General features: G+C 50.7%; 1 protein-coding gene across 4 annotated transcripts; it reads left to right on the forward strand.

Annotated features, from left to right (window-relative positions):
• The first annotated feature begins 2,799 nt into the window (after positions 1 to 2,799).
• Positions 2,800 to 46,873, forward strand: Cd82 (CD82 molecule). 4 transcript variants are annotated; one of them, XM_055600068.1, is made up of 10 exons: positions 2,800 to 2,898; positions 23,829 to 23,907; positions 29,644 to 29,726; positions 33,237 to 33,309; positions 36,181 to 36,305; positions 36,419 to 36,493; positions 44,092 to 44,205; positions 45,276 to 45,479; positions 45,716 to 45,799; positions 46,048 to 46,873. In XM_055600068.1, the coding sequence occupies exons 3-10, from the start codon at positions 29,664 to 29,666 to the stop codon at positions 46,123 to 46,125; spliced, it is 816 nt and encodes a 271-aa protein (XP_055456043.1). In that variant the 5' UTR covers positions 2,800 to 2,898; positions 23,829 to 23,907; positions 29,644 to 29,663; the 3' UTR covers positions 46,126 to 46,873. The 4 variants fall into 4 exon arrangements, with proteins under 4 accessions (XP_055456043.1, XP_055456070.1, XP_055456059.1 ...); XM_055600095.1 differs by lacking the exon at positions 2,800 to 2,898 and adding an exon at positions 14,159 to 14,180; XM_055600084.1 differs by lacking the exon at positions 2,800 to 2,898 and adding an exon at positions 15,966 to 16,070.
• Positions 46,874 to 70,653: the final 23,780 nt, after the last annotated feature.

Below are 70,653 nucleotides of genomic sequence, written 5' to 3' on the forward strand. Positions count from 1 at the left end.
CAATAAAGCTGCAAAGAAGACTGTCAGACAAGCCAAACTACAAAGAGGATTCAGACCAAGAAGCCAGCCAAGACACTTGGAAGAGGTTTAGACCAACGAAATCACTTGGAAAAGACAATCTCCATCTCGCCGAGCTGTCTACGCTGTGTGGAGTGCTCCAGTTTCCCAGCCTCTATGAGATGGGTCTGGGATGTGCTTTGATGATATAGCCGACTTTGAATGGTTTCTGCTCCTGTAAGTAACCCCAATAACACTCATTGGTTCACTGAGTTTGGCTTTGGTGTAGCCATACTTTGGCCTGCTGTGAGTTCCCTATCTGGGGTGAGTTTATGTATGTGTTAAGTCGCACAACAGCCATCAGCGAATCACCATCACAAACATCCTAGCTTGGGGGTCAAGGAGGATTCGGAGCAGGGTGGGAAAGGAAGGCATTTTATGGCCACTTGGCAAAAGTTAGACAGGGTCAGGATTTAGCACCCAGCAGCACTCCTGTTCTCTCACTATGGCCCTGTGTCAGTAGCACTCACAGTGTCTGGGGACCCGGTGGGACACCTTATGGAATAAATGGCTCTCATGACAATTCATGTTCCATTAACTTGTTTTTACTTATCTATGTGGTGTGTGTGTGCGCACGTGTGTGTGTTCATGCCACATGTTCAGAGATGGCCTCAGAAGCCAGAGAGGGTTTTGGATTTCTAGGAACTGGACCTACATGTTCTCATGAGCCTCCTGACTTAGGTTCTGGGACAAAACCCTGGTACTCTGGAAGAGCAGCAAGTATTCTTAAGCCACGAGCCATCCCTCTAGCCTGTTTCCTAAACTTAATATATAAATCATTTAATTAATTCATTACCTGGTTTTGGAGATGGCCTGGGACCATCTTGCTAAGGATGAACTTGAACTCCTGATCTTTCTGCCTTTACCTCCCAAGTGCAGGGATTTCAGTTTGTATTACCATACCTGTCTTGGTGAATGCCATCTTGTCTCATCTCCAAGCTCAGGAAGTTGGAGCAGAAGCAGGAATTTGAGGGCAACATGGGCTACATGAGACTCTGTCTCAAAAACAAAACAAAACAAAACAAAAAAAACAAAAAAAGAAGCAAATAAAATGTTGTTTCCAATAGCCACCCTCAATATATTTTTGTTATTAATCTTTTTTTTTTTTTGAGACAGCGTCTCAGGCAGCCCAGGTTAGCCTCAAACTCCTGATCCTCCAGACTCTACCTCCTGAGTGCTGGGATTCCAGGAGTGAGCCACCATATCCAGCTGTTAGTCCCTTCTTAAAGGCTTCTTCCGACTACCTTATTTTGCCCCAGGTTACAGAGATGCCAGGTGGACCTAGGTCCCATGAGTCTCAGGCCACCCTAATGTCCTCATCTATGCCCAACAGTGCCTCTCAGCCTCAAGGCTGACTCAGAAACACCTGGAACCCCTGTGAAAACAAACCATTTCAGCTTCTCACTCAGTTGTTCTTGGATGCCTCAAACCCCAAACATTCTCCTACCAGGTTCCCAGGCAGTGGTGGCGCTTCCTGGGTGAGGACAGAGCTTTGCGATCCACTGCGCCTGCCGCTGTGGCATTCAACCCCCAACCCGCTGGGTTCCTGCAAGGCAAGCTCATTCGTATCCTCCCCATCGTGGCTTGCTGTGAGACAGACGCCAGTGAGATAATTTGTGTTGCTGAAAGAGCTTTGTCAGCTCACAGGTTAATGGCCCTGGTTATTAACCTGGTAAGCTGCCTGAGGCTGGTCCACAGTCTGGACATCGCTGGCAGCCCACCTTCTCAAGAGAGAGGGTCCAGGCGCGCAACCCTCTCCGGCCACACCCTCATCAGCCTGCCTTACCACAGCTGGCTGTCCTAGGCCACTTCTTCAAGGGCCAAAATCCAGGCAAGCCAGGACAGGTCTGTGATCTGAGGCCTTGGCATGGCTCACAAACGACTTCTCTGGTAGACTCTAGCCCACGATTTCCCCTTTCTAAAGCTTGGATTGTGCATCTATAAAATGGGCCCAAGGAAAGTGGCCCAAGAGTGGTAGGAACTCAAGGGTCAAGACTTTCACGGCTCTTGTCCATTATCAATAAGCCTGACTCCGAGCAAAAGTTCACCCACTGGACGCTGTCAGGTACTTTCGGAAAGTGTTTGGGTCCGGGCCGCCTCCACATGGAGATCTAGTCTTGGAACGCGAATGCTCCCACGCCATTCCCAGGCTGTACCAGTACACGCCTGTCCTAGAATGCCAGCGTGGGGCCTCTAGGGCTACTGCCCTGAGCAGTTTCCAGGGGCAACAGAATCAGGGAGGAGCAGAGAACCCCCGGGGGAGGGGCGGAGCTTGGGCGTGCTCTCCCAGTTGGAGGCCTAAGGGTGAGCCCCTGGAGAAAGGGATGGAGGCCGGGAGAACCTGAGAGCTTTGGAGGACCGCCAGCGGCTTGGGAGGGAACTAGGAAGGATGAGGGAGACCGCAGAAGGAGGGACCGTTAGGCAGGGCTGGGAAAGGCTGGAGGGGCCCAGAACTCAAGGCAGAGACTCGTGGCCTCGCTTCCACGCAGTAGTGGGCCGAGATGGGTCCTGCTTGGATCCTGGCTGCAGGGCCAGAGGCGGAGCTGGAGTGTTGGCAAAGGGGCAGCCCGGGGGTGTGCTAAGGGGTGTGGCCGTTTGATTGGACCAGGAGGCCGTGATGGGCGGAGCCTGGTCCTCAGGACCCGGAGAAAAGCCGTATGGGGGCGTGGTCTCGGGGGGCGTGGCATGGCCTGACAAGGCAGTTGAGCTCCTGGACTGACTCCCAGAGTGGGTGGCGGGGGAGAGGGGGAGGGGCTGAGCCAAGCTGCGCAGTCAGACGCGGATTGGGGCGCCAGGCGAGGACGCCGGACTTAGAGCTGGTAGCCAGAACTGAGGTGGCAGGTAAGAGGGGCCTGGGGGAGGGGGCGGGACAATCAGAGGCAAACTTAGCTTCGCCTGAACTTCTGCAGCCCGTGGGGGCCGCTTGGCAACAGGTTCCAGACCAGAGCAGTGAGTAGCTTAGAATGATCATTCGCCTCCGAGTCCCGAACTCGCTAGTTCTGGCTGCGCCACACACACAGCCGAGTGGCTCCAGGTCGATTTCTGCCCCCCAGCCCTGAACGCCTCCGGTTCCAGAAGGAGGAAGTTGTTTGAGATGAGCTCCATGCTCCCCCGGAGTGCTCTTTCTCACCAAAACCCCAGAAGGTTGAGTTCTAGCAGGTGACGGACACTGAGGTGCGCGGGAGGCCACCCGCACTCAGATGGCGTAGCTAGCCCTCAGCGTCCCCTGCAAAATGCCAACGAGAAAGAACTTGTTTAAAGTCGCCCTGGATTATTGAGTGCCAGGAAGAGACCCCACAGATGAGCAGTTTCCACTCTTTGCCTCCTTCCAACCTCTGATCGCTCCACTGGGCTGGACTTGCTGCGGATTACCTAGCCAGACTTTTCCGGGTGAGCTGGAGGAAGAGGCCCCTAGAGGGAGAGCAGAAGGAGCAGCTGTCTTGGGGTGAACGGGGAGAAGAAGGGGAAACCCTTCCAAAGCTGCTCAGAATCCAGCCGAGCCCTAGAGCTCGGAATCTGTGTTGAAGGGGTTCCACGTGGTGGGTGTTCTGCGTCCTGGTTGCGTCATGGATTTAGGCTTTGGGGCTCCGTCTAATTGTGTTCCACTACGCCTTCAAACTTTCGTTTTCTCTTCTGTAACTTGGGGAGCGGTGGCCTACCAGTAGTAGCAAGAGTTAAATGAAACTGTGTATCGTATCGTGCCTGACAGGACACTCGGTGTCCAGAAGCCTCAGAAGCTCCTGTGACACCAGTGGCCAGATGGTCTGCTGCCTTCCTTCTGGGAAATAAGCCTATCCTTGGGGTTTGGCTGCGCGTGGTGGGCTGGTGGGGAGCTGCAGCTGTCCCATCCCTGACCTCGTAAGCGTCTGAAACTGGCACCAGCCACCAAACGTCATCTTGTTCTTTTGCAGGTCAGAAAGTATGTTACCTGGGCGAAAGAGTGACTGAGTTCATAATATTGCTTGGGTCTAATGTGTATTGAGTTAGACGCAACAGCTGCTTAATGAGTCCAGACTGAATACAAAACAAAGCTGAGAATGCATCCTCACGTGGGCCCGGCCGGCATTGCTCTCATCCTGAGGTGCTGTGAGGCTCCCCATCCCCGTTTCTCTCTCACAGCCTGGGTCAGTCCAGGGGAAGTCCCAGGAGTCTGTGAGGCTCTAGTGGCTGGAAAGGACTGTTTCACTACAGGCTCAATTTGGGGCAGGATGGGCACAGAAGGCATGAGGGCTGCTACATGTGAAAGGAAGGTCCTTGCATTTTGCGGGGAGATGAGCTCATGCCGTGGAGTCAGAAAGTGCCCTGGAAAGCCTGGCTGAAGGCTGGGCCATGTGGCAGAGACTGTTTGTGTGTGTTGTCTATGAGGAGACTCTGGAGAACAGGGTGGGTAGCAAAAAAGGGGGTGACACTTCGGCAGGACTTTCTGCCTGGACCCCCAGTCCTGGTTAAGCTTGGACCCACACTCCCTGCTCCATGGGTGTCAGCATTTCAGCAGCATTAGATAAGAATTTGCTACAGCCTTGGTAGAAGGAGTCAACCACGCCAGGAGTCACCACTCCATCCTGGGACATGAATGCCAAGCAGCAACCCAGCACAGGGCCCCTACCTGTGGGCATCTGGGAAGGGGCTTGGATAGGGGAATGTGACACAAGATATTTGTAGGAAGGGTGAGCAGGGCCTTTGGGTCCTGAAGGACTGGAAAGTTGACTCAGAAGATGTCTCACACAGAAGAAGCTGCTCAAGGCAGGGTCAGCCCTTTGAGTGAGCTCTCAGGAAATTGAGCCCTTGGCCGGGTAGCTGGTCTAGCTCGGTGATTCTCAACCTTCCTCATGCCATGATCCTTTACTACAGCTCTTTGTGTTGCGGTTAGCCCCCAACCATAATATTGTTTTCATTGCTATTGTATAACTGTACTTTTGCTACTGTTTATCATAATGTAAACATCTTTGTTTTCCGATGGTCTTCGGCTACCCGGTGAAAGTGTTGTTTGACCTGGGGCCAAAGAGGTCACAACCCACAGGTTGAGAACCACTGGTCTAGTTGAAGCTAGGCTCTGGGGGTAGGTAAAGTGGAAAGGTAGGTAGGATGGACCCCAGGAAGGCTTTTGATGCCAGTGACAAAAGCTTGAGTCTGTGTCTTAGAAAATGGGAACCATTACAGGTTTGGGGGCAGGGCAGTGATACAGAGTTTGACAATCTACAAGGGGCATAGGACCTAACAAGTCTAGGGGATTTTTTTTTTTTTTTTTTTTTTTGGTGGAAGGAGACCACAAGGCTACAAAAGACAGACAGCCAAGGGTGGTGGGGCAGAATCCATCTTTGCCCTACCCTTGGGGCACAGTCATGAAGGGTACTACGTTAAGTGGGTAGTGGTCATAGGGAGGATGAATGCTGTTGAGAGATGGGGTGGTATCCCCCAGGAAAGCCCTGCATTCAGGGGGAACTCAGGAGCCTGTGCCAACCAGCAGTGGGCATCTGATCAGATGGCTGAGAAAAGTACCCAGGCTTCCTGTTCAGCCCAGAGGAGGCAGCCATCTGGGCACAAGATTCCCACAAGGGCTGGATTTTAGTTCCCTGGGGCTACTCTTAAGTTTGACAAGTAGGGATGGCCCCTTGTTAGAAGAGGAAGTTCCCACTGGCTGACAACTCCCTCCACCTTGGGAACCCAACTCTTTCCCTTGAGGACCAAACAGGGTCTGATCCTCATACATGGAAATGTAGGGGGTGTCCTAAGACACTGCTCCATGGCCCAGCAGCCTAAGCCCTAAGCATTGCTTTGGATTTCAAGTGTGGGGCTGGCGGGCTCTCCTGCGTTGGAAGCTTAGCCTAGACCATGCCTCTAAACCATTATGCCCACTTCCTCTGCTCTGTGGGAAGCTGGGCTGTAGCCATGATATAATCGGTAGCATGAAGCAGCCAGGACTTGGCTCCGCAGAGGTGGCTGGTGGGAAGGTTGGGTAGAACCCAGGCTGCTTGGCCTGGACCCCTCTGTGGGACAGGATGGGGTTGGGGGAGGTGACCTGTTTAATCTCAGCAGGAAAGGGCCCCCGCCTGGGTCTGAGAAGCCTGAAGGGGAAGCCCAGAGGTAAACAGGGCCCAGTGGTCTAGATCTGTTCTTCCCTTCCACTGGGCTGCTGAGGCCGTCTTGCTGAGAGGAGTCAGCCCTGAAGCCAGTGCCCTGCAGGGTCCAGCTGGGGTCTGTCCATTTGACTTAGTCCTGACTCACTCCTGGGATTCCCCCTGCACCACAGCAGGTTTCCTGTTAGCAGCTGACACACACAGGACAGACACGTAGAAGCAGCTGCGGGGATCAGAGGCCTGCATTCTGGTCTTGTGACAAAGTCTAGCTCTCTCCCATGCTTGTCCATTGTGTGAATGTAGATACATACCCTCTCTGTGGGCATTTCTTCCTGGATCTGCTGCTCACCATTGTTTTCTTGGTTTTCAGGTGACACACATGCACACCCCAAACTCAGCGCAGGGGCCTGAGCAGTGCCTGCAGTCTGAGTACTTGTCCTGCTTCTTAGTCTGTCCTTCCATTCTGCCCTTTAGCACTCGAGCACTATGGTGTGTGGCTCAGCGTTACCTCCTATAGTTTCCTAGCTCAGTGACTGTTTCTGGGCCTCAGTTTCTGAATCAGGAGAATGATGATAATGCTGCTTATGGCTTCCTGGGATGGTGTGAGGACACAGCAAACACTTGCACGGGATACAGCATTTTATACATTTTATACATGGGCACACATTTTATACAATGGCTGAGAACTGTGGTTAGGCTCTGCCTCTGGCTTGTTCATTCCAGCTCCACTAGGGACATTCTTCTGTGTGCCTTCTGCCCCGACTTCTGTGCCTCTAATATGCATACGTGGGCTATCCCAAGACACTAGTCATTTCTTTTTTTTTTTTTTAATTAATTCAATTTACATCTTGGTCATAAACCCCTCCCTCCTCTCCTCCCAGTCCCACCTTCCCTCCCACATCTCCTTTCCCCTATTTCTTAAAATAGGGGAGCCACACACACACACAGACACCCCAGCTCATCTATTCACATGAGGACTGAGTTCGCCTTCCTCCCCTGTGGCCTGGTAGGGAAATCCCATCAGGAGGAAGTGGTCAAAAAGCAGGTAACATAGTCCATGTCAGAGATATCCCCCACTCCTCTAACTAGTGGGCCAGCATGAAGCCTAAGATGCCCATTGGGCTTATCTTCTTGGGGTCTGAGCATTGTTGTATGTCTGTCCTGTACTATATGACTAAAATCCTCTTATAAGTGAGTATATGCCATGTGTGTCTCTTTGGGTCTGGGTTACCTCTCTCAGGATGATCTTTTCTAGTTCCATCCATTTGCCTCAAATTTCATGATTTCTTTGTTTTTAATGGCTGAGTAGTATTCCATTCTGCAAATGTACCACAGTTTCTGTATCCAGTCTTCTGTTGAGGGACATCTGGGTTGTTTCCCGTTTCTGGCTATTATGAATAATGCTGCTATGAACATAGTTGAGCAAATGTCCTTGTTGTATGGTAGAGCATCTTTTGGGTGTATGCCCAGGAGTGGTATAGCTGGGTCTTAAGGTATGGCAATTCCCAGTTTTCTGAGAAAGCTCCAGATTGATTTTCAAAATGGGTTGTACAATTTTGCACTCCCACCAGCAATGGAGGAGTGGTCCCCTTTCTCCACATCCTTGCCAGCATGCGTTGTCACTTGAGTTTTTTATTTTAACCATTCTGACAGTGAAAGATGGAATCTCATCGTCATTTTGACTCGCATTTCCCCGATGACTAAGGACATTGAGTATTTCTTTAAGTACATATCCACCATTTGAGACTCCTCTGTTGAGAATTCTCTGTTTAGCTCTGTAGCCCATTTTTTAAATTAGATTATTTGGTTTGTTGGTGTTTAATTTCTTGAGTTCTTTATATGCTCTGGATATTAGCCCTTTGTCAGATATAGGGTTGGTGAAGATCTTTTCCCACTCTGCAGACTGCCATTTCATTCTATTGATAGATACCTTTGCTTTACAGAAGCTTTTCAGTTTCAAGAGGTCCCATTTATTAATTGTAAATCTTAGAGCCTGAGTCGTTGGTGTTCTGTTCAGGAAGTTGTCTCCGGTACCAGTGAATTCAAGGCTCTTACCCACTTTTTCCCCTAGCAGATTTAGTGTCTCTGACTTTATGTTGAGGTCTTTGACCTTTGGACTTGAATTTTGTGCAGAGAGATAAATATGTATCTATTTGCATTTTTCTACATGTAGACATCCAGTTAGATCAGCACCATTGGTTGATGATGCTGTCTTTTTTCCATTGAATGGTTTTGGCTCCTTTCTCAAAAATCAAGTGTCTGTAAGTATGTGGGTTTCTATGCCACTGGAAGGGAGACAGTAATCATTTCTAAGTGTTGGGTGCTGTGAGGCAATTCTGCCTGGAGCCCCGATGACTTAACTTCCCTTTGGTTCTGCTGGGTTTTGGCATACAGAGGTCTCCTAGGCAGAGCCTACCCTGTCCATTTATGTATCTTGGCCCACACTGGACACCCAGGAAGTGACAGCTGATTGAATAAAGTGTTGTTTGTGGGGACTTCAGTAGGATGCATCTCCATGTGAGATCCTTGGTGACTCCTTTGAGAGACTGCACCTTCAGGAAACAGGGCCTAAAACCTGCACCAGGAAGTTGGTGGGCTACCTGAACTTTCATGGTTTCAGACAGGGCTTCTGCTTCCCCCTGGCCTTTACTCTACAGAGAAGGGAACAGCAACTTCCTCCTCCCAGCCTAGTGAGGGACCTCTGTGACCTTTAGTGAACCCTTACTTGGTCAAAGGCACCTTTCTGGCAGCAGCTGGAAGCAGACAGAGTTACTGCGTGTGGGGCTTGGGCTGGGGGAGAAGGAGGTGCCCTTCAGGATGCATAAGCCAAGCATTGTCCATGGATCACTTGGGCACTTCTGCCCCACCCCCACCCCACTTTTTGGCCGAAGCTGGACCTTTTGTGCCTTTTGGACTCCAGCCTAAGTCTCCTTGTTAAGCTAGGATTACCAGAGAGTAGCTAAGCGTTCTGAGCCTGTGCTCAAGGGCTGATGGGACACTGGACAGAGGGCTGGAGGCTGGATATTTGGGCCTGGGCCTAGCTCTGGTGTGGAACTCTTGAGGAACCTGGGGCAGGAGGAGGACTTCTGGCTGATTTTCTTACTTCAGGCAGCATATGATCTGGAAGCTTCTGGGAAGGGTGGGGGAGTCCAGGGGAGAGCAGGGATCCTAAGCAAGGTCAGAGGCTATGGAGTCAAACTTCCTCAGGCTGCTTGCCACTGCTGCTGCACATCGTCTGAATACAACATTGGGCAAATATCTGCACCCTCTAGTCCCGCCCCTGAGGGGGACAGCCACAGAGTTGGCTCTCCTTTTCCACAGTGCATTCATTGTTCTTTTCTTTGCCACGACAGAATACTGGAATACTGGTGGGTGGAATGTATTTTGGCTCACAGTTTGAAGTGAGACAGCCTGCTGTGGTAGAGACACTGAGGGCAGGAGCCTAAGGCAGCTGGTCACATTACATCTGCAGCCGGGGTCAGAGAGACAAGAGTGTTTGTGTTCAGCTAGCCTCCTCCTTGTCGTGTAGTCTGAAAGCCCAGGCCATGGATTGGTGCGGCCTACTCAAGGTGCATCGTCCCTGCTCAGTTAACCCAGTCTAGATAATTCCTCACAGGCATGCCCAGAGGCTCCTCTCGCAGGCGATCTGGATCTTGTCACGTTGGCAGCTAGGATTAACCATCCCACAGGTAGGACTTTCACATGTGCAGGGTCAAGGAGCTTATAGACCAGTGTTTTGAGGGCAAACTGTCAGGTGGGCAGGCTTTGTGGCGCTGTCATTAGTTACTAATGACACAGTGTGACAATGAGAGATGGCTTAAAGCCTACCAGATGTACTCAGGTTATCCAAACATTACACTGTTGTTCATAAGGGACTCTGAGCATCCCCACATTCAGGATCCTTCGCAGGCACCAAGTGACAGCTGTGCTCACCTCATCGTGCTGTTTGGCAGTTACATAGGAGCTAATGTTTGTGAAAGATTTCTGACAGTGCTGGGCATCACATGTATGTAAGTGCTGTCTACATATGTGATGCTTCTGGCCATTGTTCTTGACAGGAACCAGGCTTTAAGTCCCTGGGAGACCAGAGCCTCAGGGCTCCCTTGAACCGGAAGACCAGGCAGTTGGGGTTCATACTCCAGCTTGTCCTTAAGATCTATTGTGAAACCTCAGAAGTTACAGCCCTTCTCTGACTGCTGAGCTGTTTCTGCCAGCCTACAGATGCTCTATGTGTGGCTTTTGTCATCCAAGCGTATGTGAGGCCACTGTAGCTAGAGAGGGCTTTTCCCAGGGAGAGGACATCTGGGTGCTGGCCTTACTGGTATCGAGTTGGCCCAGGAGGCAGGCGGGGATTGTGAGCTCCCAGCTGCTGCCAGGAGGCTCTGTGGGCACAGGATGGTAGGGGCTGCTCTAATAGCTCCTCACCAAGGCCCAAGTGCAGATAAACACCTGTTTAAATATGCACAGTAGGATGGAGACATGGATCAGCCTGCAAGGGCACTTGCTTCTAAGCTTGATGACCTGAGTTCAAGCCCCAGAAACTACAGGGTGGAAGGAGAGAATCAACTCCCAAAAGCTGTCCTTTGACAGCATGCACACACACACTGAATGAATGAATGAATTAAATGTGACAACAACAAGACAAAAACTACCAATCAAGGGCTAGAGAGCTGGCTCTGCAATTAGAAGCACCCAGTGCTCTTGAAGAGGACCCACATACAGTTTCCAGCACCCACATGATGGCTTGTACCTGACTATAACTCCAGTTCCAAGGGAGTCTGACATCCTCTTCTGGCCTCATGGGTACCAGACATGCAAAGCAATGCATTTACATATGTATAGGCAAAACAATCATACCTGCAATAAATAAGTAAACAAACCAACTAAATATATATTCACATTATCATATCCAAATATGCAGCTTAAGGACATTTATTGCCTTCTAAAGTTTTTTTCTATTTTTCTAAGCCTTATGCCAGAAGGGTTAGCTGTCCCAAATTATTTTGTTGTTTAATTTAAAAAATGGAACACACACACAATAAAGTTATAAAAGACACACATTTGAAGAAAAATGGATTGTGTGAACTTGAGCTTTTGGTTGTTAACCAGTCCTGGGTTTTCAGAGGCAGGGTGGAGTGTTGGTTTGAAGTACGTATCAGCTTGTCAAGGCCCAGGCAACTCCCTGGGAGTGCCCAGGCCATAGCCTGCTTGGGCAGCCAGCACCAGATATGTGTGAGAGTGTTAGAGGTGGCATAGGAGTCACACACACACACACACACACATACACACACACACCGAGAGCTAGGTGCTGTTCATAGAGCTTGTCACCAGCAGTGGCAAGGACAGCTCAGTTACCTTTCTGAGCCTCAGCATGCTCACCTGTGAAGTGGGGATGGGGCTAAGATAGCTGACACAGGGTGTGGAGTGAGGCCAAATGAGCCTAACAGACGTGAAAGCCTACCGCAGCACTGGCTTTAGATCCGGGCATGCCAAGTGCACACTGTCTGTTATGGAACCTGTAGAGTCACTTGTTTGGACACAGATGGCACTTGGCGGTAGGACAGGTGACAGGAGCAGATAACACCAGGATGGTGGCTTTCTGAAGGCAGCCTGGCTCTACAGCAGGTGGAGCCTGGCCTAGCAAGCCTAGTGCGTCTTCCAGAGGAGCCCATCAGATAAATCCTTGGATCTGGGGCAGGGAGTGAAGAAGAGTGGGGGTAGGGCAAGGCTTGCAGTGTCTTCTCAATAAAGGTCCCTTCCCAGTGAAACAGGTGGAGAGAAGAATATGTGTTCCCATATGGGGCCCTTCAAATGGTGCCCGATACGTAGTAAGCACTCAGTCCATAATGCTCTCTACTTGCTGATAGTAACAGCAGTTAGCAGTTGCACCTCCATAGGGAGAAAACCATCTCCCACGCTCTGTCTCAGGAGATGGATTATTAGTATGCTGCTGCAGGGGATGGACAAGGCATCACTATTTATAGAGGGCATAGGAACTGGGCGGACTCATTTGAAAAGGATTGATGTCTTTGAAGTTATATCACGAGTGAGTAGGTGTCTAGACCTCAAGTCATGCTCTGTCATGTAGTCATCTACCTCTCTGACCCCTGGCCTCTCTCTGCGCGCGCGCGCACGCGCACACACACACACACACACACACACACACACACACACACACACACTCTAGCCAGGGCAAGGAAAAATAAGTGTTCTACTCTAGTCTATCCAAAAGATCTCCAGGCCCATTTTCCCTGCTGTACCATGATAGGCAGAGTAGAGCAGCAGACCTGTTTTTTTGCGAAGAGACAGTAGAGCGTGGTGTCTTGTTCTCAAGCTTTGTATACGTTGTAAGCAGAGAACTGCTGGGAACTCCCTACAATGTGCTGGGATTCTTAGCCAGACACTGGGATTCTAGTGTTGTTGTTTGTTTGAAGCAGGGTCTCTCTACACAACTCTGGCTGTCTTGGAACTTACCATGTAGACCAGGCTGGCCTGCAACTCACAGAGACACACCTGCCTCTGCCTCCCAAGTGCTAAGATTAAAGGCATGCGCCATCACACCCAGCCTGCCTGCAGTACTTTCCCACCGTTGGTTTCCAGGAGGGTTAAGTGAGGAAATGCCCGGTGGCAGGGAGAGCCCACCCTTATAAGCCGGACCCTGTAAATGTGATGACAATGGCAAACGAGAGCTGAGCCAGACAGCCTGGAGCAGGGGTGAGGGAGCTTGCTAAGGCTGCTTGAAGTGCAAAGGATCAGCCAGGAACTTGGACCTCTGTGGTCTCTGTCAGCGTTCAGATTGAGTAAACTCAGCCTGGATTTGGGGGTTGCTGGTATAGAGTTGAGGGGACCCAAATAATGGTTCTGACCAAATAATGGGGTGATTTCATAGACTTCAAACCAAAACAAAAACAACCTCATGGGCTGAGGAGATGGCTCAGTGGGTAAAGCATGAGGCCCTGTAAGTATGAGGACTCCTAGAACCCATATAAATGCCAGGCAGATGTGGCAGCTGCCTGTTAGCTCAGCACTTGCAGACAGCGACTCCCTGGAGCAAGCTGTCGGGGCAAAATTGGGGAGCTCTAGGTTCAGTGAGAAACCATCTCAATAAATAAGGTGGAGAGCGGTCCCAGGAAGACACCAGGCTTTAACTTCAGGCTTTCACATGTGTGCCCATAAGCATACAAATACACACACACACACAGGCACAAAATATCCCTGTTTCCATCTAAACCTAATGGAAAACAAAAAATAAAAAGCTCTCTAATTATTGAAGAGAGATTTTGTGGGGAAAATGACACAGCACAGAACTATATGCTTAAAGGAAATAATTGCTCAGATAACCACTGTGAACAGTTGGGTGCTTTGGTTCTTAAAAACAAGCCATGAAAGAAGTGTTTACACCACCAGATTGGGGTTGACCTACAGAGTGGCTTCCTGTGGGTCTGAGCCCCTGCTCACTATGGCATAGGAAGGAATCTGCCACATGACTCCTCACAGCCCTGGAGTCCCACCCAGCTCGGGGAAGTGAGGTGCTTTTCCTCCCCTGTTGAACACCTGCCTGCCCCATTTTAATATTTCATAAAGCCCCGTGTGGATGAGGTGGTCACCCCGCCCTCACCTGTATTTTGTGCTCAGCTCCTACGACCTCCGCAGAGAGAAGAGTAAAATTCCTCAAGGTGGCTGTTGGTCCAGGTGGCCCCTGGAGTCAAGACTACAGCAAGGGTAGTATGTGCTGGTGACCTTGTGTTTGGAAAACATGGACAGGAGGCAACAAGAGGCCGGCAGGTCTCCCTCCTGTGTGACTTCGGATCCTCCTCCCTTGGAGCTGTAGTATCATTAACTAATCATCGGATTGCTTTACTATTTAATGGTCTGTCCCTGCAGTGACTTCTCCTTTCCAGTACCTCCTGGAAACAAGGGCTCCAGGAGATGAACCATGGGCAGGATATCTCGGGAGAGGGAGGTGGGCAGTGACGGGTGCTGTGGTTCTCACAGCATGACTGGCGTGCTTCCGAGTTTCTTGTGGTACTGGGACGGGACATGCCGGTGAGTGTGCCTTTCATTGTTTATTACATTTATTTATTTGTTTGTTTGTTTAGTATGTGTAGGAGGGCTGGGAGCGGTGTATTGAGGTCAGAGGATACATTGTGGGAATCTGTTCTCTTCTTCCACCACGTGGGAGATGGGATTTTCTGGAAATTGAACTCATGTTTTCAGGCCCGGTCGAAAGCACCTTCACCGGATTAGCATTCTCACTGGACTGAGAATGTGCTTTTCTGTCTTTTCTTTTTTTTTTTTCCTTCTCACATTGGAGATGAAATCCAGGTAAACGCACATGCCAGGAAAGTATTGTACCACCTGAACAACTTGTTTTTAACACACCATTAGTCCCAGGAGATCCTGCAGGGCAACCCCTTGGTGAAGCCGGCTTAGAGGAATGGAGGTGGGGCTTGTGTCCTGTCTAATAAAGGCTCATGCAGTGATGACTGACAACTGCCCCTCCCATCCCTTCTCCTGTATGGACACTTCCTGAATGGGGAATTTTATACACATGTAGAAGAGTCCCCGTTTTCCAGGCAAGAGAACTGAGGCCCTGGCATATGACCTCTCCCCTCTGCCCCCAAAGAGGAGATGCCCTGCCCTGAGCTGGTGTGGCCTGGGTGTAAGGACATGAGAGGGCTGAAGGCTGTCTTACTGCAAACTTTGACCCTGCCATGACTTTTGGCTGTGGGTAAGGAATCTGCCATACCTTCTCCAGGACTACCCTGGGAGATCCCAGGAATGCTTGGAGAGGTGAGCTTCCATGCTGTGCCTAAGGTAAGGCCTTGTTCTGCTTCTCCTCCAACTCCCCAGTAATGTACATGATCAAAGTCCACGTCTTCTGTTCCCCAGCCAGCATGTGCTCCTGGAAGCCAGAAACTTTCCCTCAGCCTGGGCTCTGCCTGTCACGTGCAGCAGGCGGAGGGTGTTTTGGGCTTCTGTGAGCATGAGCCAGGCCTTGCCTGGGGCTGTTTGCAGTAAATTCTTGTACCAGGTCAGCCTCCCAGGTAGAGGTCATCAGTGCCCATTTCTCAAAGAAAGAATCTAAGGAAAGGGAGTGGAAGGGCCTGCTCAGGTCACCAACCAAAAGGGGCAGGGCTGGACACTCCAATCCCACACTTCCTCCTGGCACCTCCCCCCCTTCTCTTCTCATAATGATAGCTTGTGCTTTATAGCTGTTGGCCATGGACAATTTTTCACACACTCTCCCATGCCCCTCAGCACCCTGGGAATCAGGCAGGAGGTGGTGACTTAGTCTGTTCTCACAGCAACAGGGTACTGAGCAAGCTGCCCCCATCCCACCACTCAGGAGGAATGGCTGTACTGTCAACCCCATTTGGTACCTGCCCTTCCCCCCGCACTGCCTCATGAGGAAGGGAGGACTCTGGACCCCTCTCTGCTCAGCCCTGGACAACCCAGTGCCGTGCACTGAGCTGGTCAGGCCTGGGTGTGAGTGACCCAAGACCCCATGAAGGACCAGGCTGGGATCCTCCCTTGATGTAGAGCCCATGTGGAGGAAAGATGATGGTCCAGGGTCTCTCCAGCCCTGTCCTGTAAGAGTCAGGGTGGGGATGAGGGTGGGATTCTAGGCAACCTCTTCCCTTGGCTTTTCCTACAACCCGTGTATCCTCTGGACAGGATTTTGCAGACTTTCACACATCAGGGTATGGGGCCTACTGCTCTGCCTGAATGCCTGGCATCTCTGTTCCTCCTTCTTCTAGGCCACCATCCTCCCTGGGGGAAAACTTGATCCTGGGACAAAGCAACTGGTCCAACGGGTTCCTGTTCTTCCTCCCTGAAAGCAGAGTAGAGGAGAGTCCACAGTGTTGGGACCTGGTGTTACTGTTATGTCCCTGCTGTTGGCTGGCACTGAGTTTCTTCTTCCAGCCAGGCACGGTGGGATAAGCTTCTCTGTTTGTTTGTTTGGTTGGTTGGTTGGTTGGTTTGGTTTTGGTTTTTCAAGACAGGCTTTCTCTGTGTAATCTTGGCTGTCCTGGACTTGCTTTGTAGACCAGGCTGACCTTGAACTCCCAGAGATCTGCCTGCCCCTGCCTCTTTGAGTGCTGGGATCATTATCTCAAGCTTCTATAGCTGGTAACAGAACTAGCCTGGCTTCTTGGTTAGTCTGAGTGGCTTCCCCAGCCAGGCTTGAGCGCAACATTAGAGCAAATGTTGGGCCGGGTCCTTGCAGGGACTGGGGTTCAGAGTGTTTGAGTCTGTGTGCTCAGGGACTGTCAGCTTTGGACCTGTGATTCAAGTCACAGGGTGTGGTAAGTGGCAAGGCTCCAAGCTCCCCTGTACCCTGTCCAGTGATAAAGACTTGCCCAGACGACTACTCAAGAGTCTGGAGGAAGTATGGGCAGGAGAGAGGAGAACCAGCTAGGGAGGCAGGTATCTGCTGGTAGCTCATGGGGGAGAGCAGAGGAAAGCCAGAGCCAGAGGGGCACAAGGCCCTTAGGAGGCTAAGGGGAAGCAGGACCCCTGTTTACAAGACAAGGTATGAGTGGAAACTCAAACCACGTTTCCACAGTTCCTGCCTGCCCTGTCCCAGCAGCTGTACATAGCTGACACACATGGCTTCCTGAAGCCATGTCTAAGGCTCAGAGGTAAAAGGCTCAGGGGCCCAAAGGCATTAAAAAGCCTACCTCAGGGAAATCTCAAGTGATTTCCATTGTGAGCCACTGCAGTCCACTAAGACCCCACCATGGGCTAGCCTCAATCTGGACGCCGGATACAGATGGGTAAAACACCTCTTTGCCCTTTGGAGAGGCCTCTGGAGTGGACAGGGGCCTGGATCCTGACCCCTGGTAGGTCATCAGGGCCTGAGACTTGCATACTCCCACTCAGAGTACCTCCCGTAAGCATGTCTGGAAGGGCCAGCGAGTACCTCAAGTCTGAAAGAGGAGGCTCTTGTCACCTGGATGTCTGTCTGTCTTCTTTCCCTCTTATTCTCCCTCCCTCTTCCGTTTTCTCCTCCTCACACTCCTCTGCCTCTTTCTACCCCTCACCTTTCCTGTTGTTCCCTACCGCTGACCCCTCATGGGGTCCTCTGTGCTTTGTCTTAGCAGAGCATCTTGACTGTGCCCCAGCCATCCTGGCTAACCCTACAGCCACTCTTGCTAAGTCTCCTGTCCACAGCTCCTCAGCAATTCCACAGAAGCCCAGAGCCCTGCGGTGGGGGCTTGTTCCAGTGGGGAAGTACAGAAAGCTCTGGCTTCCTCAGCTGATGTTTTCCTGCCTGGACAGCCAAGTGTGTGTGCTGACTCAGTTGTCAGTGCCTGCTGGGGGTGGGGGAAGGGTAAACACAGCCCTCATACAGGCCTCCGAGGGTGCAGCCCACTGCCCATTGTGGAAGTAGACGTCTTGGGCCACCCCTTCTCTAGAGCCTGCTGCCTACCCTGCAGAGGGCTGGTGAGGCTGGCATCTGAGCTATGCGCTGGGTAAGGTGGGTGTTGACTCTGTGTTCATAGGCTCAGTGACTACTGGAGAGATGGTCCAGACACAAGGAATGGGGGAGGCTCAGAGGCCCTGCAGGCAGAGGTACAGGAGATGGGTGACAGTAAGACCCTCTCCAAGTTGTACATCTGCCTCCACTCCAGCCCTCTGTGTTCACTCCAGGATGGGTGTGTGATGCCGTGTGTCACTCTTGCGTCCCCACCGAACAGGCCAAACCCCTTTTACATCTGCATGCAGGGGAAGCAGGTAGTCTGAACCTTTTTTTCAGGGGTAGAAGCAGAGGTTCAGGAAAGTAAGTCCCAGGGGCTGGCGTGGCTCAGTTGGTAGAGTTTGCCTAGGGTGCCTTGGACTCTTAGTTCCGTCCCTAGCACCATTCATGCCAGGTGTGATAGGTAGTACATGGCTGAAATCCCAGCACACAGGAAACAAAGCAGGAGGATCAGAGGGTCAAGGCCATCCTTGAACAGCAGGATTCACCTCATAAGAAACTGTCTTTTTGTTTTGTTTCTTTTTGGTTTGGGTTTTTTTGTTTTTTGAGATAAGGATTCTCTGTGTAGCCCTGGCTATCCTGGAACTCGATTTGTAGTCCAGGCTGGCCTCAGACTCACAGAGATCCATCGTTCTCCGCCTCCTGAATACTGAGATTAAAAGCAAGCAGCACGAGAAAGGGCAGAAGGAGCAGGCTATGAGCCTGTCTGAACCCCTGTGGATGGCTGGGCTGTGCAGGAGGGCTCTGGGAAGGCTGCCTGCACCAAGCAGCCTTGCAGCTGCACCTCTCCTCCTTCAGTCTGGGGAGGGTACAGTGGAGCTGCCTGAGCCTGCTGACTGCTGCCATGTGGGATCCCTGATTACAGTCCCCTCCCTCCACATAATCACCTAGCTGGTGCCCACACCCAGTCTCTGTCTTAGGAGCCCTGGCCCACAGAGTTTGCCAGCCATATGGACGGGTAAGTGAGTCTCTTCCCCAGACCTCACAGTGTACGTTGTTTTGCTGCTGCTTAGGTTTGGTGCCTGGGCTATAAAATGCCCCAACTAGACCGGGCCTTGCTTGCTTGGGTTATCTCGCTTCCTTACCCTGCAAAAATGGTTTCTGCTGGTTTTGTGGCACGGCTGATAGCACCGGCGGTCTCGATCAGCCCTTGGAAACAAGGGGTCATGGGGTCGAGGCAAGTGTATTTTCACCAAGGATAACTGCAGAAGCTCTGCCTGAAGTCATACATACGTTGGGTTCCGATGGCCCAGCTGTCCCTCAGAGAGAGCAGGACTGCTACGTCTTTGTCACAGCGTGTTACTTGATGGTTCGCTCTCTTGACGGCAAGGAGGCACTACACCCATCTGTATCTTGTGTCCAGACTGAGGCTAGCCCATGGTGGGGTCTTGGTAGACTTCAGTGGCTCAGGATGGAAGTCACTTGACTTGGGCTTCATCTGAGGTAGGCTCCTCAATGTCTTTGGGCCCCTGAGCCTTACCTCTGTGCCTTACACTGTGGTTTCAGGAAGCCCTGTGTATCAGCTCTTGTCCAGCTCCTGGGACCAGGCAGGAGGACCTGTCATGTGCTGTGCCGTTGACCCTGAAGATGCTGGGCACCACTTCAATCTACTCAGAATCAGGACATTCAGTGGCCAGTTACTTCTTTCCCATACTGTCATAACATGTGCAGGACGTTGAGCTGCAGAGTCATAGGGTCTTGAGGGGCCACTGGAGCTAGGCCACTATCTCTGTGTGACCAGGGTGAGTGCTGCCCACCCCCACCTGAGCCCCCTGCTCCTGCTTAGGTTTGCAGATTGGATGAGATGGATTGGGCAGTGAGTACATTCCCTTTGTCCCTTATTCTGCCCTCTGATAGACTGCATTCCAAGAACTTAGTAACCTTTCTGGGCCAGTCTATAGGAACCTCAGACCTGTCCCACATCCCAAGGGACATCTTTGTGCATACCCTCTTGCTGTGTGAGGAGAGGATACTTCACTTCTTGGTCAAAGACCTCCTAGAGTTCACCACAGGTGTCAGCAAGTCGGGACTGGCTTCTTCCTGGATATCCATGATAGTCCACTTTACAGACAGTGCTAACGGCCCAGAGTGGCCAAGCTCCTTGTCAGAAGTCACACAACTCTGAGTAATGAGATCATAGTTAATGTCTCTCTCGATCCAGAATCCACATTATGAACTGGTTTTCTGGAGAGAGGGAGGTCCTTAAAGGGTAGCTCCTTCCAGAAAAGTCTGCTGGGAATCTAGGTCCTGACAAGATGCTCTAGAATCTGAGACTTCTGTATGGTCTATCCTGGAGTCTGCCCTTAAGTGTCCCTTAGACTTTCTGTCTGATTTTGCAAATAAGCTACAGTTAGTTTGAGATGGGGGCAGAGCCCTGGGCTAGATACTTCAGGCCGAGCCCAGCTCCGTTTGTCCATCCCAGTGCAAAGAGCACATGTGGACACTTCTCCCCATACACCAGGATATGAAACCGTCCAGAGCACTGGCTGCTTTAGCCAGCACCCCAGCCCCAGCACACCCCTCAACATGCACCTCCCCAGAATACAAACAAGCCTGGAAGGGCTGAATCTGGGCCTCAAGTCTCCTCGCTGGGAGAGGGAGATGGAGACTGAACTGGGGTAACTGGGGTATTCCTAGCACAGTGTGTACTTGTGTGGTTGCTGCAGAATCCAGCACACTGGGGCGCTTAGGGGCTGTGGGTGAGCTTCCTTTGGGGTACGAGGCTAGGTGGAGAGGCTGGCTCTAGAGACTGTGCCTCTTCACTCCTTACAAGGTGGCCTCTTCTTCAGTCAAGGGTCCTCCAATCACACTGCTCAGGTGCAAATTGCAAGAAGGGCCATCCTCTATAGGGCTCACCTGAAGAGACCCCCTGGCCAGGACTGGAGGATCTGTTCTCCTTCCCTGACAGGAAGCCAGGAGTCACACCTCAAGAGCAGGTCAGGATGGAACAGGTCTGGCAGTAGACAGGATTGGGGAAGGTTGGGTAGCATGAGGTGAGGAAGGAATACTGGGTTAGATGCAGGGGTGGCTTTGGGCAAGTCACTGTACCTCTGGGCCTCAGTTTCTCTGTATGCTTTGAATAGTGCTTTGTCTAGAAGCTTGTAATGGGGATTCAATGAGAAACTGTTGGTGGTGGTAGATGACAGGCTAAAGCCACAGTGTTTAGGTGCCAGAGAGTGGGAACCTGTTGATTCAGTTCATGAGGTCATGTGATTGGTCTTGGAAATGTGAGATACCTCATCTTAGTCCCCAGCAATTCAGTGGGACAGGGTCCCACGAGCACCACTTTGCTGGAGGTGAGGCTTGTTAGGACTCAGAGATGATAACTCTCTTGTACAAGGTCACACCACAGCTAGAAGGCAGAGCAGGACTCTCAAGAGGTCTTCCAGGGAACCTGAACTCCTAGGCTGCATTATGGCCCCATGCTTCTCCTGTTGCCAGAGCTGCAAGTGTTTTGTTTTGTTTTGCTTTCTCTTTCTTCTGTGATAACAATATCAACAACAACTGAAAGTACAATCAGAGATTGAAAAATAAGATAGTGTGAGGTCAAAAAGTCAGCAGTCTCCAAGTTAGCTGTCACAGATGGTTAAAACACACAGGTAAATACAAACAGGGCCACCAGGACCAGCCTCTTTATGATCGATCAGGGCAAAGTCCAGAGGCTGGAGATCCGTGTCAGATGCCAGCCTGCTGTGGTCTCCAGAGCCGCCTCCTCTCCACATTCTGCCATGTGTGACAGCCACTCTCACCAGGCATGGCTGCCAGACTTCCTAGGTGCCTCCTGCCTCAAGGTAACCCTTATGGCCAGGCCTCAGCTGGGAGCAGAGGCTCTGCTGTGGGGATGACAGACGTCCCCCTCCTCAGGGGCCAGCCTTCCCCTATCCATCCTGAGAGTTGAGATCCTGGGTCCTGGCTGCACTATTAGCAGCTCATTAGGATCTCTGGCCATGGAGGTCAAGTGCCCACAACCTTTAATGCTCCAGGGAAGTTCCATTGTGTAGCCCAAATGGGCCCAAACCCAGTTCCAGGGGCTTTGGGCGATGGGGAAGATAGACACTCAGCCTGATTGTGGGCTTTCCAGGGATGGCAGCCTTTGGAAACTGGGTGGAAGCGTGCCTTCCAGAATTTTAGAAATTTATTATTAATTAATTCATTTTAAAGTTTGTGCCCACATTTGCTTGTTTCTATTGTGTGTGCGTGCACCACTGCATGTATAGAGGTGCGAGGACAACTTTCAGGAATCAGTTTTTTCCTTCTACCATATGGGGCCTGGAGCAGAACTCGGGTTCTCAAGCTTGGCATCAGGTTCTGCACCCACTGAATAATCTCATTTGACATTATTTTATTTACTACTTTGTGAAGATTTATTTTATATTTCATTATATGTCTCTGTGTGGGTAAGTGCATGCAAGTGCCTGGGTCCAAAAAGAACAGAGGGCGGTAGGTCCCCTGGGGCTCCAGCTGTGGGCCAGGCCGTTTGTGAGCCACCCTATAGAGGTGTTGGGAACCTTGTCCTCTGCAACAGCAGCACACGATCTTAACCACTGGGCATAGCAGACCCTACATATTTATGTTTGAGACAAGGGTCCCACTGGGTACTCCTGGCTGGATAGTTTGCTACGTCGAGCAGGATTGCTTCAGTCTCCTGGATCTTCCTGCCTCTGCCAAGAGTTTTGGGTTTACGGGAGTCAGCCACCTGACTTCTTCGTGCCAGATTCTTCCTAGGAAGAGAATCTATGCTTTTCCCAGCTTCTCAGACTGAAAGGAGAGTCAAAGCTAATCTGGGTGGGAGTCCGCTAACTCCCATTGCAATAACCCAGCTTCTCCTCCCTCTCCCTCCTTCTCTTCCTCCTTTCTCTTTCTTCCTCCTTTTCCTCCTCCTTCTTCCTCCTCCTCCTCCTCATTCTTTTTGTGTGTTTGTTTTGGTTTGTTTGGGTTTTTTTTTTTTTGTTCTTGTTGTTTTTCAGGGTTTCCTTTAACTCAGGCTGGCCTTAAATTTCCTATGTAACTTGAGGCTGGCCTTGAACTTCTAATCCTTCGCGCTCAGCGTCCCAAGTGTTGGGGTTAAAAGCTTGTGCCCATGCTGGGCTCAGTGCTGTCATTTCTGGTGTTCAGTGGCTTCCTCTACAGAATGGAAATTGATCTGTGTCTCTAATGAATTGGTCTGAGCTCTCCAGACACCCAGTTCTTAACCTTCTTCTTACGCTCATGTGCCAGGAGCTCACTCATTGTGGGCATTTTTAGAGTTGTAGGCAGAAGGAGATAAGTTCATGATGGCCCTGAAGGACTCCGAAGTCTAGGGAAGACCTGAAGGGAAGCTGCAGTGTACCAAAGTGTAGAACTTGGCTATTCCAGAGTCACATAGGGGCCCAAGTTCACCTTTAGACCTTGGCACTCAGAGACATTAAATGAAAGAGGATTAGAGATGGTGCAAATAGGGCACTGCTGGGCTTAGGCATTGGTGATGGCTGGCTATAGTGTGCACTAGAAGGGGACCCGCAGAGGGAGGGTCTCAGAAATTCACATTAGGGATTTCTGAAGAGGGAATCTAACAGAAACTGCCCATGCAAAGGCCCTATTGCAGATAAAGCCTGAGAGTACTGGGGCAATAGTAAAGAGATAAAATAAGAATGTGTAAAAGAACGAGGGCGGCCAGAATAAGGCAGAGCAAAGCAGTTAGGGCCCAGGGAGGGAGACATGTGCACAATGTGCATTTTTGTAGCCACTGTGCCAGCAGGAAAGTTGTAGTCAGAAGACAGATGGTATGCTTGCTGTGTCTCTCAGCGGCATCTGTACAGTGTGGATGCGCAGTTGCTGAGCAGGGTGGAGCTGGGCTAGGCAGAAAGGCTGGGGAAGTGGTCAACTGAAGGGTGGAAGGACAGCTGTGTGGCGCTTAGGTGCTCTGATGAGGAGCCATTTCCTCCTCACTCAATCCCACAGCACTTAGAGCCAGGAGAAATGCCCCTAGAGGGACCTTTGAAAGCTGGGATTCCAGCTAGGTGCACCCTGAGAGGTGGGGGACATTGTGCTCAGAGCCATTAAAGGAAACGGGTTTCGGGTTTCGTAGACTTTGGGAGTGACGAGTGGCTGGAGGTGTTTATCCCCAGGGCATCTTGGGAACTGGAATGGGCAGCACAGGCACGGTGACTCTTGGGAAGAGCCTCTCTGATCTCAGGCCAGGTCACAGCAAAGCTGTTTGTTCTTCACAGCTGTCCATTGTCGAGAACTCATCTGAGAAACTGCCTGCAGTAGAAATTGCTGCTCTGCTCCAAGCTGGTCACTGAACAGGTGAGGAGGAAGCGGAGGATGGGTGGGGCAGCTGCCTAAGCAGGTCATGGATGGCCTCTCCTGTGGAACCCTGGAACTCACATCTCCCAGTCCTGGACCAGAAAGCACTACGGCCCCTAAATCCTTGTTCTCCCCAGAACTACTTGAGTATACAGGGGTGGGTCCTCAGGTCATCGGGCAGCATTCCTGTGCCCCGATGTATGACAACCCCCCCCTCTTTCCCTACCACACACACAGTCTAGATTCACGGTGGTGGGGGTGACATGATGGAGACACCATCTTTCCTGGCCCCACGACTACACCCGGGGGCTCCAGGGAGTCGAGAAGGACTGGGAGCATGGCACACACTCAGAGCTGGCTCAGACTATCCACCAGGCCCAGCCTAACCCTACACCACAGACGAAGGCGTGGGCTGTGTGAGAGAACAGCTCCAGGTGACTGTGGCAAAGTGACTCAGACACTTTTCAGGTGGTGGAGCACGTGTGCTCTCTGGGGCCGTCCTTCTCCCTTCGCAGTCCATCATTCCAGCCACCCAGCCACCCGCCCCATCACTCATCTGTATACCCAGTCTCACCGCGCCTCCTGTTACACACACAGCGTACCCACCCATGAAAAACACTGCCTTCCCCTCAAGACAATCACAGGGAGACAGACCAGGAAATTATAGAGACTTTGTTTGAGAGCCCACCGCAGGCCAACCATTGTACCTACCTCAGCGCCTGGGAAACAAATTAAAAGCAAAAACAAACACCCAACAACCGCCCCGCCCCCCTCCCACCGCTGCAAAAAAAAAAAAGTTTTATCTTTCTTATTTCACAGGAGTAGAGTGGAGCCCAGAGAGGTTAAATCACTTACCCGGGGTCACACAGCTAGGAGATGATAGAGCTGAATTCATACAGATGGTCTGATGCTGCACCTCAGTTATGGTTGCTTCTCTATTATCCATCGTTGCAGGAATGAAGCCCCGACCAAGATGAGTCTTAGGGCCAAGGGGTGGTGGTGGTGGTGAGGGGGATGTTTACAGGAGTGTCTTGGAGGAGGCCTAAGGTGACTATCACAAGACAGCAGAAGGGAAATATTGGTGTGTTCGGGTTTTGTTTGTTTGTTTTTCATAAACTGACTTGGCACAAAACTGTGCATTCGGTTTAAATTACTCCACTTTAGAAATGGCCAGCTGGCCTGCCACAGGCTCCCTGGCAACGGCTCCCCATGAACTTTCCTATAAGATGTGTTTGCATGACTCTGTCCCCAGTGTTGTCACTTGATTTAACGCTCCCTGGCAGGAAGGCATTTGTTAACGTTCCTCATTCGCCCCTGACTTCTGCAAGTATTGTATCACTCTGTGCCACACAGTTCATCCCTGATACCCAGAGCACCAGCCCCAAGGCTGCCAGGCCTCGGCTCCCTCTTTTCCTGTCAGGCAGAACCATGAAGAGTGGAACCTAGCCCCAGGAAGCTCCTCCCCTTGACTCCTGGCAGAGCCAGGATCTGAACTTTCATCCAGGGACCCTGTCTGTCCTCTCCCAGGAGCAGGACCAGGACCAGGACCAGGGAGCCCCTGGTCCCCGCGCCTGCCTTCCCTTCTAAGAGTTCAGCTAAGGCCAGTCATGACCCTTGCTGCCTCCTACAGACCCTTGTGTTAAGATCATTTGATCTCCTGGCAAGGCTGGGCTGGAGATTAAATGTCTTGGGCTAGTGGGTGTGAATCTGAATTTCATGTTGTTTTGGTGCACTGCTGCGTGTCTCTTTAGGCTTTGTGTTCATTTTCTTTCTTTTTCTTTTTGTGCTGTTGAGACAGGGTCTCCTGAAGCTCAGGCTACTTTCAAGTTCACTATGTCACTGGCATTCTAGGCAAGCACTCTACTAACTGAGCTACAGCCCCAGTTTTTTTTTTTCTTTTCTTTTAACTATTTTAAAATATCCAGACTGTTCTTAGAGCCCAGCTGCCAGGGGAATAGGCAGGGCTCCTGCTCTCCACAAGCCCTTAGTTCTGTCTGTTGGGCAAGAACTGCAGCTTGCCCTTTACATAGAAAGGCATGTCCAGATAGAACCCTGTGCCCCCATGATGAGACTTTGGGGCCTTCTCCAGGTCTGATGGTGACTGTGGGTCTCTGAGATTGGCACAATTCCCAATCTGAGATTCCCATCGTGGGTCACATCCCCAGCCAGAGCAGAACTGTGTGCTTGTTCTTACGGAGACTCTAGCCTGCCTTGTGCCAGCGTGGAGAACAAGCTTGCTTTACTGCCTCTTGCCTCTAGGCACAGTGACCCGTGGCCTTGACCTGTGACAGCTATGCTGGGGCCACTGCTCCAAAGCTGTTTCTCAGCCCTTATACTTTCTAAGGTGGTTCCCAAGTCCCAGGTGGTTGAGCTGCCTGCTCTTGTTTCCACTGCCTCCAAAGTGGGCTCTGTCCTTGCCTGTCCACTCCTGGAGACCTTGGCCATGGCCCTTCACCTCTTTGGTGAATTTACAGGGAGCTGAAGGACTTAGCTCAATGTGTGATAGAATCTGGGTGAGTAATCAAGAGGCCAGCCAGAGTTTCTAAGGCCTGGGATACTAGGGGAATACCAGCCAGCCTTCTGCCTGGGGTGTGGGCCAATGTTTCCAAGGCTGAGGGCTTCTCCTGGCCTCCCAGTCAGAACTCCTTTGAGGAGCAACCCTGGGTCCTTACCACCTGTCCCCATTTGGGTCATCATTTGTCTCCCCTTGGGTAGCAGTCAGACCTGGACCAGCTCTGTTGTAGAGGCAGAGCCATTGAGAAAGAGGCCCAGCAAAAATGCCCCTGCCTGTAGGTGGTAGCAGCAGGCATCTGAGGGCAGAGACCATCTCATGTGGGTTTGTTGGTAAGGGTTGAATGTTTACAGAGGTAGGAGGCTCTCAGGGCCCCATAGCTTCATTCTCTGCATGGAGCTCAACAGTGCTGGTGATTTAGTTTGAGCCCTGCTTGGGCCTAGACAGATCTCCCCATGGTGAGGTGTTTCAGTGAGGGGCTAACAGGGCACAGGGCAGTTCGGCTCACCACTATCATGGTGGTCGTTGGTGTTAACCGATCTTCCATGTCTGTTCACAGATTCCAGTTTTTGCTTGCCTGAAGTCTGTTACCCATGCAACTATAGCTCTTTTGTCTTGTAGTGTTTTTTTTTTGTTTGTTTGTTTGTTTTATTTTAGTTGTTTTGAGGAAAAATGTGGTCCTGGCTAGCTTGGAAATTGCTATGTACACTCACACCTTTAATACCCAGAGGTAGAAGGCCAGAGGTGAATCACTCTGAGTGCAAGAACTAACTCTTTAGAGGGCTCCTCCCTGAGGGAGCACTTCACAGTGGGAGGAGCTAGACCTTCACAGTCCTCCTGGCCACTGGGCCAGCCACAGCTTGCCTGACCCAGGTCCTCCAGGGCTGGTTGGGAGGATGACAGCGGATGATGGATGAGGATGGCTGTCCATAGCAGGTGCTGTTTACTGCGGCCTTCCTTGTCCCTTAGCAGACACCATTGTCTCACGCTTATTCCCGGAGACCCCACCTATCTACAGACCAGCACAGAAGACAATCTAGACTGACATTGTACCATAGGCCTGCCTCAGGTCCCCGCCAGCAGGGCCAAGTGTCCTAACAGGCTAATGGGCACCAGCTCCTGACGCTCAGATCCCTGGACACAGGTACACTACATTTTTTCCGGTGGAGGAGGGACTCTCTCTGGCCTGCCTGGGCCCTGCTGTCCCTGGGAATGTGCTGGGAAGGAAGCACAGACAGGCCCAAGCAAGGTAGCTTGAGAGGTGAGAGAAGCTCCTAAGTCCGTGAGCTAGCTTTCCTCTTGGACTGTTTACCCTGCAATTTATAGCATGTCTGTGGAGGTGGCAGGCTGTCCTGGGAGGCCCGGGGGAGGAGAAACAATAACTGCCCTTGTAGTGTCCAGGCAGATTGCCCTGGGCCAAGCCTGGGCTGTGGCATCTCAGACTCCAGCTCTCTGATGCATGCAAAGTTTGTTTTTCCTCTTGGGGAGACTGTGTGGGAGCTGCTGAGACCAGCAGCACCTCACAGTAGAAGGTCACTTCTGCTCTGCAGTTCTCACACCCAGGCCTGACATCTTGGTAGACTGGAACAGCCGTGTCCTCTGGTCTCCCCTTGAGTCCCTGTGAGCATTAATTTCCAGTATTTGCATGCCACCTGAGATGGAAGGTTAACACCCTCAGGTGGCCTTTCCTTTTCCTGAATGGCATTGCTTCCGGCCGTGCCCAAAGCTGCCCTTTCAAAGGGGCGTTTGAACCTTCCTTTAACAGAGCTGTCACGAGGCTGAAGGGGTCCCCTTTGGGGACCACTGCCTCTCCCCATCCCATTCCAGTCTCTGGGACTGTGTGCAGGGTAGAAATGGGGCTCCACTCAGCAAGGAGGGTAGAGCATGAACATGTCCAAAAAGGAGTGGGGGATGCATGTGTGGATGCAGAGATTCGAAGAAGAAAGGGTGTGAGCAACCCCTACACCCTGTATTTCCCTCTGCCCTGGGCTCCCCTCTTCTCCCTTCCCAGAACTGCAGGAACACAGTGAGACCTATACTGCCCCACACCCTAGGCTGGCTCTACCCATGCAGCTGTCCTCGCCCAGCTGTCCTTGCCCAGCTGCTTGGTGCTGACTCCCTGCATCCTGTGGGTCCTAACTGGCCTTGAGGGGGAAGGGAAGGGAGCGAGGCAACTTCCTGCTGAATTCTCTAGCTCCCAGGGAGTTGGGGGTCTTTGCTGTGGAGGGGCATAACGCCTCACACTGGCTTCTGTCACTCGGAAGTGTGGCTTGAGTCATTTAAGGTGACCGTCATGAACACTAGTAAACAACCTGGGCATCCCAAGTGTAGACTGACAAGCATGTGCTTCCTGGGCTAGGGGGTTCAATGCAGCATAGTGGGAACCCTCAAGTTCAAGTTACAGGGGAGGCCTGTAAACCTCTCCCCACCCACCAAATTCTGAAAATGCTACCTGCACGTGAATTTTCAGGAGGAATATATAACCCCCAAATACGAAAAGGTACTGATCAATAGTATAGATTCCTACAAGGCGTGTAAGACTATGTGCTTTGGGAGAATGCTGTCTTGCAGAGATTATGCAAAACCCTCTCTCTGGCATGAACACAGTTTTGCTACAAAGCACACACAGGAAGTAGCTTTTTAAGATGGTGGCAGTTAAACTACTACAACAACAAAACAACAAAAAGATGGTGGCAGTTGCTATGGGGCTACAGGAGTAAGATTCTGTGGCCGACATTTGTTGGCTGCTTTGTGATCTGTATCTATCCCTTTGTGGAGAAACCAGGACCCTTTCAGCCTCCACATGCCTGAAGCCCCAGCCTTGGTCCTAGAGAGGTGTGCCGAACCTGGGAGCTTGTCCCAGTCTCATTCTGGTCTGTCAGTCACTTGTTAATTTCTTGGCCGTGTAACTTCTGCCAGTGTCTCCTCAGGTGAGTCCTAGAGCCTGGTGTTACAGAGATGAAGGTTTCCCTGCCCTGTGTGGTAACTTCTTTCTCTGGATCAGAGAATTACTCTTTCCAGCTGTGTGACTTTGGGCTGGGCACCCGACCTCTCTGTGCCTCAGCATCATGTAAAGCAGGCACAGTGCTCACTGTGAGTGCTCCATTGAGAGTGGGCTGAGATGACCTGGCCTGGGGATGAGGACACTGGCTCTCTGCCTTGCAGTGCCCTCCACCAGTCCCGAGCCTGCCTCCCTCATCTCCTCCCCTTCCCTCTCTCCCCAGGGAGCTCCAGGACCTGCAGGATGGGGGCAGCCTGCATCAAAGTCACCAAGTACTTCCTCTTCCTCTTCAACCTGCTGTTCTTTGTGAGTATCCAGCCTTCTCGAGCCCTCAGACTCTGGCCAGGCACCAGGTGGGATGTGGCTGCTGGGGTCCCAGGGCATGGTTCCTGAGAAAGCCAGTGATGGAGAAATGGAGTCACCTCTCCCAGCAGATTCTGTGACACAGGGAAGGTTTCTGTCCAGAGGCCTCTGCCTGGCCTGGGGGTGGATGTGTCTCCTCCCTCTAAGGCGGGGTGACCCAGCCTCCCAGTGTCTCTGGCTTGTTCTTCTCCTTGCCCCACCTCTTGCCTGCTTCCTGTTACAGCCCCAGCTTGAACAGGCTCCAACGCCTCACCTTGAACTCTCAGAGGCCCCAGGGGACATTTTTTCCTTTACCCCCTTACAGGCCCACCGAGTTCCCTGCCACAGGTCTGTCCAGATGTGAGCTCCATGGCACATCTGGAGCTGGTTTTCCTGGGGCCCCAGGCTTCCCCTCTGGCTTGGAACCAACAGCCTGCCTTGGTGTTACCAGACCCCTGGCATGCACGTGTGTGCACATGGGCATGTGTGTGTGTGTGTGTGTGTGTGTGTGCGAGAGCACATGCTTGTGGGGGGGGTATTAGCACACTGAAGGGGCTGCCGTGACCCCCAGAGTGCTATTAATGCTTCGGCTTCTCCATCCTGGTTCACCCTAAATAGCTTTAAGACACAGATTTCTATACCAGGTACTTGCCATGTGTTTCATAGTGTCTAGATTTTTGGAAATACGAGTATCATCGAGAAGCAAGGATAAGCCTCTCACTACTTGTGCTAGGGTTTCCCTGAAGTATAAATGAGTTACTTATAGGGGGTAATTTTACATTATAAGTGCATAGGATTATAGGAACTTTGAAATACTCACATAGAATCATTCTAAATTCCCCTTCAGAACTAAACATGGTATTTCCAGGAGTGTTAATGGAACACATTCATAGATGATTGCCCACGTGAAGGCACACACAAGTGGACTGTCCTGGCATGTACTACTCTAGGTCCTCTGCAAGGACCTAGGACCAGCATGCTGGTCCCCGCAGGCCTCAGGCCCTGCAACTGGGCATCAGCCCCAGAATTCACCTGTGCTGGGTGTACAGCATGGGTGCTTCCTTTCCCAGCCTGACAGGTAGATCCCTCCCATCGGGCTTCCAGGAAACAACTGCCCAGGAAGACAGAGCAGTCTCCTGGGCCAAAGACCAGCTGATAGGGACTGCAGGACAAAGGTGGCATGTTATTGCTATGTCTCAGGCCTCGGAAACTTGAAAAAGGGGCCAGGTGAGGTGGCAGGACTGTCTGTACAATCCGGGGATACAATGGAAGGGCCGTGAGCTGGCAGAAAGTGAGAGAAGGGTGGATGGGGGGCCTGGGTATCTCCTCCTGTGTTTCTCTAGGCTGGCTTTTAGAACCAGATGCAAAGAGCTGGTATGGCAGGTGCTAACTGCCTGTTTATTGGCTCAGGTACTCCTCTAGCCAGGCAAGAAAAAGGGTGTGGAGACAGCACTTTCCATAACTCCTCCAGCACAGGGTTACAGGGTTCTGAATCTGTGACTTCCCCCAGGACAGGTAAAAAGTATCTCCAAAATGCTGTATCCTTACTGAGCATGTGCAGACCAACAGTGAGCAACAGCTCACTCTGCCCTGGATATCGCAATACACCGTGTGTCCAGAATTTCCCATGTCAGGATCAAGCATCATAGGACATCTAGGGGTGATTTAGAGTCTAGGGGTTGCGGCTGGGTTGTCGGTAGAGTGCTAGATACTAACCACAAAGGACCAGGCCACAAGGAAAGGGCAGGTCAGCCAGGCAGTGGGCACATGCGGCTGGGGAGAGTGTCTGTTCCTGAGCCGAAAGCTTGTGTCTGCTGTACTGCCTCTCGAGTGAGTTTTTAAGATCTGCCTATCACTGCCTCCGAATGCTGAGGTTGCAGCATGCGTGCAGAGCATGCACAGATGTTTTTATGTGTGTGCTGGGGATTTGAGCTCAGGTCCTCATCTTACAGAACAAGCTCGCCTACCCCACAGATCTACCTCCCCAACCCATCGGGAGGTTTCAATAGTAAAAGAACAAAATCATAAATTAAAGCACATTTTTTAAAAAACCCTCAAGTATTTTTTATTTTTCCCTTTAATGAGACAGAAAACAGACTCTGACTTGATGTACATTCATGTAGAAGTTTTCTAGAATGTTCACAACTCAACACCCTGGCAGGTTTGAGTGAGCAGCTGTGGTCAGTCACCATAGGCAGCATGCTCTATTAGGATGGGGTTCAAATTTGCTCTATATTGCACTGTGACCAAAGAGAGTTAGGGGAGGAAGGGGTTCTCTCCCCTTACACTTTGAGGTCACAGTCGATCATCGAGGGCATGAACTCAAGGCAGGAACCTGAAACAGAGGCCACAGAGGAATGCTGCTTGCTGGCTCACTCAGAGGATCATGCCCAGCTGGCTTTCTTGTGCGCTGCCTGGGGAATGGTGCTGCCCGCAGTGGACAGAGCTCACCTGCATCAGTTAACAACCAAGACAGCCCCCTCATGTGCCACAGGCAAGTCCTCCAACGGGGCTTTCCTTTCAGATGACTCTAGGCTGTGTCGAGTTGATAGAGCTAACTAGGACAGATGTCCAAACTTCACTCCAATCCGTTTCTTCCTCTTCCTCTCTGAAACATCCTCTGAAAGTTGTTTGAGGTCAACCCACAGGAAGGCCACTGTGCCCAGCTTTCATCCAGTCAGCTCTGGTATTCAGAGGCTCCTGTACATAGGACTTTGAGGGTGCAGATTGGCAGCCTGGGGAGCTGGGCAGATCCAGCGGACATGAGGTGAGCTTCAGATACATTGGTAGAAATATCTGGTAGGTGGGTTACAGCAAATCTGGGCTGGGGGATCCCTCTTGTAGGCCTCAGATGCTACTTGATGACATTCTCAGTGTTTTGGGGTAGTGGAAGCTAGTGCTTAAATGTCCAAAGAGATTTCCCTAAAAGTCACAAGGATGTTAGGTCACACATAAAGTAGTACAATAAATGGCTATTTAGAGGTCTAAAGACAACAGAGTAATTTATTCTCAGCCCGTAACATTCCAGCTTTCCACAACCAGAGTTCTCATCCCATTTATTTATTTATTTACTTATTACAATTTATTCACTTTGTATCCTGGCTGTACCCCCCCCATCTCCTCCCTATCTCAATCCCTTAATTAAACTTGGGGGCACTTTGACTCCTGTGGCTTTTTTTCTGAAAACCAGTCCAAAGGAAGAAGGGTACCAGTAAGGGCAGTAAGTGTACGCGCTGTGTGTGTGTGTGTGTGTGTGTGTGTGTGTGTGTGTGTTAGTGTTTGTGCACAGGTGTATGTATGTGTGAATGTGTGTGGTTGGGAGTGTGTGTGTGTGTGTGTCCATGGCAGAAATGGCAGAAGGGACTCTCTGGACATTGTATGTCTTCTCCTACCCCCCACCCCCCTCGATTGGGTCCCGGGCAGCTTCCTGACCTACCTGCTCTGGGCCTCCACTGACTGCCCCTCTCCTTGCAGATCCTGGGTGCTGTGATTCTGGGCTTCGGGGTGTGGATCCTCGCAGACAGGAGCAGCTTCGTGTCCGTCCTGCGTAAGACAAACCCTGCCCACACAGCCTACTCTTGAGAGGAGGGACATATGGGTGCAGTTACTCCCAGGGACATGGCCACCTCCTGTCGCTGACTGCTGCACAGGGGACCCCTGCCAGGGACCCAGCACAAATGCCTGCTCACAGACAAAGCTACCATTGTCTGCAGATCGCTGGGTGACTGGGTTGGGGGTGGAGGGACTCATACTCTTCACCCTCAGAGAAGCCTGTCACACCCTCTGTCCCAGTGTTTGACTGCTCAGTGAAATGCTGGCTGCAGTCACTTCCCACTTCAGAGAGTCGTAGGAAAGAGTCAGATGCATATCAGCCTTAACCCTAGCAGCCCTGCTATTCCAAATGTACAAAGGGACAGAGTCATTAAGACACTGGCTCCTCAATGGCGATTAGCTCTGTCCTCCATGCCAGGCCCCTTCTGTCCTTCAGAGGTAGAGCTGACCAGCATGGGCTGACTGAGGACATAGTACCTGACCTCCTTGCCTCCTCCCTTAGGAGGACCTCATGCCTGGCGGAGTTGGCCCGTCCCAGTTCTGGGTGCGGAGGAGTGTAGCATGCCAGGAGCACTCTGTGCCAGCCATTCCCCAGTGAGTGGCAGGCCCTGGCCCTCTTCACTTTCAGCAGCTGTCCAAAGCAGCTGGTTTGGACTCTGGCCATTCTGACAGCTGCTTGATTTAAACAAGACAGACCCTGTCAGGGATATAGAGAGGAGGGTTTATACCTGTTGCCCAGGTTCCCAGGGCCAGGCCTTCCGTCAGGAGGTAGAAAGCAGGGATGACCCTGCTGTGAGCTCTCACTGTCTGGGGTAAGGTTGGGTGGGTTTTCTCTGCCCACTCTCACACTCCAGTGCCCTCCCACAGGGACAAACTCTCCTTAGACATGATTCTATTCTGCCTTAATGGGTCCAGCCCACACCCATCAGGCACTGTGCCAGAGTGCAGTCTGCTGGCCGCCTCGTTGCTGCCTGCACCCTGCCCTGTGCGGTCAGGCTTTAAAGGCTTCTGACTCTCCACAGCTCTGTAAATTCCAGGCCCAGGTCGCACCCAGCGCACACCCACCTGCAGACATTGTTCTGAGTTTACAGCAGCATCCAGGGGCCCCTGGGCGGCCAGGGCCCAGAAACACTGTGGAGTCTGCGCAGGTGCACTGCTGTGATACCTATGCCAGCGGGGGAGAGGGGGGCTATAGGGTGAAACCTTATTCCTAAAAAAGCAAACAAAAATCCAGGTGAGAATACAAAGAAAAGCAACCCTGATCCAGCAGCACAGGCAGTTGGGGAAACTGAGGCTGGTGGAGGCCCTACTCCCAGGTGAGGGTCAAAATGGGACCCAGGGCTCCTGACTTGCTGGATGACATAACTGCCCCTGAACTGGGCATCTCCTGAGTCACTGGCACTGGGACTCTTCCCCCATCATCCCCTTTACAGAAGAGAGAGTCCTCAGCACAGAGAGGTGGGGTAACCTGCCTGAGGACACGTAGTTAGAAGGTTAGGGGGGGATGGGAGCCCAGGTCCTGGCTCTTGCCCCATGTGAGTGCTGAGTCCCTCATGGTGGGATATTCAGAAAAGAAAGCATGGTTCAGAAGGCACCCTGGATCTAGGAGTTGTGTGTGGGGGATTGAAGGTCAGTCTCACAGATCTGCTGCCTGCCAGCTGTGTGGTCCTCAGCAAGTTACTTTACCTCTCTTTGCTGCTTTCCCTGCAAAGCAGGGATGATAGCAGTGTACCTCCTGAGATGGTGAGGTCATAGAGCCTCCTTTCCCTGTGGGGCATGGAGATCATACACCTGTAATGCCAGCAGGTGGGAGCTAGAGGCGGGAGGAGCAGAACTTCAAGACCATCCTCTGCTCCAGAAAAAGTTTGAGGCCAGCCCAAGCTATGTGAGGCCCAGTCCCAAACAAGCATATAAGAAGGGGTCTCTCACTTCAGCGTGAAGCTTTGAGGATGGCTCTGAGGGACTTGTGTAATACAGCTGAGTCCTGTTGGCTGTGAGACGCTATACAAAGTCCCATTTTTCCAGAGGAGGAAGGAGGAAGTAAGTGGCTTGCCACGGGTCGTGGCATGCTGGCCGAGCTTGGTCACCTGACTGGGTGCCTAGTCCCTTCAGTTTATGTGGCCTGCCCTCTACCTTCCTGGTCCGTTGCTGGCTGAATCAGACGCACGCTCCTGTTGTACACACGGCAGGGGCGACCCCAGGATGCTCCGCTTGGCTGCCACCACCTCGGTGAGCAAGCACTGAGAATGGCCAAGCAGGCCTCTGTCACCCCTGCTGGAGGGCCTGGGTTGGCCCTGGCTGTTCCTCATCCCTGGGGGACCACGTGAAGGATTGGCTCTCCCCTCAGCAGAGCTTGAGCCCAAGGCCCTGTAAGAGTCCAGATCTCCAAAAGGTCCCTTTAGCCACCCCCGCTCGCCTTTGCCTGACGGTGGCTTCTGCTACCTGCAAAGCATGGCAGACCCCTGCACTAGCTGACGCTTTTGCACCTGACAGCCTTTCCCTGCCCCATGTCCTGGCCAGAGAGGGGGCCGGCAGGTCTTCAGGGCACTCAGCAGACCCTCTGTGATGTCTGCCTCTTGATCCACACCCCCCCGCAACTGGCAGGGCCCCCTAGGAAATACAACTCCTGGCCCCACCCTCCTGCATTCAGTCTCAGGGTTCGGGGAAAATCAGGTGTAGGGCATAGAGAACAAAAGGAAGAAAAAGGACCCTAGGCTGGTGGGAGTGGAGTGTGGCTGTACCCAGGACTAGGTGAGGAACATGGATGTTCCCACCCCAGCTCTGAGGAGTCAGGCAGTAGACCTGGACCCAGGCTGCCTTTGCCCTGCGGCTCACGGCTCACTGGACGCGCGCCCTTCTCCTTCAGAAACCTCGTCCAGCTCGATGCAGGTGGGGGCATACGTCTTCATTGGTGTGGGCGCCGTCACCATGGTCATGGGCTTCCTGGGCTGTATCGGTGCTGTCAATGAGGTCCGCTGCCTGCTGGGGCTGGTGAGTCCGGGCCCTGAACCTGTGCTGGCTCAGACCCCTGGGTGGGCAGTTCCTCCCGGGACGGGGCAGACAGCCATGGGCCCACAGCTGACTCTGTATCTCTTTGTTCCTAGTACTTCGCCTTCCTTTTGCTGATCCTCATTGCCCAGGTGACTGTTGGGGTCCTTTTCTACTTCAACTCTGACAAGGTGAGAACCCTTCTTCCTACTTCTAGCGGGTGAGGTCTGGTGAGGTACCTATGTTAGGGCAGAAAGGAAACCATTCAGTTGTCACAGACAGCCCAGAAAGTCTTGGCCAGCCTCCTGCATAAAGACTGTCCTCCTCTAGGTGACCAACGGTGTGGGAGTGGCTAGACAGACTTGTTTCCCTTACTGGGGGTGCCAGAGTTGGCCTTCTGCCCTGGGGAGGCCCCTTGGTGGCACTTGTAAATAAAAGTGGGGCAGTGTAGGGAGCCTCAGGGCCTGTGATGGAGTCTCGGGTTGCTTTGTGGCCTCAGACTAGCCACTTCCCTCTCTGAACCTGCCTCACCCTCAGTAAGCAAGGATGGGGACCACCGGTGCCTGGCTGGGTGAGAGGCTGATACGTGCAAGGCAGTTTCTGCCATTACCTCTCTTCAGTCTGTGTCACCTGCTGCCACTGTGCCACAGATGAGCCTAGGGAGGTGTCTGTTAACGCAGACATTAGCCCTGTGTAAGCAATGTTTAGCTCTCAGGACAGAAAGTCAGACTTAGTGTGGCTCAAGGTCCAAGGGATGTTTGCTGCTGGTTTCTCCACAAGTCTCCATTAGAAGTTCAGAGACTGGTCAGCCCTCCCACTGGGATGAGGCACATGTCACCTCATGGTCACAGGGTGGCTGCCACAGCACCAGGCACAACATCAGCACTGTTGTGGCCAGAAGAACAGAGGATGATGGCAGCCAGAGCCATTGCTCCTCTCAGACAGCCTCCCTGCACTGGGTCTCGAAGGCGCCTGAGGAAGTTTAGCCTGAGATGTTCGTGACTGTTGAGAATCATGACTGCCCAGTGCTCAGGTCTGGGCCCCTGCTGTGTGTACTGACACCACGTAAAAGCTTCACACACATAAGTTCTGGACAGCAGCCCTGCAGGGCGAGTTCCATGTCGGTGGGTAGAGAAACAAGTGCTTCTTATTGAGACAGGGTCTCATTGTGTAGCCCAGGCTGGCCCAGAACTCAGAAATCCACCAGCCTCTGCCTCCTAAGCACTGGATTAAAGGTGTGTGCCGCCTTTAATCTGGAGAAGTGGATGGTGAGGGAGAACATTGATCACAGCCCCTTAGACCCTCGAGTCTCTGTTGCTGGGTCACACTGGCCACAAACCAACCTCAGTGCTGACCCTGTTACACCATGTCATCACCAGTCACCACCCAGGTCATGTGAGAGGCGGGGTCATACTTCGTCCCTCCTCCATCCTGCCAGTGCAGAAGTCAGAGAGGCCCAGTCTCCCCGACTCCCTTTAGAGGCCTCACTGAGGCCCAGCTGAGCCCTGGGCTCTCCCTCCTATCCTGCCATGCAGCACAGGGCAAGGGCTTCTAGCTCTAGGCCCCTCTTGGAAGCTAAGAATGTTGGTCCAACATGAGCTAACTCTTCATAGACCTGAGAAAGGACCTGGTGCTGGGCTATTCACATACTGAGTTTGGTCATTTTCTTAAAGCATGCAGGAGATTGAAGGGGGGTGGATTTCATTTTCAGATGTGAGTGCTGAAGCACAGAGAGCTTTAGCAACTTCTGCATATCTACATAGCTAGTGAGCAGCAGAGACAGGATGGGAACCCAGGCATCCTGCTTTAGTGAACATGCTGATAAAACATTTGCCATATTGGTTCCTCCCCTGGATCTGCTTTGGTTTATAATCCACACCCAGCCTGTTCTCCAGGTGAGGTGGGCTGGCTCTCAGCATGGGCATAGGCTCCCAGCATGGGCATAGAGCTTCCAGCATGGGCACAGGCTCCCAGCTATAGCACAGGGCTCCCAGCATGGGTGAAGGGCTCCCAGCATGGGCACAGGGCTCTCAGCATGGGCACAGGCTCCCAGCATGGGCACAGCACAGCTGCAATCAAAATGAGAGAGAAGAGAGCCTGTCCTAAGAGCAGAGCTGCTTGTTTCTGAACCATGACAGCTGAGGGCAGACCTGAGCTCTGAGCCTTCAGGTGGCCAAGGCAAAAGAGGAAATGGTAGAGTCACCAGATGAAAGGAAGCTCCTCTGGATGTCAGGCAGGAAACCTGTGGTTAGGGGAGGGGACTCCTTACCCAACAGGGTATAAGGTCTGGTACCTGTTTCTCCCTTGTGCGGCTTTTCTGGGACCTAGTCAGGATATATTCAGTGCCACTAGGTAGGACACTGGTGGCCTCTTCAGGGTGTCTGAGCTGCCATAGTAGTGATGACGACAGCACCTATGGGTGCTTCAACCCCACATCAGGGGCCAAGCTTGAACACAACCTGTTTCAGATTTACAAGTACTTTTCCATTCAAGAAACAGAGGCTCACAAGAGCCAAGGTGACTTAGATCATGGTAAGACACTCAGCAGCCTCAGAGAGACTTCCCAAGCATCCTTTTGCCTGCTGCTCCGCCACACCCCCAATCTGTGTAGAAGCCCAGGAGCCCAGCTTCTGGATCTGCCTCCAGCCCCGGATCAGGCCTTGGCTCTTTGCAGTGCTGTGTGCCCCACAGCCTTCCCCTGCCACCTGACCGCCTCAGGCTCCACGTCTCACTCCTTCCTGCACAGAACAGGGATCCTACACTGGGTGAGGTTCCAGGCCCCTGCGCTCCTGAGTTAGAAGGAGCATAATTTCCCCTCCAGGCACATTGTAAATCACAGCAGGAGACTAAACATCCCTTGGTGATGTTTATTCCTGGAGACAAGCACAGCTGGGGAGTGGGACAGGGTTTCTCAGGGCAGAGGAAGAGGCTTCTAGATGACTGGCCTCTTCTCAAGGGCCTACTCAGAACTGGTTCTGAGACCCTGGGCACACTCGTCACCCAGTCTCTTTCTGCCTCAGCTTCCTCTTCTGTGGAGGTAATGCTTCAGGCCACTTGAGTGTCCTCATCAAGTGTCCCTGTCAGGAACGTGCTCTGAGACAGTAGCTGCAGCCACTCAGTGGCAAAGTGGCCCACAAGCAGTACACCAGGTCCCCTGTGCCCAATAGCCAGCGTCCCTGGGGAAGTCAGTGGGTACAGTTGTGCGAATGCCCCAGGCCCTTCTGGTCTGTGACATGTCACCACTCTATTCTATTATTTTGGTTTGAGACTGAGTTTCATAATTCCAGGCTCGCCTTGGAGTTATTATGTGACCAAGGATGATTTTGAACTTATGATACTTCTTCCTGCTCCTCCCAAGTGCTAGGAGTACCATCAGTACCCTTCCCCCAGTTTCATTCAGTCTGGGGATGAGACCCTGGGCTTTGTGCTTGCCAGGAAAGCACTCAGCCACCAAGACACATCCCCCAGCTTTCCCAGTTTCTCTGTAAGATCTGAATGCTACCAGACATTGGAGGCTCCAGGGCCTCCTCCCAGTGCCGTGTGGACAGTGGTAAGTTACAGGGTGCATGGCCCAGGGACCTTGGCTGGTCGGCAGGCATCATGGCATCACTTTGCTGGATCCTTTGCTGGGTCGGGGTGAGCAGATAAGCACCGTGGGCAGCTGCACCCACTGTGGTAAATGTTAGGATAGGCCCAGCTGAGTGCAGAAGACTTAGGATGAAGTCACAGGGCTCAGGTTGTTGTCACTGCCAGTGGATGTTAGCCACTGTGTGTTTGCTGAGCCTGTGTTGGTAGCAGGGCCCAGGCCTCGAATTCAGGGATCCTGCCCACTCTTCGGCAGGCTCTGATACTGGTTGCTGTCTGACTTGGGTGAACTTACACACACTCTCTGAGCTGTTTAGATGTCTAGACCTGGGATTCTCCTGGTCCTCCCTAGGGTAGTAGAGTTGGAGGGGACCAAGAAAGAAATGAAGTCTTCCTGCCTCCCTGTTGGCTTGTCTGCAAGATGACAGCTATATGCTAGCTTCCCATTAACATGTACAGGGATGTCAAGAACCTGAATTGGGTTGATGTGCTAGGCTTGGAGAAGGGCCAGGTGGGGCCAGATTGTTCCAGAGATGGTGTTAGGAGAGCTGGCTCCCTCCCAGCTCCAGAAAGCCTGAAGTCGTGAGTGTGTTCAAGCCTGTGTGGCAAAGGTGGTAGGCCAGGTGCCCAGTGACCAAGCTTCCCTGTGAATGGCCTGATGTTTCCGGAGAGATTGTCTCAGGGATAGGACAGGTGTCCTTTTCTTCCCAGCTGTGAAGGGAGAAGGCATCTGGCTGTTGATTTCCCAGGGTCATAGAGACAGAGGTGGAGCCTCTCAATTGAGCCCAGAGACCTGGGTCTGTACAGGGACAGTATGCTCGTTGTCAGCCTGTGGTGGCTGGGAGCATGGCACACTCCTGCAGATTGTGTGGGGCAGCAGGCTTCTAGAGTCACACAGTGGTCATTAGAGGGGACACATCCTGCCATCCTGCCCTATGGCCCAAGCGGAGGGCCTGAGTCATAGCATGCCCTGCCCGGAGGAGCGCCAGGCAGCATCTTGGGTGGGACCCTGGAGGACAGTGCTGGTATGTTGTGACACATTAGAGAAGTCTGTGAAGTGTCCTCCAGAACCTGGAGAGGGACCACAGAAAGGAGGGCAGAGGGCACCAGTGATCTTTGGCCCAGGAAAGGACTTAACTAGCCCTGTGAGGTTCAAGCGAGGACTTAAGAGGCCCAAAGCAGTGAGGCAGTGAGGAACTAACAAACTGGTGAGGTGCTTGCATTGAGAGACTCCCACCCTGTGGCATGCCTCTGTGGGGTAATGTGCACCCCAAGACAGGAGGCATTTAAGCAGAGGGCAGGAAGGCATGGGAAGGAGTCCCAAGTTGGGTTCTGTGCTGTCCTTGAAGGTCCTCTGCCTTTCAGACTGTGAGCAGCACTATACTTGGAAAAATAACAGTGTGGCCTCTGTGCATGTGCTGGTGAGGTGGGGCTGACCAGGTGGAGGCCTCTGGGATCTGGGAGCTGCACAGATCTGGGTTATGGAATCTGCTGCCGGCTAGATGGCCTAGAAAATGGAGGACCCATGGAGTTAGATTGCCTGTGGTTTGTCTGATGCCCTGGCGAGATATGATCAATGGACATTGCCCTCTTGGGGTCTCACTAGGAGAAACAATGTGACAAGTTGGGGAGGATGATGGGGTTGACACCATCCCAGGGACCGACCAAAGGGACAAGAGATAATCAACCATGAATCTCAGTCTCCAAAGTGCGAACAGAATTCAGTCCCTTCCTGCTTCTGGTTCCACTCCTCTGCCCCCCGCCTCCAGCTGGCTTGGCCCCCAGGGAACCACTCCAGTAATACAAGAGGCCCACATATATGGCTGTACAGCACTAGGTGGAAGCTGGGGTCACTGACCCTAGCCGTGTCAGCCACATCCTGGACTAGAGGATGCTGAGTGATTTCCATGGAAATCACCCACCATAGGTGGAAATCACCTAGGGCCTTTTATCACCTTTTGGTGTCTTTGAAAGGGTTGTAGAGGAAGTAGGGAAGTCCGGCTGCCATGGCAACCACACTGGGAAACTACAGAGCCCTGTGGCCACAAAGTGGGGACCTACCAGCAGGGGAGGATGTGGAAGGGGTTGGAAGGTGGGTTTACAAGGCCTGGGGATTGTCTGCTTATCTAGACCAGAAGCTAGGCCCAGATGGTCAGGGCAGACAGACCCAAGACCTGCAGGCCGACTGTACGGTTGTGGGCTGCACAAACCACAGGGGCTTCTCTGGCCCCATCGAAAATTCTTCTGTTCTGCATGTGGTTGAATGGAAAGGGATCCTCTCTGGTGGATGGAAGTCTTTGATCTGGAAGCAGACAAACCCAAGTCCAAACTTCAGTTCCTGCATGTGGCTGTGACCTAGATAAGTCCACAAGCCTCTCTGGGCCTGTGGTGACAGAATAGGACCAGTTCTTGGGCCACAGGCCGGGTGGGAGGGTCAGTTGAGATAATTCAGTAAGCGTATTCTGCGCAGGTCAGCCATTGTTGAGCTGTAGGTCGGAAAGATTCGTTTTCTTTCTTTTCCTGTTTTTTGTTGGTTTTTGAGTTAGAGTCTCATGTAGTCTAGGCTGGTCTCAAAGTGGAAGTATAGCCACAGATGACCTTGACCCTGTCACCCTCCTTGCTGAGTTCTGAGTTACAGGTGTGTGCCACCATGCCCACTTTATGCTGGAGGCTGAACCCAGGTTGACGTAGGCTAGTTCTGTACTAACTGAGCCACATCCCCAGGCCAGGAGGCTTCTTGAAAATTATTCTAGGAGCTTTACTGGGCTGGTTCCCCCAGATGAGCAGGGAAGTAGCTAGGAGCACCCAGATTGCTGGCCCAGCTGGAAGAGGTAGGCATCGTGGTTACAGAGCTCAAGGCTTCCTTTGACAGGCTGGGGTAGAACATACTGAAGAACGTGGTTATGTCCAGGAGAGGGGCAAGTGTGTGGCCTTCCTCTTCACAGGGACATTTCTGGGTGCCTCATGAGTAAGGAAGGAGGTCATGGTGGCCGGCTTGTTCCAGCCGTGTGTTAGGGAAGTGTGCACAAACTGCCCACATGGTTCTTGGAGGCCATCTTTCTGCCCTTGTGGGTCTCACTTCGCTCTGGGGCTAGCTGCAGAGCTTTGCCCTCTGCACAGCTGGCTCTTGGTGAGAAGCTGTGAGATCGTGGCCTCTGTTCTCTGAAGCCTTCACCTGCCTCTCACACCTGGGCCTCCTCACGCCAGGTACCCAGCCAGGATTCCCCAGCCGGGTGGGGCCCACTAATCAGGATGTGGACTGTGAAGTTTCAGGGAGGACAGACATGGAGGGCCCTGTGGATCTGCAGCCCAGCCCTCTAACAGTCTCATGTGGCACTGCTGGCTGTAGGGGAGGACAGCTTAGTCACGTGGCTGAGGCCCAGGCAGGCTGCCTGCCTTGCAGTCTTAGGGCTTTCCTGAGAGACTACAGCCTGTGCCACAAAAGCAAGAAACAGGACATGCTCTGCCTCTTATTTTTGCTCTCTCTAGGAGACTGGCCTTATGCCAGTCTCCTGTGAATATTAACCATGGGGAAGGTGTGTTTGTTACCTGTTACCACACACTCAGCTGCACCCTGCCTCGCTCCAGCTGCTGGGGACTCAGTAGCTCGCACCCAGACCCCACCCACACCCCCCAGCTGAGAAAATAGACTCCAAGCCCAAATAGCAGATGGGCTCTTGGTGCCAGCATTTAACACTGCAGGACAAGGAGGGCCAGGGAAGGATGACAGAGCCTCAGAGTGTTCTGAAGAGCAACCCTGAGGCCTTTCTGAGGAGATGAAGTTTGACAGGGGAGCTAGCCATGTTCATATCCAGGGGAACAGCATTCTGAGCAGAGGGAGCAGCACAGAGACAGCAAGAGGCCTTGTGTAATGGAGCATGGCATGAAAGAGCAGGGGACCAGGGAGTGGGAAGACCTGGACAAATGGCCTGGGACTTTGTAAGCCACTGAGAGCACATTGACATGTCTCCTGAAAGTTGTGAAAGGCCACAGGAGGCTTTTCAGCATTGACAGCGAAGATGAATGGTGAAGCGATAGGCCGTGGCTGACCAGGTCGGCGCTGACAGAATGGGCACATGGATGACCAGGAAGGTAGTCGTCCTGGAGCCTTGAGTGTGGCCTGGGATTGCTGAGGTGGAGAAGGCAGTATGCGGCTATGAGGCCCAGGTTCTAGTCCAGCCTGACCCTTGCACTCCCTCTACAGCTGAAGCAGGAGGTGGGCGCCACGGTGATGACCATCATTCAGAACTACAAGGTCAATGCCAGCAGCAGCCGTGACGAGCAGCTGCAGGAGGCCTGGGACTATGTGCAGGCACAGGTGAGGAGGTGTGGCAGTGACGCATGATGGCACTTCTGCAGTCTGGTGTCTGGATGTCTGCAGTCAGGTTGTGTGGTATTGCCCTTGGGGACAGGGCATGGGTGCTCCTGGCCCCTGAGCACAGCTTTGAAGACGGTTCCCAGCTCACAGCGCTGACTCTTGTTTGGTGGCCCTGGAAAGGTGGCCCCTTTCTGGTGCCAGAGAACAGCTGAGGCCCATCTCTGTGTGCTCACTGGGGCAGAGCCTGGTGGCACCCATCCCTGGAGGCTCCACCCTCTCTGTCAGAACTCTTGAAAGCTGGGGAACAGCCTGGAGCCCAGCTTCTCCACACGTGCTTGGAGCGCCCCCTTCTGGCTGCTGCAGATCTGAGCTTGGACACAGGAGATGGCCCAGAAGACACAAGTTCTGCCCTCCCACCCCTACTTGATTGCCAAGGGACCCATCTTTATCTTCCATTCCAGAAAGGTGTTCTGCCTTCTGGATAGAGAAGTTTTTTCTTTTAAGCAGGGGAATTGAGCCTGTCTTTTTCCACTTTGGTGACCAGGAAGCCCCACATCAGATTTCAGCTGCTGGTGGGTAGCCCTGGCCTTGACAGGGCTGTCACTGGGCTCTCTGGATCCATCTGGGCACATTGCATTACCCGATTAGGACCTTAGTTTCCATTCTTCATCTGTGGAAACCTCAGCTTAGCGTGAAGAGGCAGGACTGGGGTTTGAACCCAGTACATGACCCCAGACCCCCATGCTCAGTTTGCCTCCTGCCAGCCTCGAATCCCAAACACCTGCTCTTTCACTGAGACTCTGCTCCTCCACTCTCTATGCATATGCTAACTGCTTCTGATTCTGGCTCTCTGCTGTCTTTGTAGCTTTGCTGTTTCTTAAAAGCCTCTTTGAATTCCTTCTTGATGCACAGCACTGAAGTTCAGGCCATGGGCTCTGTGCATCTCCACCATCCGAGGGGGCGCAGACATGGCCAGTGTGAGTGCCCACCTGAAGGTGGTCTGCTTGGGATGGGCTGAGTGGCCGATCAAGCAGCCTGTCTGCCCTTCCCCCTCCCCCCTTGCCGCACAGGTGCAGTGCTGTGGCTGGGTGAGTGTCTATAACTGGGTAAACAACTCAGAGCTCAAGGACTTCACGGTGACCACCTACCCCTGCTCCTGTGAGAACATGACAGAAGAGGACAACCAGAACATTGTGAAGAAGGGATTCTGTGAGGTCAACGGCAGCAGCACCCAGAGCACAAACCGCCCCGAAGATTGGCCTGTGTATACTAAGGTGTGTGTGGGCTGGCAGTCAGGAGCTGGGCTCTTTCCTCTTGAGAGGGGCAAGTGTTCCAGCCACTGGGCTTGCCTGGGCTGTCCCTCAGGCCTCCTTCCCTCGATACACCCCTCCTTCCAGTCATGGGCTCACACGTCATCTGCAGGTGCACGAGGGAGTCTGCTCTCGAGACAGGGAGCCTGGGCAGGCCCCCTGCAGCTGTGCCTGGTGGCTGATGTGCAGTCTCTCCACAGGGGTGCATGGAGAAGGTGCAGGCATGGCTGCAGGAGAACCTCGGCATCCTCCTGGGCGTGTGCTCCGCTGTCGCTGTCGTTGAGGTCTGTCCCAACTCTCCCCCATTGTCCCTGCATTGCTGTGATCCTATGGAGTGAGTGGTCCACGGGCCTCGAGAGGGCCCCTGGCCTCCCATCTGGCTGTGTGACATAGGGCACTGCCCCTCTCGGGGCCTCCTTCAGCAGCCTGCCTATCTGCCTCAGGGTGGTTGTAACTGGAGCCCAGTGTGGAGCTGGACGGTAGGGTTCGGGGACCTGGGCTGGCCATCCTGACTTTCATTTGTCCTTCACAGCTGCTCGGGTTGCTCCTGTCCATCTGTCTGTGCCGGCACATCCATTCTGAAGACTACAGCAAGGTCCCCAAGTACTGAGGCTGCTGACATCCCCACTGTCCTGGTCTCTCCACCCTCAACCTCCCATGAGCCTCTCTGGCTCTTTCCCCTATGGCCTGTGTTCCTTCCACCACTAAGGCCTCTGGCCCATGCTAGGCAGGTTGTACTGGGAACTTTCTGGGCCTGGACCCTTCTCCCTGCCTCTCTGCCGCCAATATGGGGCCCTGGCTATTCTGTGGCTCTTCCTGTTATTGCTTGGGGTCTTTTTAACAGTTTGAAATGGCTCCCAGTATTACTGTACACAGAATGGCTGGGTTCCTACCCTGAAGTCATATTGTATTAAAAATCAGGGAGGGTGGTTGCGGCACCCATGGCTGCCCAGGGACAGGCTACAGGAAAGGTTTATGGATTATTTTTCCCACTGTGACACTTTCTTTGTGGGTTTTCCATGTTTCCGTGGGAGACAGAGAGGATATTCAGTCCTTTCCCACACTTGAAATAACCCTCTCTCCCCAAGCTCAGCTAAGCAGAAGTTGGATCACTGCCCCAGGCAGCCTCTAGTGAGCTCTTCTTTGGTGAGGGACCCGACTGCTTAGGTCCCTAAGCAGGTCTGGCACGGGACCCTGAGTTGTCTGTGGACAGGAGAAGGGGGATCTGGACTGGTGTTTCTTGGCAGCTGTTCCCTGTCCCCTGGGCTAAGGGTGGGTGAGGCTGTGCCTTGCAGGGTGGGAGAGGGGTTCCATATGCTCATCTCTGAAATGAACTATTAAAGGTGGGTTTATAACGATCCAGTCTGAGGAGGTGAAATCCTAAACTATGGGGTGAGAGGATGTGGTGGTGATGGGAGAGAGACATTTGCATGATAAGCAAGGCAAGTAGGATGTGCAGATTTGGGGCTGTTTGAAATGAACACTCAGCCTGGACAAACTCAGAGCCAAATGACTCCATGAGGAAGCACCCACAGGGAGGGATGGCCAGGTGGGCACTTCTCCCATTCACCTGCAGGGCCTGGAGGACAAGAAAGGCTAGGCTGCAGGGGAGGGAGCCTTGCCTCCTGGTGAGCTACTCTCTAGGCTGTGAGGGGGGGATGCTTCAGCAGTGCCCACCAGGCGGCGCTGCTGCCTCATTTTAGGAGCTCAGGGACCCAAAGGTTCCTAGTACCACAGGCACAGGGCCTGCCCTAAGTCTGGGATTCTCTCAGCCTGTGGGGACACTTAGGACAGTGAAAACTCCAGAGCACAGGAGTGGGGATGGAGCTGTGGAGCTGGAGGGGACATGGCATCTACATTCTTGCAAACCAGGAAGTGGTTCCTGAGTTGAGTTGACTTAGAGTGACAGGATCTGGTGAGACTGAGCCATGGTGTGAACCAAAGAGAAAAGAGTGTCCAGGATTCAACCAGAGAGTCTAGTCCTGACATAGATAGGGTCAAAGAACTTTCTGTGGTCTGAGTCTGTCTCTGTCCGTGGAAACTCACTGCCAGGCCCACCATGGGATCCTGACTCTGGCTAGGATTAGGAAGCCTGGGTTCCCTGAAGACTTTCTTTCTGTCTCTCTTTCTCTGTCTGTGTCTATGTCTCTCTCTTTGAAGGCAGGGGTTTAGCCAGGCAGTGTGGGGCCTGTCTGGGATCTGGAGTGTGTACTTACCATGTTGCAGAGCTGGGATCTCTGAATAATGCTGGACCATTTTTTTTCCATTGATGACCTTCTTTGTTCTAGAAAGTATCATATTAAAATAGAAAGCTGGGCACAATGGTGCACCTTTAATCCCAGCACTCAGAAGGCAGAGGCAAGAGATTCTCTATGAGTCTGAAACCAGTCTGGTCTATGTAGCAAGTTCCAAGACAGCCAGGGCTACATAGTGAGACTCTGTCAAAACAACAGCAGAAAACCCACGACCAAACCATAAAACATTACAAGAAAAATACATCTTTGAGGAACTGTGGGCTGGGGTGAAATAAACAACCCAGTGGCCCCATTAGGCAGAAAATGCATTCAGCATGCCTACACCTCTCTATACAGCTACATCCTCAGCAGACATCACTAATCAATCACTGATCCTATTTTTCAGCCTAGGCGCTCTCTGGACATACTTAAAGGCCTCCCTCACTCATTGTGGCCTTCGATTTCTCAGCACTATCAATCAATCTTTTGGAACTCAGAGTGAAAACAGTTGCCATCCTTAAGCTTTTACGGTCATGACAAAACACGAAGTTCTACTTTGAGCTTCCTGGTGGAAAGCGAAAGGAGAAGCTTTCTTGGGTTTAGAGGTTCCCCTTCCTGTCCCTGTTCTTAGTGCTAGGGAAGGTGTGACTACCTGGATTCTAGACCTCCTCGCCAACATGACAGCTTTCCTGTCATGGGGGTTGTGAACCCCTCGGTGTGCCCAGCTGTGTGCTACCCACAAGCACCAGGCACAGACGCTGTGCTATTTGCCAAGGATGATCTGGGAAGGCCAGTGGCTGATGCAGCGGCATCCCAATTTCACTCAGAAGTTAGTATGGAAATAGCATGTGCCAGGAGCCCTGTTTCACAGATACTGAAGAGCGTGAAGTGAATGAGTTGAGCATACTGCCCTAGCTGGGGGGAGGTGAGGTGGGGCAGGGGCTTTTGATGGCTTTGCTGCATAGTAGAGTTAAACGGAGGACACCTAGCCTTTTCCCTTGTCACGGGTGAGAGAAGGCTAGTCAGGAGGTAGCGGGGGCCTATCTCCTGCTCACTGACCGTTCTGTAAGAGAGCAGGCAGGGCAGGATGGGGGTTCTCTACTCCAGTATAGTAGATATGTCAGGGGCCTGCATAAGATATTGGAGCTTGAGGGCCAAGCTTGTCTCAGGTCTGTGTAGGGCCTGGAAAGGTCTGGACCACCTAGAGGCCTTACCTCTGGGCCTGGGGGAGGTTGAAGGCAGTCCGTTCCTGCTTTGAGGAAGAGCCACTGCTTCTGGGACAAGAAGCTGACTGAACTCAGGGGAGGCTACAGGACCCTGGGTTCTTGGGGTCTCTCTTTTATGCTTGAAGGTTTGGATTGATTTAGCAAGGTGGTATGAGGCCCTCAGTGGGGTGTCTCTCCCCATTGGCAACCCCAGTCAGAGGATGTACCCATTTCTCTTGGCCCCACCCATCCTGCAGTGCCCCAGAATGAGCAGACCAGTCCAATCTGTGGCAAGTGGGATGTAGGAATGCTAGGTTCTGTGGGGGTGACTGGAAGGTGGCTGCCGGGTGGGCAGAGTATTCCTACCCTGCAGTTCTGCCAGTGGGGAGGAGGGAGTTCCAGGTAGGGGTCTATGCTAGGGTTCCCTTAGTCCCCTGGGGTTGGAAACATTATGTATGGTAGGTCTCTTGCTCCCTCCCCCCACCCCGTCTCTTCCCAGCCTCTTCTTGGCCTGAGTGTAGGTAGTGGACTGTCTAGGAAGCTGAGACATGCCCCCCTCCCACATGTACACATGAGCACAGGAAGGCAGCAGTCAGGTAGCAGGGCACTGAGAGCCAGAGTAGATGATAGTAGGCTCCACGCTGAAGAGCATAAAGGAACACGCCAAGGTCATGGGCTAGGGGTTCAGCCCGGGCTGACAGCTCTCACCTGCCTGCTTTACCTAAAACCTCCTGATTGGAGGGCACCAGCGCCAGGACTGCAGCCCACACTTCTGGCTTCAAAGGCCACCTGGGCCTCTGCCCCTGTCAGGGAAGGAGGTGACAGTTCAAGAGATGCCCTGGTGATTAGGTGACCGTATGTTCTGTATACACTCCTGCCTGCGCTCTAGGGGAATGCACTATAGAGGGCCCTGGAACTAAGAAAATAGGGGATCAGTGGGCTTGAGCAGATCCCAAAAAGACGTTGAGCCTGTCCCACCCACCTCATTCTATAGCTCTGCCTACCATTAAAAGAAAAAAAAAATCTGAGGGTTTCACTGAGCTGGGAAAACCCCAGGCTGTGTCATGCTGTCACGCCTTTCCTGTGTGAAATCCGGTCACTGTGACCTGTCATTGCAACTCTTCCCTACCCCCAAGTCATCCTTCCCTTCCAGGCCTGTGAAGCTCTGTCAGGAGGGACCTGGCCCCTAAATGCTGAGGTGCCCTATCCCAGGACCTGGGGCTTTGGCTCTCCACCCCCTCACTGGGCTGCTGAGCTCTCTGTGCTCCTGTAAGGCCTTCAGTGGCCGCCAGCGCCACCTCCAGGCTGCTGTCCCTCCTGCCGTGATCCAGGCTAGGGACATTCTGGGCAGAAGACTGGCACATGGACATGTTGGGCAGAGGGGAGAAGGGTGTTCTGGGTAGTACCCAGTAGTGCCTGGGCTGGGCGGGACTGTGCCTTCCAGCCCTGTGGAAGCCAGTGCAGGGCACTAGGGCGATGATAGCATAGATGATGAGTGGGAAGGAAGTCTTAATCTAGGACTGGATCTTGTAGATGGGTCGGAGGGAGATGCAGAGGCTGAGGGGCTGTGTTCGGGGAATTTCAAGCCGAGTACTGCAGATGCCCATCAATTCCCAGCCTGTTCCTAGTCTGGAGGTCCTTCAGGCAGTCGCTTCCATAGAGTGATGACAGAAGGGTGTATGTGAGAGATAGGACCTGGGTCATCCAGTCACCACGGCATCTCCTGGCTATGGCTGGCACTCCTTTCTGCCTCAGGAGCATCTGGCTCTTCTTTAGGGGGTTTTCCAAACCTGTGGACTAACGTTAATTCACCCCATCAGTGCTCCCTGGAAACTAAGAGAATTTTGATCTCTTAGAACATAGCCTTGGAGCTAGCAAGATGGCACCACACATAGACATAATGGTTCCGAAGTGTGGTTCTCCACAGTCGGTGGCTTCTGGGAGGCTGTGGGTGAGGAGACGCAGTGATCTTTAGTGGGATGGCTGCTGATAATTTGACCATGCTCCAGTGAGTATATGGGCAACACAAATTTTACTTTTGTTGTTGTTGTTTTTGTTTATTTTTCTTCTTCTTCTTGGGGGGGGGGTGGCTCATATGGGTTTAGGAGCAGACCTGGGAGGACTGAGAAGTGAGTGTGACCTGGGTATGAATGTGAAATTCATGAATAATCAAAATATGTTGTGGGGGGAAAAAAAACCATTGGCTGCTCTTCCAGATGCACATGGTGGCTCAGGGGCCTTCTTCTTCTGGCCTCTGAGAATGCTGCACACATATGATGCAGAGACATACATCCAGGCAAGCCACACACAAAATAATAAAACAATTTTAAACAGCAGCACTGTGAGATGAGACTGGGACTGGGGTGTGACAGCATCTGCCTAGCATGTATGAAGCTCTGGGCACCATCTCAGTACTCCACAAATAAAAGAACACAGACGCAGAAGGCCATGCCCCCCTCCCCTGCCCACATGGCTGTGCTTTGGCCCACATAAGGGTCCTTATGTACACAGCTGGACATGGGCATGAGAACATATCCCAGCCTGAGACAGGCACACCCACCCTCATGAGCAAAGATACATCTCAGCATGCAACTGCCAACTGCTGTGAGCACAGGCTAGGCCAAGTGCACCATGGGATACCCCAGGGCATCCTGGGGAAGGAAACAGAAGAATGGAGCATGGCTACAAGCAGGAAGGGGAGAGCGCTAGTCACACCCCACTGAAATCAAGTCAGGTCAGAAGAGCCCCGTTCCCAGGGCTGACAGGATAAACGGCCTCATTTTATTTGAGTCTTGTAAAGAAAACAGAGCTGTAACCCAGTGTGACTGGGGAAGCACACAAGGTCCCACACACGCTTCTTGAGAACCCCACGAAAATGCCTCAGCTCCAGTGGCACACCATCTCCTGCAAGTGGCCCTCTCGTGACTGAATAAGGTCTATGAGGAGATGAGGCCGTGGACCTTCAGAAGAGTAACCACCAGTCCCAGAGGCAGGGTAGCCTGATAGAACAGAGCTCTCCCCCATTGCCTCAAATGCCTCTGGCAACAGCCTCTGTCTGGGAGCACTATAGACTTTTCTGCAAGACATTGGAGGAAGCAAGAACAACTAAAGTCTGAGGCTATGGGCAGGATGGATGAAAGGTGAAGCCTAGAGGAGCCACAATTCAGTATGTGATAGCGTCATGCTCACCATCACAGCTCAATGGACTCTTGGAGACTGTGACTCAGGGTCAATGACCTTTTCATCAGGCCTCAAGACTAGCAGGAATTGAAGACTTGATTCAGAAAAAAAAAAAAAATGGAGAAGCTAGGCCTTTTCTGAGGTGGCACACCTAAGAAGTCCAGCTTTCCATCCATGGATTCATGGATTCATGGAAGCCATCCTGGATTCCATGCCAGGCCCTTACTCATACCCTGGAAGGAACCAGGGCTCACCCAGAAGAACAGGGTCCATGCAGCTATTGACTTTACTGTGGGTGGGGCCAGGGACACAGAAGATGAATACAAGCTAGGAAATGTGCTTGTGTCGGGGACAAAGAAGGCAGCATTGGGAATTAAAACTCTGTTTCCCTGACAGTAAGTGCCCATGACAAATGAAAGAAGCCAATCTCTGGACTAGCTGCTGTCACCTGACTGCCCTCTGGCCTGGGACATTATGGGCTACCACTCTTTCAAGATGGGAGGGAGATGTCAAGAGCAGACACAGGAACCAATAAAAACATGAATGCATACAAGGCACTTCCTACTCCTTCCCCCAGCTCCTGCTCCCATTTCCCAGCTGGTTCCTGATTTGGGGACACCCATCTGTGCACCTGGCAGGAAGACCTTTCTCAAGAGGCCAGGGGAACTGGCTGCAGCTTAGATGGGTGGAACCGCTTAGTCCAGGATGGGCTAATGGTTTACTTATCCAGCAGCTGAGGACAAAGGTCATCCAGGTGTGCTGTGTAGACATCCTGCTTTTGAGGATTTAAGCATGGGGTTAACTAATGAGGGATGGGGTCACTAGGTCCCCATGACTGTACTGGGGAAAGCTCATGCCTGTCCCGTGACACGATCCGCTTTTCATCTGCTATGGAGGAGGGCACTAGAAGAGCTCTGGTGGGGGTGGAGAGAAGGGGCAGAGAGGGTAGCAGAGGGGCTACTGCCCTGGGGGTGGATACAGTTTTTACCCTGTGTCTGGGTACTGTGCTCAGCTGTTGGCAAAAGTAGCTGCCTTTATCCAATTCTGCATTTCCGGTCAGCACGACAACGCTGGCCAGCTCCCACAGGACTTGGCTGGCTTTGTGACTTGATTTGGCCGGCAGGATATGGGGAAGAGATCGTGTGCCAATCTAAGCCAGAGACTCAAGTGGTTGTGAACACACACACACCTGGCACACCTTAGCTTCCATCATTGTGATGGAAGCTAAGAGGTAGGGGTTCCCATCACCTGGTCCAGGCAGCAACATCCCGCCCCCTCCCCGGCAGAGCCACCTGTTAACTCACAGCCTCTTGTCACAGTTGCCAGTGAAGCCAGCAGAGCCTGTAGCTGATCCACATAAACAATGTGCTTTTGCGCCTGGAAACTGAAGGTCAGTTATTCCACCTAGGGCATTAACCTATCTGATGGTGACCTCAGATAACAATGACAGCTTGCTTCTGAGCCCTTGACTGATGGAACCTCATTTCATCTTTCCAGGCACATCCTTTTCGTTAATAGTCAGGAAAGCAGGCTCCAGGGAGGGGACAGTAGTCCAGGGTAAGACAGAGGGACAGTCAGAGCCAGAGTGGAGCCAAGGCGCCCATCCTCACAGACTCATTGTCTGACTTCTTCCGACAGCCTTAATGTCAGAGAAAAGAAGTGGTGTGGGAGTGGATGCATTCTGGACACAAGAGCTGATGTCATTTGGAATGCTCTCAGTCTCCCACTCCCCAGTCACTCCTAGCCTCCTCCAGCACTCCCATGGCCAGCCTGGGCCTCTAATGCCCTGTGCTTCTTCACTGGGAAGAGCATGGGTGACATCCATTCCAGCTCTTGGGGCCATTTGCTTCCTTCCAACTGTTTATTTGATCAGCAGGGCCTCCTAAAGGGTTAATTGCTAGAATGGTCTTATTTTCTCCTTTTTTTGGGGGTGTGAGGGTGGAGGAGGAGAGTTGAGGCAGGGTCTCATTGTGTAGCTCTGGCTGGACTGAAATTTGCTGTGTAATCCAGGCTGGCCTCACACTGTGGTGACCCTTCCTTCCTCCACTTCCACAAGTTCTAGAATTGCAGGATGCAGCACCAGACCCAGGTGAGATCATTCTCTCTTTAGTGATGAGTTTTCTGTGTTCCTGGTGTGTGCTAGGCCCTCTCTCATCCCTGAGGTCTTCCTATCCAGGCCAGGCAGGTTAGGATTGCCCTGCTTTATAGTCAAGAAAAGGGGAGCTCCAGAGAGGTGCAGAACTCTCCTAATAAAGTGGCTATACCAGACCCACCCTCCAGTTTAGCTGACTTCAGGCAGGTGTCTTTGCCCTGGCCATCATAGTTGTGGCTTTAAACAAACAAACAAACAAACAAAAAAAAAAAAACGTTGTATCTCTAGGGATGTAGCTCATCTAGAAGATGGCTTGCCTAGCCCTGGACTTGATCCCCAGCATTGTATAAGCTGGGCATGATAGCGTATGCCTGTGCGAGATAGAGGCAGGAATACTGGATATTTAAAGTCAAGTTTGCCTACTACATATAGCAAGTTCAAGGCCAGGCTGGGCTACAAAAAAATCCTGTGTCAGATAGATAGATAGATAGATAGATAGATAGATAGATAGATAGATATTATATAGATGATAGATATATGATGCATAGATTGGTAGAAATTATATAGATGATGAATAGATTACATAGATGATGGATGGATGATAGATTAATTAGATGATGGATGGATGGATAGATAGCTAGATATTATATAGGTGATACATATATGATGGATAGATTGGTAGAAATTATATAGATAATAGAATGATGATGGATAGATTACATAGATGATTGATGGATGGATGATAGATTAATTAGATGGATGATGGATAGATAGATAGATAGATAGATAGATAGATATAGATATAGATATAGATATAGATATAGATATAGATATAGATATAGATAGATAGATAGAGAAACTACCTCAGACTGTGTGTGCGGTGGCAGAGGTCTGAAAAGCTGAGAGGAGAAAGAACACTGCAGGACAGTGTCTCCTGACCTCAAGTGTCAACTGGCTTTCTGTCAAATTGCTGACTCCCACGGTGGCACAGAGGGTTCCACCGCTGAGGCATAGGCACACTTGCTGAAGGGGTAAGAAACAACCGCTGCTTCAACCTGCTAGCTGAAAGATGCCGACATAGCTATCCTTCCTTCCTGCTCTCCACCCTGCCTCTCTGCTCTGTGGCTCCCATTGCTGCCTTCCACCACCAGGCGATAGGCACCAGCCCCTTCCCTCCCTGCCCAAACTGTTGACCAATGGGAGATGCAGGAGTGTCCAGGATACTTTCTCTTTCCAGGTGATCACATCCCCAGAGAGAGGTTGTGTGTGTGTGTGTGTGTGTATGTGTGTGTGCATGTGTGTGTGTAAGCTTACTCATGTGCTCCCATGCAAGTGTGCATGTGTGAGCGCATGTTCATATAGTTCATGTGTGTGTGCATGTGTGTGTATGTATGTGTTCCTCTGTGTGTGTGTGCACATGTATGTATGCCTGTGTGTGTGTGGTTGTGGTAGTTGGGCAGTTAGCCCCTAACCTGTAAGGATCCAGAGAACCTACCCCAAATGCCTGGCCAATCAGAGCCCCTACCAAGGTGCCTTGCCAATAAGAATCTGCCCTCTGTGTCTCTGGAGCACTGTACCAGGGTAGAGGAGAGGTACAGAGAGGAGGCTGGGAGCGTGAGGGTTTTCTAAGCAATGAGGGAAGTCCCAGTCACGTACTGTTACCTTTCCTGGGACACTGGGGGCTTTAATGCTAAGCCACTGCCCTCTAGACCTTCAGTTTCTGTTTCGTTTCATTTTTGAGACAGCTTCTTACCAGGTAGCCCAGGCTGGCCTGCTTCTCTCAGATTTGTACCAATCTTCCTTCTGAGTGCTGGGATTACAGATGTGAGCCAGCTCGCCTGCCCAGCTACCTTATCTTTAAACTCCTGAGCCTGGTGGCCAGCAGACACAGTCATAGCTACTCCCTCATGACAGCTGCACCTACTCCTGCACAATTCTGGGCAACTTTCACTTCTCACAGATGAGAGAGGACAAGTTTGAGTAGCTGCCACAGTAGAGTTTGGACTCGGCCATCCTGACCTCCTTTCAGGGTCTAAGCCTTGCGCCTGCCAGCTTTCCTTCCCCAGCAGGCCACATTTGCAAATGGGTGGTCAGAATTCACTTACACCTTCCTTCCTGCTGACCTTGGTCACAGTGTCAGGCCCTGGCTGCACAGCAATCTCCCCCCTGGCCTCTCTATGGTGAATGCCTCCAGACTGTCTGCCAAGTAGGCCACAGGCTCTAATCCAAGCTCTGCTCTCCTCATTGGTTCCTTCTCTCAAAACTGGGCCTAATCCTGGCCCTGCCTTGCAGAGCCACAGGACACCTTGAGTTCCTGAGCTCGCTGGCAAAGAAAGGAACAGAAAGGCTGTTCAGTGTAGAGCCGGCCATGCCTGCCTCCAGCCTTGCCCTGGAGGTGGTACCCTCTGATGGAATGTAGATTCCCCAGAGGCTTCCACTTTGTGTTATGCCCCACTCCCAGCTGGCAGCACAGGGACCGACATTTAGTGAGCATTTAACACACCTTGTGGAAGGGAGGGAGGAAATGTGCCCATTCTCAGCCCCTGAGTGAAATACGGTGCTGCAGAGGGCTGAGGCAGCAGGGCGCTCCTGTGGAACAGACCTGTCTTCCTGGCCTAGTCACCCTTCAGGCTCTTCTTAGAGACCTGGGTCCTTGACTGAGGGGTTCAGGGAAACCAGTCTTTAGTGTCTGTCAGTGTAGAAACACAGGTGAGTTAAGACACGCCACCAATGGGTGTGGTGGCTCAGGCCTGTAATCTCAGCTGCTCTACCCAGGAGGTAGGGCAGTGGATTAGAAATTCAAGGTCAGTCTGGGAAAAATGGTAAGACTATCTCAAAATAAAATATGTGTATTTTCTAATTGTTTGAATGGCTAAGGAGGTAGCTCAGTTGTAGGACAATTGCCTGGCACTTGGGAAGCCCTGGGTTCTGTCCAGTGCCTAGGCTTGGTGCCAGCATACCCTCCTGCCTAAATGGGAGGGCAGGAGAGAGACCTGAAGAGCTTCTTAGAAGGTGTCATGGGGGTCAGCCTTGAGGGGAGGTGCCAGTCAGCCAGGAGATAAGAAGATAGAGGATAGGGAGGCTCAGGGTCTTGTGTATTGGGATTCCCCCAAGAGAGAGGACACTCCCTTGCCAGGTCCTCAGTGTGCCCTGCTTGTGGACAACAGAGGGCAACACTTTCCAAAACAACCCAGCTTAGAACAGGCCTGGACCGTGTGACCAGCCCCACCCTGGTATGGCAGAGGCCACTGAGCAATAGAAAGACATCTGCCTGGGCCAAGCCACAGCCGGACTTACAGGCCAGGCCTTAGGCCTGCAATTCAATGACGGTCCCTTGGGACTCCAGAAAGGGAAAGAGTCTGTGCGTGCAGAAGTGGGGGAGAGTGTTGGAGAGTTAGATATCCCTTTTAAACCTGGGTCTCATGAAGTGCAGCGTCTAGCAAAACTTCTCCAAAGTAGTCTTTGTTCACCCCTCAATCTCACATGTGAGTGTGTCTGTGTGTGTGCTCATGAGACTGAGTCTACATGGCTCTTGCCTCTGCAGAAATGTTGCTGCTTCTCTGAGATGAGTACCTAGCACATACCCGACACTCAGTAAATGCTCAACAAATGAACAGAAGAGTTCCAGTGCTTCTGCACATAACTCCCACTCCTGGGTCTAGAGGACACACTGAGAGCCTTGGAGGGTGCACTGGACACACTCACTCCTAGCTGGTGAACAGACAGAAAGGATGCCACAGCTGTTCTGCATTGACAAGGGTCCCCAAGGAGAAGGAGCAGTATCGGGAGACCCTGGAGATGAAGAGAATTCTGGGACCCAGTCCTACAAGTGAGGCCAAAGCAGGAGGAATAGAAGCTAGAGGGGTGAGGAAGACAGCATGGAAGTATGAGTGGGCATGGGTGAGGGGACAATTAGCATCTTTGTTGGGTCACTGTGATGTCTGGAGGGGCTTGAGTCAGGGCACGGGGTTCAGTTTCAAGTCCAGCATGTCCACATGGCACGGTTGCTGCTGACAAGACAGAGGACAGCAAGCTGTACCTCTGTCAGGGATGGAGGGATTTCTCACCAGGTGTCACCACTAAAACCTGAGCAATCACAGATAAATGGAATGGGCTGCTGATCCTAAATAAAGAAATCCATCAAGCAAGTGGGGTCATGGTTGAGAGAACAAGGGTCTGAGTATGCTTCCTGGTTCCAGTTACAGCAATGTTGGGACTCCTCTAGGGCTTGGTGACCCTGAAAAAAAGAGCATAGCTACAGGCAAATGGGAGGCCATCATGGAACAAGAAACCCTGAGAAATCTAGGCTGAGAGGTTGGATAGTGAGCTGTTGGGGAATATGTACAGGGCCTGTGGTTAGAGAAGAGGAGAGGAAGATGGCCAGAGGATGTCCATGTGGGGAAAAGTGGAGTGTCCCAGAAGTGGCTAGTGTTTAGCCCCATAAAGAGGGTGTCACATGAGTGCCTGTCCTTTTGGATTTGGTCAAGGTTCCCCATGCACCATAGGAGATGACAGCATGTGTTGTCAGCAGGTTGGGGACATCATGATGGAATGGACAGATCTGGCTCCTATTCGCAACATCTAACAGATCCAGGACCAGGAAGCAGCTCTGAAGGGATGGACTGGGACCCCTGGTGCTCTTGAGATGCAGATGTTTATTCTGTGGCTCGAAGAAGAGTCTGGCCTACCAAGCTGTTTCCCAAACGCAGCTACTCCTCCTGGGTTACTTGGTCATCAAGTATACTTGAAGGCACTATAACAATATGTGCAGGATGGCTGTGCAAAGCTTAAGGGTGGGGGAGCAGCTTCTGGGGTCACAAAGGGTCTTCAGAGTAACAAGTAGCCCAATATTTCCAGGTCCCGAGAAACTGAGGCGGCCTCTCCCATACCTCCCAGGAGGACATCAAGGAAACCGTTTTCTTCTCACTTCCACTTTCCCTGCCATTCCAGAAGCATCCGGAGCTGCAAATAATGATCTAGGGAAGAGGAGCCAAGACATGTATAGGGTAGAAAGGTCATCTCATTTCCAGGCAGATGCCTGAAGAGGGCAGCAGGGGCAGCAAATACTGTTATGACCATTACCTAGGACCAGTCAGACCATTCTCATCATTAACCAGTGTTTGCAACTGAGAGCAACCTAAGATCTTTTGTCATCTCACAGTGATCAGAAAACTCTCTAGACTGCTGACTTCTGACCCAAGCATGGGTGAAGACTTTTTGAGATGGACTCATAAAATGACGCCAGAAAACAGTTTGACTTTCCCCAGCTGCTTACGAGTCCAGCTCACACAACACAGTCCAACTTAATGTTGGTGTGTGAGTCTGTCCTTCCTGCCAGGATGTATGCTCCTTAGGGGCCAGGGCCAGGGAGATGGCCTCCCTGCCTTCTGCCTGACCCTGGATTGTCCAAGGAGGTGGTTTAAGGTCGGGGGGGGGGGGGGGGCAGCACAAGGTCCCAGACAGGAAAGCTCTCTGCCCCTCCTTCCTGGCATCTCCACATGTCAGTCATGTCAATCAGTTAGACAGTCTTTGAGGCCATGAGGGAATGAACCAACATTTAGACAGTCAGCTGGGCATTGATTAGGAGATGGCTGGCCACCAGCCTTCCCAGTTGGGTAGTCAGATAGTCTGAGAATCACACTGCACATAGTCTGATCTGGTCACCTTTCTCCACAGTCTCCTCCCAAGACACCAAGGGAAACTGTCCTCTCTGGAGACCCCCTTCCCTCCCCTACTCAGGAGGCCCATAGGGTCTGAGGTAGTCCTGGCTGGGAGCCCAGTCCTGTCGAGGACTAGGACTTGGCAGCATCCTGGCTGCAGCTAACACACTGCCCTCCCCCCCTCCCAAGGTGGGAACCCAGGCTCTGCCAAAGCATTACTAAGCTGTGGTGATGTCACCTCTGTTCCCATCGCCCTTACAGCTTACCCTTCACTCTTGGCTGACCCTGTGAGGATGACACATTCCGTGTGGGGGCGGGGACGTTCCTCCTCTGGGGCATTCGCAGAAGGCCCCCTCTCAGCTCAGCACATGCAGACCAAGGGCTGCCTCCTGGGTGATGTTCTTCCAGTGGAATTGCTAGGCTCCAGCCGTCATATGCAGGCCAAATGCAAAGTAGAATGCCTTCACTTACCAGTTGGGTGGCTAGGATGGGTGATATTACCTCCCGAACTCAAATAACAGGTAGCAGTAATAGGTCCTTCCTTGGTCTGGGTGACAGACTGAAGAGCAATGAGTCCAGCCTTTGCCCCCATTTGCACAGGGACTCTCTCTATAGTTTGATCACTATGAGATGCTCCCTCCTGCGTCTCACTGTTGTCATGGTTACCCGAGGGAAGGGAGCATTCAACAAAGGGTTTACCATGCAAAGTCAGCACTGACTTCCAGAGATCATGAAGGCCATCTTCTGTTGTGGGATATTGTACATGTTAGGAGGGGGTCCCAGAACACTTCACGAAAACTTCCAGCATCATCTCTGCACACTCAGTATGATCAACAGCTACCCCCCCCCCCCCAGGAAGAAAAGGTGGCTTTTCTTCCTCTCAACCAAAGAAACTTCCGAGTGGATCAGTCTCGAAATGTAACCCAGGCTGTTCACCCCAGCCCATCCACCTAGAGCCCGAGACCCCAGAATTCAGGACCTAGAGGGTTGGCTACCTGCAGAAGCTGGCCTCCGTTTCAGCAGGAGGCCAGGATATGAGCGACTCCTGCAGGAGTTCTCTGTCCACTTCCCTGTGGGATGATCACTGGGCTGCCCCAGCGGCTGCTGCTTCTCTCAGGTGGGCTGACCAGAGTCCTGCTCCAGCAAGACGTGTCACAATCTAAACACTATCCCGACCGACAGTACCAAAAATAGAATAGGAGGGTACCCAGCTCCCCAAGAAGGGGGGGTCTATTAGGGAACACACACATGAAGCAACCTGGCAAGGGGGTGTCTTACAAGACACCATGTTTCATGTAAGGGCAGTTGACAAACAGCCCACCACACTAAGGGGGAAATGAGGAAGTGAGCACAGCATTATGGAACGGGGAAATGAGCACTCAAAAGCAGAGCCAGCCCTGAGGTGAATGAGTGACCTTGCATGGATGCAGCCACTGGACCTTGGGCTTTGGCAGAGATACCAGCGGCATGTGGTCCTCCTTGGTTATGTTCAAATGTGACTTTCAGGCTGAAAAAAATTAGGAAAACAAAGCGGAGGGAGTTGGGGCTATACCTCAGAGGTAGAGCTTTTGTCTAGCATTCATGGGGCCCTGGATTCACTCCGCAGTGCTAGAAAAAGCAAAACAGCAAAGAAACCAGAAACAGTTCCTCTGGAGGAATATAATATTAAAGATTCTCACAGACAGCGTGCCATGAAATATGATATCCTACTAAAAAATAAATCATCAGGCACACAAAGAAAATAGTCCAAACAAAAGCCAGAAGAAGCATTGGGTAACAGAATCAGACCAGCGGCGATGAACAAACTCTGATTAGATTCAAAGACAGAATTGGGGGTTTGCTGTTTTTGTTTTTGAGACACACTCTCATATCCCAGGCTGACCTGGCAGTCTTGATTCTCCTGCTTCCACCTCCACTGAGCCATGATCACAGCTGTGTCCAGCTCAAATAAACAAATAAATACATTTATTTATTTATTTTGGAAAAAAATAAACCAAAGAGCTGTGCAAATGAGGTGCCTTGGGAAATGATGCAAATGAAGCTCCTGGAAATAAACATAATCTTTAAGTTTCAGAATTCAAAGTATGAGTGGAAAACAAGCAAGCAAACAACAACAAACAGGTAAAAGCGAAGACAAAATTGTCCTAACCATGGCTCAAAGAGAAGGAAGGGGGGTTCAGTATGGAGACTGCTAAGAAGACATGGAGGAGGGTCCAGAGAGGAGGCGCTATTTGAAGAGATGATGATTGGCAGTTTTCAAAAACTGGAGAAAAACATCAGACTTTGAAAACCCAATACTTCTTAAAACAAATCCCTCAGCCTGTTGTGGTGGCATGTCCCTATAATCCCAGTTCTCAGGAGGTAGAGGCAGGAGTGTACCTATGAGTTTGAGGCCAGCCTGATCTAACTACATAGTGAGTTCCAGGCCTACCAGGCCTATGTAGTGAGACAATCTTGAAACGTTATGCCCAAGTCTTGGGGACCCCAAAGACCACCAAGGAGCTGATTCTGAGGCGAATACAGTAGGGTCTTTTTATTACAAGCTCGAGCTTGGGCCCACATCCTCGTCGATGCAGCAGTTGAATGTAGAGCCCTGAGAGTTCAGGGGGAGAGGGATTTTCATTTAGTGTTACGGCACAGTTACACAATTGGTGACATTCAGCAAGGACAAGCTTGTTACAAAATGATTGTAGCTAACACTGAGCAAGCTATCTATAGACCTCAAGAATGTTAGGCATTTCTGTGCCCTGAAAGTTCTACTACAAATAAAAGCCAACCAAATAACAATTTAAAAACAAAAAAACAAACAATCAAACAAAAACTGGGGCTGGAGAGATGGCTCAGCAGATAAGAACTCTAAGTGCTCTTCCAAAAGATCCAGGTTCAATTCCCAGCACCCACGTGACAGCTTACAACTGTCCCATAACTCCAATTCCAGAGGACCCAACACCATCACACAGACATACATACAGGCAAAACACCTGTGATGGTTTGAATAAGAACGGCTCCCATAGGCTCATAGATCTGAATGCTTGGTCACCGGGGGTGGCAGCATTTGAAAGGATTAGGAGGTATGGTCTTGTTGGAGGAAGTGTGTCAATGGGGGTGAACTTTGAGGTTGCAAAAAGACTATTCCACACCCAGAGTTGGTCTTGCTGCTGCCTGCAGATCCAGATGTAGAACTTGCAGGTATTTCTCCTGTACCTTGTCTGTCTGCATGCTGTCACAATGGCCACCATGATGACAGCGGACTAAACCACTGAAACTGCACCCCAATACATACTTTTCTTTATGAGCTGCTGTCGTCACAGTAGCTCTTCACATTACAGCACTGACGAAGACAACACTAATGCATATACACTAAAGTTAATTTTAAAAAATCTTGAAAGAACTAGAAAATCTTAAACAAACAAACAAACAAACAACAAAACCACATCTACACTAGTGAAAATGGACCCCCCCCCAAAAAAAAAAATAAAATCAAGACAGAGGTAGTAGGAATGGCCAGAGAACCATCTACCTCACCACAACCAACAGCCTGTAGGCAGCGGCTTCCTGCTCAACAGCATAATTCAATCTAGAAGATAAAGGGGTAGTGTTTTAACTTACCTTAAGTTGATGTGGCTATAAAAAAAAAAAAAAACAAAGTTATAAATCTTGAATCTGCTGTCTCACAAACCAATTTAGAGGATGTATCTATTCTCTCTGAGGCCAAGGACAAGACCAGGATGCCCATAGCCCCAATTCTACTTAGCATTGCATTGGATGTTCTAGTCAAGGCAATTAAGTAAGAAAACGAAATAAAAGACTCCAGACTGAAAAGGATAAGGACAAGCTGTATTTGTAGATGGCAGAAAATCCTAAGGATTAGCTTCAGGACTAACAGACAGGGCTGGGGGGAGGGGGATAACCCAGCAGCTCTCCAGCTAAGACTGCTGGCTTTGCTTGCAAGAAGGGTCCGAGTTCGATTCCCAGGCCCCACATGCTGGCTCACCACTATGTGTAACTCCAGCTTCTGGTGATCTGATGCCATCTTCTGGCCTCCACGGCCAACGGCATGCAAGTAGTCCACTTGTGTTTTGGTGCACACACATACATATGAATAAAAATAAAATATTAAAAAGAACTGATAGGCTGGGTGGTGGTGGTGCATACCTTTAATACCAGCACTCAGGAGGCAGAGGCAGGTGGATTTTGAGGAGTTCAAGGCCAGCCTGGTATACAGATCCAGTTCCAGGACAGTCAGGGCTAACACAGAAAAATCATGTCTCAAAAATAAAATTAAATAAATAATTAATGAAAAAATTAGTTTTATCTTTTTTCATAAATAAGTATTGTTATCTTTGCTTTCATTTCTTTATTATCCCCTAATATTTACCCTTTTTTACTCTTTTCTATTGTTATGTTGTATCTATGTATCCATTTGTTTACACATTTACATATATTATTGGATAGATTCTGCATATGAAGGAAAACATGTGGTTTGTTTCTGAAATTATGTGACCCCACTTAATTACTTAATTCCTGAAAATTCTTATGATGACATTTTCAAAACCTTAATAGCATTACATGTATATGAAATGTATGTATATGTTGAATATGTGTAATTTTCATTATCCATTAACCTGGTGATAGACAGAGAGGTTGATTCCAGTTCTTTGCTGTTGGGAATAAGGCAGCCACAAACACAGGATGCAAACGCCTCTGTGAGGGAATTGAGTTCTCTGAGTATATTGTTTTTCTGGCTCTAAGTCTGTTGTGGATTTTTTTGAGGGGGGGGTGGTAGTGGATAAGTGAATACAGTGAGAATGTAAAATACAATGTGAAGCTTTACAGCTTCCATTCTAACTGGATACTCTAATTGTAGAAAAGTTTATTGAGATACATAGACTTTGGCTCTGGTTAACTTTAGTGTGTGATGTTTTTACATTTGCCAGTTTTTTTTTTTTTTTATAATAAGAATTCTAAAAGTTCTTTAAAAGAGTCAATAAACAGGTTCATCAACGATGCAGGAGCTAAGATCAGTGTACAAAAACCATTCTGTTTCTCCGGTGTTAACCATGATGGAGTTAAGATTACAGCTCCATTCACAGTGGCATCAAATTGAAAAATACTTGGGAATATGGGTAACAAAAGAAAGGCCAAGAGTTCTTCCTAAAAACCAGCAGCTACTGCTGAAATAAATTAAAGGAAGCATAAATAGATGGGAATATCTTCTTCATACACTGGGAGATTTCACATTGTTCAGATGGCGACACAGTCCAAATTGATATACGCACTAGTGTAACTCCCATCAAAATCCCAGCAGGCTGTTTTTACAGAAGCTGACAGGCTGATCCTAAAATGAGTATGGAAATTTAGGGGAAGGAGAAGAACTAAAACAAACTTGAAAAAGAACAAAGTTGAGGCTTGGCACTCCCTGAATTTAAACCAATTACGACGCTGAAGTAACGAAGACAATGTGACTTTGGCAATGGATAGATCAATGGAACAGCACTGAGAACCTAGAAATAAACCCAACAGGAATGGAAAAGGGGCCAAGACAATTTGGTGGGCAAAGAATATTCTTTTCAACAAATGGTTCTCAAGCAGCCGAATATGAACACACAGAAGAATGGAGTTGGGTTCTTTCCTCAGATTGAGTACTAAAATTATCTAAAGACCCATCACAAACCTAAATCAAAGAAATGAAAATGTTCACTTATAAGAATGTGTAGGGGCGCAGATGAAATCCTAAGATGACCTTAACCCCAAAAGCACCTAGGAAGGAAAAGTAGTCAAAAATGTCTGCACTGTGAAAAACGCTATTGAGACAGCTCAAAGGACTGCAGACTGAGAGAATGTATACACAGCAGCAGCTAGCACCAAACCGCAGGGGCAAGGACCACCGAGCTGAAAAACAGGCTGAAGGGATAGTGGCCCAGATGTATTCAGGGGGGTGTGCTGAAGACCAGGCAAAAGATTTGAAAATACTTTTTTTAACCAAACTATATGAATGGCCAATGGGCATATGGGGATGTGGGTGAGGCTGATATCATTAGCCATTACAGAAATGAAAATCAACACTCATATGAGACATTACTACTTCACACCTGGTAGGGTGGCTATAAAAAGGAGAACGAGGGGGAAGCAAGGAAAAGAGGAGAGGTCGGAGGTGTGGTAAGTTTGACTGAGAATGGCCCCTGTATGCTCCCATACTTGAATACTTGTTCCCTGGTTGGTGAAACTTTTGGGGAAGGATTAGAAGGTGTGGCCCTGTGGAGGGAGGAAGTCACTAAGGGTGGGCTTCGAGGTTTCAAAAACCCATGACATTTCAGTTGGCTTCCTGTCTGCCTCCTGCTTATGGATTAGATGTAAGCTCTGGTTACTGCTCTAGTGCCAAGCCTGCCTGCTGCCATGCCTCCCACCATGGTGGTCATGCACTCTAGGCTTTGGAATCTTGAGTCCCCAAATTAAATGCTTTCTTTTGTAAGTTGCCTTGGACATGGTGTTTTGTCACAGCAATAGAAAAGCGACTAATGCAGAGGAGGAGGGGAGAAGGGGCAGGAGATACAGTGTTAGCAAAGAAATGGAGAAACAGGAATGCTCGAACACTACTGGTGGCAATATAAAATTATGCAACCGCTTTGGAAAGGGGTCTGGCAATTTCTCAAAACATTAAACAAGATGCTATCATATGATAACAGCCATTGGATTCCTGGATATAAATTTCAGGGAAGTGAAATCACAGCCACACAAACGTTATGTCCTGACTAGTTTAATGTCAACTTGGCACAGCTAGAGTCATCTGAAATGAGAGGCCCACAACTGAGGAAATGCATCCACAAGATCCAGCTGCAGGCAAGCCTGTAGGGCATTTTCTTGATTAGTGATTGAGGGTGGGAGGGCCCAGAGCAGTGTGGGGGAAGGGGTGACATCCTTAGGCAGGTGATCCTGGGTTCTATAAGAAAACAGGTGGAGCGAGCCATGATACAAACCAGTAAGCAGCATCCCACCATGGCATCTGCATCAAGTCCTGCATCCATGTTTCTACAATGCTTGAGCTCCTGTCCTGTCTTCCTTTGATGATAAGACAGTCATGTGGAAGTGTAGGCTAAACAAACCCTTTTCTCCCCAAGTTACTTTGGTCATGGTGTTTCATCACTGTAATAGAAACTCCAACTAAGACACATTTGGAACATAAATGTTCGTAATAGCTTCATTTGTAACAGACACCTGTTACAGAATAATTAAGTAATAATAAATGGTATATTTATACAGTGGATCCTGTTTGGTAATTAAAAAAGGAATATAGTGTTAGTTGCAAGGGACAAGATCGTGAGCTTTGTTTTGTTTTATTTTATTGTAGGCAGTATCTCATGTAACAGGCTGGCCTTGAACTCCCAACCCTCCTGCCTCAATCTCCAGAGTGCTATAATTGCAAAAATGGATCACTACCCCTGACTCTAGAAACTATATACAGTATGATTATACCATAGATTGCATGATTAAAATGGGGAAATGTATAAAATAGAAAACAGTACCTACTGGTTGCCAGGGCTAGGGATTTAGGAAGTAGTGTGGAGTAGCTAATGGTTCTGTAGATGGCTTTCAGGTGATCAGAACATTCGTGGTTGGATTTGTGTAAAAGCCACTGAACTGTGCCATTTACAGGCATGGATTTCATGAATGTAAAATGATAGAGAAATAAAACTGTTGGCTTTTAAATCATTTATTTTGTACTTCACAAAGAAAGGAAAACATTTCATTTGGAGGTCTGAGATGCAAGAGAATGGTGGGGAAATAAAACGGTACACATGTGGCTAAAATCCAAGCGACGACCATCTACTCCACTGTCACAACAGCTGCTGGGGGCTGAATAATAGAGGGGAATGGAAGTGCTGTGGGTCTCTGTTCCAAGCAGGTCAGAAGCAGAGTGGGTGGAATAAAATCCCAAGAATGCTTCATATTGTTTAGCAGAAGGGTAAAACGATGCTGACCTCAACCTTGTTGAGTAAGAATGCTGAGGTACTAAAGGCAGCAATGAAAAGGCTGTGCAGAAAAATAAAGTTGTTAGTCATTAGGGAGGGAAAGAAATTGAACACATGCAAACTCAGACCTTGTCTTCTAACTGGCCATCCAAGCTTACGAAGCGTCCCTCGGGGCAGGTGCCTCTTGGTCCAGATGGCCATGACTGCTGCCAGGTCAGTGAGTATCACTGTCAACATGGCTTTTCCTCTGCTGTCTCTGTTATCTCATTAGTGTGTTTTTCAGGGAGGATCAAATCCTTACAATACAAATAACCAGTTTCAAAGCAAGTTTGGATGGTTTTGTTTTATTTCTGAATAAGCAATTTTTTTTTTAAAGACAGGGTCTCCTCATGTATCCCCGATTGGCCTGGAACTTGTTAAATAAACCACTCTGGACCCACAGTCACAGCGAGCCTCTTGCCTCTGTCTCCCCAGTGAAGGGTTTAAAAAGAGTGCAACACCATACCTGGCCAGCTAGTTTGATTTGCTCTTTGAGTGCACAAGCTTGTCTTGTCTCCTTTTTTTTCTTCGCCCAAATAACAGATTTTAAATTTATATTTTATTTATTTATTATTTAGTATGTGTATGTGTGTGTATGTATGTATGTATGCATACATGACATAGCATGCTTATGGAAGTCAGAAGGCAAATTTCTGCAGTCAGTTCTCTCCTTTTACTACGCCTGGCCGCCTGAGCCTGATCCTCAGAACAGATCCACGAGAACAGATTCTCATGGGTTATCCTTTGACTTTTACACACATGCCACAGCACAGCACACGTGTGTGTGTGTGTGTGTGTGTGTTATGCGCATACACAAATAAATATAGAAAATACGAAATAACTCAACAAAAGGTTACATTGAACAAGTTCGACAAATAAGATAAACAAAATTTTTAAAAGGCTGCTGATCTGATGTACTTCTGAATTCTCTGTGAGGACATTACCAGAAAAGACTTGTGGCTCTGAACTAAGTGAGAAACAGCCACCCTGACTCTGAGTCCCAAGTAGGAAGGAGGGGGAAGAGCCAGAAGGGGAAACACTTGCAGGAACACACTGTCTCTGCTTGGGCAGGTACGGCTTCTGCTGCTGTCACTCATGAGCATCAGGACCTCAGCCTTTGAATACAAATGTGTACTGGCAGCTTTATAGGAGGATTTCAGCTAGGAAGGGTACACGCACACCTCAGTTTCATCCTGAGGCTCCCAGCTTCCTGGCCTGAGTAACTACTGACAGATGGATGCTGCTGTGGACTAATCAGACTCTGATCTTTTAAGCTAATCTAGTACATTCTTTGGTAAGTAGATGGATAGATGGTAGATACATAGGTACATAAATAGTATGGTATTGAATAGATATGAGCCCTGTAGGTTCTTGAGTTTGAATGCTTGGCCCATAGGGAGTGGCACTATTAGGAAGTGTGCCCTTGTTGGAGAAAATGATTCACTGCAGAGTGTGGCACACAGTCTCTTTCTGCTGCCTGCAGATCAAGATGTGGAACTCTCAGCTCCTTCTCCAGCACAATGTCTGCCATTCTTCCCATCATGATGATAATGGACTAAACCTCTGAAACTGTAAACCAGCCCCAATGAAAGGTTTTTCTTTATAAGAGTTGCCATGGTCATAGTGTCTTTTCACAGCAATAAAAACCAAACCAAGCCAGACAGACAGATAATTTTATTGTCTTTGTTTTACTGGATAACTCTAATATACACATCAATAATTACTCTAAATGTTAATGGCTTAAACATCCCAGTTAAAAGGAGTGAAGATAGCCAGGCACAGTGGTGCATGCCTGTAATCCCAATACTCAGGGAGGCAGAGGCAGTTGGATCTCTGTGAGTTTAAGGCCAGCCTGGTATACAAAGTGGGTCTAGGACAGCCAAGGCTATATAGAGAAACCTGTCTCAGAAAAAAAAAAAACAACTGTAAAATAAATAATTTTTTTTTCAAAAAGAAAGAAGACATTAACAGATTACAGAGGCAATCAAAACCCAATAATACATTTCCTATAAATGTAAATACACAAATAGGTTTAAACACTTGGGAAAGTAGTTAATATTAATTAAAAGAAAACTAGAGTGAATGTATTAATTTTAAATATATTTCAGAGCAAAGTCTTGTATAATTGTATAATATTGTAATTTTGTAATGATAAAGAAGTCAATTGATCAAGAAAAAATAGTAACCAGAAATGTTTATGAACCTAAGAACAAGAATTTAAAGATGTGTGAGGGTAGGCTGAGGTAGCCCCCTTGGTAGAGTATTTACGCAGCATGCATAAAGTCCCGGCTTCCATCCCCAGAACTGCATAAACCAAATATGGCAGTACATGCCTGAAATGCCAGCACTCAGGAGTTGAAAGCAAGTCAATCAGAAGCTCAAGGTTATCTTCAACTACATAGGAAGTTCAAGGGAAGTTAGTGGCTGGAGAGATGGCTCAGTGGTTAAGAGCACTTACTGCTCTTCCAAAGGTCTTTGTTCTCAGTACTCATAACAGCTGCCTCACAACTCTCGAAACTGCCTGTACCTTCAACTCCAGGGGATATGACAGCCTCTTCTGGCCACTGTAGGTATCTGCACGCATGCATATAGCCCTGTACAGATACACATACTTCCACATAATTAAAAAAAATGCTTTTAAAAAGAGAGGATTAGAAAGTACTTTGAATTGAATAAATATCTAAATAACATAGTTTCTGATGCATGCAAGACAGAATTTAGAGCAATTGTTTATACACCTAAGTACATTTATGAGGTA

Source organism: Psammomys obesus, unplaced genomic scaffold, assembly GCF_907164565.1.
Source record: "Psammomys obesus unplaced genomic scaffold, mPsaObe1.curated_primary_1811, whole genome shotgun sequence".
In the NCBI taxonomy this organism is placed as follows: Eukaryota; Metazoa; Chordata; class Mammalia; order Rodentia; family Muridae; genus Psammomys; species Psammomys obesus.

Coding starts and splice junctions, on each gene's coding strand:
- Cd82 (XM_055600068.1), top strand. CDS start 29,664: ATGGGGGCAGCCTGCATCAAAGTCACCAAGTACTTCCTCTTCCTCTTC. Junction 33,310..36,180: donor CAGCTTCGTGTCCGTCCTGC/GTAAGACAAACC, acceptor CTTCTCCTTCAG/AAACCTCGTCCAGCTCGATG. Junction 36,306..36,418: donor TCCGCTGCCTGCTGGGGCTG/GTGAGTCCGGGC, acceptor CTTTGTTCCTAG/TACTTCGCCTTCCTTTTGCT.